The sequence below is a fragment of the Arachis hypogaea genome, chromosome 13 (genome assembly GCF_003086295.3).
Source record: "Arachis hypogaea cultivar Tifrunner chromosome 13, arahy.Tifrunner.gnm2.J5K5, whole genome shotgun sequence".
NCBI classification, from domain to species: Eukaryota; Viridiplantae; Streptophyta; class Magnoliopsida; order Fabales; family Fabaceae; genus Arachis; species Arachis hypogaea.
Genome location: NC_092048.1, coordinates 25,225,092 through 25,297,180, shown reverse-complemented (window position 1 = coordinate 25,297,180; position 72,089 = coordinate 25,225,092). Strand labels below are relative to the sequence as shown.

At 34.7% G+C, this 72,089-nt stretch overlaps 1 protein-coding gene and 3 non-coding genes across 4 annotated transcripts; 2 read left to right on the top strand and 2 right to left on the bottom strand.

Moving 5' to 3' along the window:
* Positions 1–20,321: 20,321 nt before the first annotated feature.
* LOC112737767 (dehydrogenase FPY6) lies at positions 20,322–23,797 on the top strand. The gene is made up of 10 exons (XM_025787841.3): positions 20,322–20,735; positions 20,833–20,850; positions 20,936–21,051; positions 21,131–21,244; positions 21,557–21,607; positions 22,083–22,171; positions 22,468–22,528; positions 22,662–22,736; positions 23,107–23,217; positions 23,424–23,797. Exons 1-10 carry the CDS (start codon positions 20,432–20,434, stop codon positions 23,550–23,552), a joined length of 1,068 nt encoding a protein of 355 aa, XP_025643626.1. The 5' UTR covers positions 20,322–20,431; the 3' UTR covers positions 23,553–23,797.
* A 10,441-nt stretch (positions 23,798–34,238) lies between these two features.
* Positions 34,239–34,346, bottom strand: LOC112739762 (small nucleolar RNA R71). The gene has a single exon (XR_003170701.1). It is a non-coding gene; the product is annotated as a small nucleolar RNA R71 (small nucleolar RNA).
* Positions 34,347–42,440: 8,094 nt separating this feature from the next.
* LOC112739761 (small nucleolar RNA R71) lies at positions 42,441–42,548 on the bottom strand. Its single transcript, XR_003170699.1, has one exon. It is a non-coding gene; the product is annotated as a small nucleolar RNA R71 (small nucleolar RNA).
* Positions 42,549–50,640: 8,092 nt separating this feature from the next.
* On the top strand, positions 50,641–50,748 carry LOC112738729 (small nucleolar RNA R71). The gene has a single exon (XR_003169672.1). It is a non-coding gene; the product is annotated as a small nucleolar RNA R71 (small nucleolar RNA).
* Positions 50,749–72,089: the final 21,341 nt, after the last annotated feature.

Genomic DNA, 72,089 nt, shown 5'->3' with positions numbered 1-72,089 from the left:
AAAAACTTAATAAAAACTAAACAAAATATACTAAAAACTATATGAAAACGATGTCAAAAAGCGTATAAAATATCCGTTCATCAAATGGCTTCCAGGAGAAAGGGTCGTATGCTTCAGCTGGAGAATTAGCGCCTATAAGAAGTAAAAACTTGCAGAGGTTATGTCACTAGAATTCCTTATCTGACTTGCGAGTCAGAATGTGTTGGATTCGGGTCGAAACCGACAAACAAGCTCATTACCTACGATAGGACTAGACAAGCATCATCCTTGTTGTGCATTTGCATTTTACTTGATACGGTGAAATTGGTTGTGATTGTCTTGTGTTTATGCATTCCCTAATATTATTCTGAATTATGGTGATTAGATACTTCTCTGTGACACTTGTATATTTTGTTGTGGATTAATTGAATTGTGATAATCCTGACTTGACTAACTACTCCGACCCTACTAAGAACTCCTAGTTCTTACCCCTTTCCTTCCTCCCCCTTCAGATGGAGGCCGGAGTTCTGTTTTACGAGATGGACCCTCCCTATATATATGAGGATATTGTACAACATAGGTTTACATAGTAGCTGCAGAGATTAGGACCCGTATGTACATTCTGCGTGACCACCCCCTCCGTCATCTGATTAACACTCCACACTATAACCCCGATATGCCTTATGAGTTTCTGTTGCACTGGCTCCATCCGGATGCTCTGTTCACCCGTTCCATGACAGGCCTGTATCTCATTAGCATCCCGATTAGCCTGCAGATCAGGTGGACCCTGAGCCTAAGCCTATGAAAGAGCATATACCAGAGCCTATACCGGAGAAGGATATTCCTGTAGAGTAGATCTCAGTATCTTCATCTGAACTGTCATCTGAGGAGCCACTCACTGCCTCCATTAGTGAACCGACGAGTGTTGGTCAAACCAGTAGTACGAGTGCCAGAGCCCTTCCTGAGACTATTGAGATTTCAAATGATGAGGATGAGGATCATGAGGAGTGTTCAGATTTGATTATGATTTCCTCTGATGATGATAGTTGATGCTTGGGAGCTAAGGAAGTTGCCTTTTGGTAGTTCTTTTTGTGTGTTAGCCTAGCTTTTGTGTTAGTCTCTCACTTTTGATTAGATTCACTGAGAGAGTAGGGTGTATATAGTTGACTAGGCTAGTTTTAGGTGCCAGCTTTGGGGCTTCCTATATGAACCAGGTCCCGGAGTATTGATTTTATACGTAGTAGCAAGATGTGAAGGGTTCTACGCTAACTTGTAATATATATGACAATACCTTTATATTTATATATGATCTATGATATAAGTTATATTTATGTATAATGTTGGCCTTGTGCATGCTTTACTTAGTTCCTTATTATGGGCTGTCTATGTTTAATTAGCTACCCTCGCAAATCTTTTTATAAAGTGAAAATTTTCCCAAAAATTCAATAGTGCACTAATACGATTACAGGCTTAATAGTAAATAGTTAAAAGTTTTGGGTAAGCAAGTTGGTGACACTTGGTTTTTAGTATAATCATGACGTACTGTGAATTGGGTCGTTACAATTTGGCATCAGAGCAGTTCATTCCTATTAAAGCCTGGGGAAATGGACTGAATCATGCTTCATTGCATACTCTGAGTTGTGTCTCATGCATATAAGATATCCTTGTGATATGAATTGCATGATTATCGCTGTGTATCCATTTTAGAAGCTATTCACACTTTACTTGAAATGTTAAGACTGATCACCTTAATATTGGCTGCACCGGGACGAGGGTGTGGTAGGCATGGTACGAACCCTATAGATGATCCAACAAGGGATGCAAATGCTTTTATAGCTGCGATGAACACCATGGCTGAGGTTATGCATGAAACGGAAACTGCGACAACGTGAGCAATTGACCGTTTAGGAGAGAGGAATGGAGATCGTAACGGGAGACACAATGGTGAGCGTAGTGGAAATGGTAATGATAATGAAGAAGTTGGAAATCACGATAACCCTATAACGCTGACAACTTTTCTGAAAGTAAATCTGCCCAAATTTAGAGGAACGCTAGTGGCTACTGAAGCTGATAACTGGTTTTGCAGTATCGAAAAGTCGCTGCGAGCACAACATGTACCAGAAGGACAACACGTAGAATTTGCAACCTATATGCTGGAGGAAAAAGCTTAACATTGGTGGCATGGAGTGTAACGCTTGTTGAGACAGGAGGTGGAAGAGATTGTGTGGTATGCTTTTAAGGAGAAATTTTACAAAAAGTATTTTCCTAGATCTGTTCGTGATGCTAAAGAAATGGAACTGTTGCAGTTGACATGGGGGAATATGTCAGTGGCAGAGTAAACTCAAAAATTTGAGGATTTGTGCCGATTCTCTAAGATCTGTCAGGAAAACCCAGATGATTTTAAAGAATGGAAGTGTTTGAAGTACGAAGGAGGACATCGCAATGAGCTGATGCATTCATTGGTCCCACTAGAGATACGGAATTTTCCAAAGCTTGTCAATAAGAGTCAACTGATTGAAGACTGTGAACATAAGATGGCAGCATCAAGGATGAGTTAACAGAGCTTACCACCAAGGAACTTTAATAATTTCCATAGGCAAGCGATACACGGGGAGTACTTATGTGAGGAAACTGATGAGTGGATATTTTATACGCTTTTTGGCATCATTTTCATATACTTTTTAGTATATTTTGTTTAGTTTTTATTAAGTTTTTATAGGTTTTAGTGTTAAATTCATATTTTTGGATTCTACTATGAGTTTGTATGTTTTTGTACAAGTTCAGGTATTTTCTTGTTGAAATTGAGGAGTTGGAGCAAAAGTCTGATTCAGAGACAGAGGAAGCACTGCAGATGCTGTCCGGATCTGACCTCCTTGCACTCGAAAGAGCTTTTCTGGAAGTCCAAATGGAGCATTCTTAACGGCTATGGAAACCGTACTTCCAGAGCTTTCCCAATGTATAATAGTTTATACTTTGCTCCAGATTAGAAGGCCCAAAATTGGCGTCCAACGCCAACCTCCTGCCCCCTTCCAGGTATCCAGCGCCCAAAGAGCAGAGACCAGCGTCCAAATGCCCAGAGAGGACCCCCTAGCCAGTGTTCAATGCCCTAGAGGTTCCCTAGCACGTGGATCTCATCAAAGCTCAGCCCAAACATTCACCAAGTAGGCCCTTGAAGTGGATTTTAGCACTAGATAGACTGTTTTACCCTTACTAGTCATTTATTTAGTATTTAAGACTTATTTTACATTCTCCATAGGGAGAGTGATAAACCACTATTTTATGGTTTATCTTGTATTCAATTGAGTGGTTTTTATCAATTCTTTACACACTTATTCATATGATTTGCATGTTGTACATTTTCCTTCCGGATTTTGTGTTATGATTGAAAACACGCTTCTTTGGCCTTATATTTGCTAATATTAATCGTCTCTTATTACCATTCGATGTCGTGATATGTGTGTTAAGTGATTTTAGGGATTACAGGGCAGGAATGGCTTAGAAGATGGAAAGGAAGCATGCAAAAGTGGAAGGAATACAAGAAACTGAAGGAACTGCTAAAGCTGTCCAGCCTGACCTCCTGGTACTAAATCGACCATAACTTGAGCTACAGAGGTCTAAATGAAGCGGTTCTAGTTGCGTTGGAAAGCTAAAGTCCGGGGCTTCGCAACGATATATAATTTGCTATAGCTGCTTCGAAGCCAGGTAACGCGAACGTGTGGATCACGCGGACGCGTGACCTGGCAAAAACCCAATCCACGCTAACGCGTAAACGATGCTTCCGCGTGACTTTGCAGCGACCTGTACGTACCAAAAATTGCTGGGGGTGATTTCTGGGCTATTTTTGACCCAGTTTTCGGCCTAGAACACACAGATTAGAGGCTATAAAGTGGGAAAATCCATCCATTCATTCAACAATTCATAATTCACAATTTTAGGTTTTAGATGTAGTTTTAGAGAGAGAGAGAGGTTCTCTCCTCTCTCTTAGATTTTAGGATTAGGATTCCTTTTTATTTTATTTTATGATTACTACTTCAATGCCAGGTTCAATGTTCCTTTAATTAATGTTTCTCTTCTAGTTTTAGATACTCTAATGCTTTTACTTGTATTTGACTTATGTTACCAAATTGGCTTATGAATCTTTCCATGTTAGATTTGAATTTTCTATTTAATATAATTCGAGGTATTTTAGATTTAAGATTTCTTTCTTTTACTTATGTTACTGCTGCTTCCCATCTGAAGGCATTTTTATTCGAGTAGATTTTCTCCCTTTTGGCTTTGGTTAAGTAATTGGTGACACTTGAGTTATCAAACTCAGCAGTTGATTGGAAATTGGGATTGCTGATTGATTTGGATCCCTGTAAGCTAGTCTTTCCATAGGAGTTGACTAGGACCTGAAGAATCAAATTAATTAGTCCACGTGACTTTCCTTTATTTAGTAAGGGTTGACTAAGTGGGAGCAATAAACAATTCTCATCACACCTGATAAGGATAGCTAGGATAGGATTTCGAGTTCTCATACCTTGCCAAGAGATTTTCTAATTATTAATTTATTTTTCCTGTTATTTAAATTACTTGTTCCTTATTTTAAAAACCCAAAACAAAATTCTACCTTTTCCATAACTAATAATAAATCATACTTCCCTGCAATTCCTTGAGAAGACGACCCGAGGTTTAAATGCTTCGGTTATAAATTTTATTGGATTTTGTTACTTGTGACAACCAAACTTTTGTAGGAAAGGATTCTCTATTGGTTTAGAAACTATACTTGCAACGCGATTATATTTTTCATAAAATTTCTTTACCGATAGAGAATCCCGATCGTCAGAGAGACACACACTTTACACCATATTCGAGTTTTATCATTGTATTTTCTTTTTAGTATGAGTTTCTAAACCTCCTAGGTTGAGGGGAGGAGCCTTGCTGAGTCCTATGAATCAATAAAAGTATTTCTGTTTTTCTTCGATCTGTGTTTGATTAATTCTAAGATGTATACTCGTTCTTCAACATGGTGAATAGGATGATCAGTGACAATCAGCTCTGTTCATCATACTAAGACAAACGTGCCTAACAAACACCCGCGTCTACTTTGGTTCGTGTGAATACTTCAGTGGAAAGCACGAACTACCAGCTTGATTATACATCTCTCAGACGGCCGATCCCCGACGTCGTTGGGGACTTCTTGAGACACCAGTTCAGCCAATTTACAGGGAGATTTGGGTCTCTATAGTAGAGGCTAGAACCCAAAGATACAGCATTCTTTGATCCGGAAGATCCGACCTTGTCTGTGGTGTTTTGAGTTGGATCATTAAGGTGAATAGACTGTGAAAAATGCTTAAAAAATTTACTCGAATGGGAGTCACAAAAAATAAACTCACGCTATTAGAAGTGCTCCACTGGTATTGCACCTGAGCACACCAGATCTCCGTCTATCTCTTACGTTCATCTTCCCTTCACTCGCTGATCACACAAATCTTCTTCTTCTCACATTCTTTTATATCATGGAGTAATAATAAGAAAAGAAAAATGAAAAAGGAGTGTGGGACCGTAGAAGTGAGAGTAGGCCACAAGTTATGATAACTACTCTCATTGACCAAATATTTTTTTGACAGATTAATAGATGATAGTACTATTTATTATAGAATATGACGTTATTTCTCGCCCACCAAACCACCAAAATCTAATTTTGCATGTGAGAGCACACTAAAAATCAAGAAAGAGTACTATTTGTTATAGAAAATAATGTCATTTCACCCATCAAACCACCAAAATTTGATTTTCCATGTGAGATCCCACTGAAAATCAGGTAAGAGAATCACTTCCCCCACCTAAACATAATGAATTTATTTTTTCTTTTTGAAGAACAATTCAAAGTGGGAGAAGAATCCACCTCGGTGAAGAATTCATGATGTTGTTAGTTATGTATAGATATATCGAATAAGTAATTTTAAACAAATGCATTCTAGAACACGTGAATGAGTAAAATTCTGCATAAATAGAATTCAACATATAAACTATCATTGATGAAATAATAAAATAGATCTTGCAATGAAACTACAAATTGATACATGTATGACTAAAAATCATGACAACACCTCATTCATACCAGACCACTTACCGATAATGTCACGATAACGGTAGACATTAGGTTATCTCAGCTGTTTTGAATGACTTCTGACTAAAAAAGAAAAGAGTTTTTTAAATTAAAAGAAAATTGAAAAACTAAAAGAGAAAGGAGTAGGCCACAAGTTACCTAAGTACATCACAACTACTCCCTTTGACTCACATGCACAAATTGGCTTACCTACTTTATTTGACTAAAATTTTCTTGATATTTTATCAATCAATCAATCAACCACTTTATAAAGAAAAGTACCGACATCAAAATTCATAAACACTTCTAACATCAACAAATCACAACTAATATCAAGATTCAGTGATTCAGATAGGGATTAGAAGCATATACACATTTTTAAAATTCTTTCATTTTGAGCCATCTTCAATTTTACTTTAATAGTGTGTCTTCCTATCTGAAAATCCTGTTTTCGATCAGGGTGGACAAGCTACAATGTTATGTTAACATAGAAAAGTATTTAGTAAAAGCAATTTACATCGTGTTAGCTCCATATATTTTTCATTAGGCAAGATGTCATACTAATCAGCATAAAGTTCTTGAAATCATTAACCTAAACACTTTCTTAAAACCATACCCTTTCCCTTTTATACCACATTTAAAGATAAACTAAATAAAGCATCCTTTAATTTTTGAACCAACTCAAGTCTATCCAAACCTCTCTTCGGCTCTTAAAATAGAAACAAATATATTTACTTTCATCATGTTAAAACTTTTAGCATAATATATTATTTGAGTATGAATTTCATAGTTGAAATGTTAACTAAAGAATAACAAAAGCAAAAATCCAATGAAAGACAATTTCAGGAATTTTATAGTAATTTGGCTTTCAATATTTCTGGATAAGGAACCCATATGGAACAGATGGATCAAGTAATATTTATATGATATCTCTATTTTGCTTTCTATTGACCACAGAAAGTCATTTGTATGAATAAAAACTTGTGATAAATCAGATATTAACAAATCTTAAGTAATTGAATATATCAAAACAATATCTCCAAACATTGACTAAACCATATTTTCGAAGGCATTCATCATAAAATCCATACACCAGTCGAATATATCGATGATCTATGCTAAGGTTAAGTAAATCACACTTTATGTCATCTATTAACTTATATAACAAATATTCCCTTAGAATTTCTGAAAGATAAGATAACATTGCATTAGATAACAAATATTTCAATTGAAGAAAATGGTTCAATTAACAAACCAAAGAACATGTACATTACCAGAATATTTAAAAGAAGTTTAAGAATTCGATCTCTGACCTGACAGTCATTAAGAAAAATAATATTTTATCCTTCTTACCTTTATGGTCGACCGTGTGGAATATGGGAAATAGAGGATGTTGTCTATCGGTTTGGAAAGGAGAAAATGAGACAAATTTAAACAGTTTGATGAAATTTGAAATGATGTATATCAATAAGGAAGATTTTGGGAACTTCGGGAAAGCTTGAATGGAAACTACAACCAAATAATGAGCAAACGCCATTATCAAGCAGCAACAATAGTGGTGGTGAAGAAAAAAATAATGCTTTAATATAAATAAAAATATTTAATAAACATATTAACATTTTATTTAAGAGCAAGCTCGACAACAATCATCTTCACAATTTTCCCTTCTCTTGCATACTCTTTCTCCTCACCAATAGATGTTAGCAGCCTATTGATATCTATAAAAACATATCAAACACTCAAAGCAAATATGGCTCATTGTATAGAAAAATTTGGAAAAAAAAAATTAATACAACAGAACATACCAACTAAATAGGGATGATCGTTAGTCATCTTCAAAAGTTCAGAAAAAGGATAAACAATGAAATAATTCCTAGGGATGATATCATCATTAACACCAATAACAGTAGTACGATGCAAGAAAGCCAACTTGAACTCATGCTCTCTTGCTCTATAACCACCTTGGTTTGGAACAACACCAAAATAAGCCATTCTATAGACATCTCCTTCAACAATGACATCTCTAAATATATTAATCAATTGCTTCTTAACACTAGCCTGTATCTTGCAACGCTGGAAATTATAGAAAACCAGAAACATTATGAAAACGTTGACAAAATCAATTTAAAACAAAAAATATATAGAACAAAAACCATCCCAATATCAAACATCAGTATTTTTTTCAAACTAAAACATGACTTCCTTTAAAATAAGGTGAAGATAAAAAAATAAATCACTATAAGAAATAATTAAAAGATCTAAACAAAAAATATTGTCATATAACAAGAAAATTACATTTTCATTAACCAAGACCATCTCCATTGAATTAGCCACCACATAATTTTCAAAGGAAGGCACAACTCACACTCTTAACATCATAACTTTAAGTCTCCATGCATCCCTAGGAGGATGAATCTTGTAACACCCTACCACACATAACTTTACACCTAGGATGTAAAACAGAGGTGGCGAGGCGCTACGACCTCTGAAAGTATATACATATATATATATAGGAGCCTTGAAAGAAAAGGGGTACGATGAAAACAAATCGAAGGTACAACGCTCACGAGAAACAGAAAGATAGAAAGCGTATACAGAAAACCAAAAGACAAATATATAAAAGTAGAGTTACAAAGGATAGTTATATAATCAAGATCTAGATTCGACCTACGAAGCAAAGGCTGACTACGATATATATATATATATATATATATATATATATATATATATATATATATATATATATATATATATATATATATATATATATAACTCAAGAATGAACCAAAAGATAAACATAATTTCTATTCCTCAAAGTCAACCTCTAGGAGGGACAAAATACAAAAATCGAGTCCTAAGATAGTTCTTCGCTTACAAGAGTCTCTAGAATGCTCAGTGCGGTGCTTCGTCCTGCATATGAAAACAATAATATTTATATGAAATGAGAACCGGGAGTTCTCAGCATGGTAGTGGTGCCCACATAAATAATATATAAGGTCCCGAAAAAGTTAGAAGCAATCCTAGAACTCCAACACTCAGATGTTATACTTTAAACTAAAAACTAGGTGAACTATCTATGGTACTTAAGTTCTAGTCCAATTTTAGCTTAACACCTCAATCTCTCCTTCTTCTAACCCTCCAAACTCCGGTGGAACTGCCCTCGTCACTCCTCCGCCAGACAAGGGGCCACTTAGTTGCACAGACAAACAATACAGGCAAGGAAAACACAAATAGGATGCAGTTACAGTAGGTAAAGCAGATATCAAGTAGACATAGTAATTTAAATAGGCAAACTCGAGTAATGCATACTCAAACAAAACAAACAAATGCACATGATGAATGCTTGCCCTATGGTTGGTGATACTATCTGTCGGTTATATAGCCAAACCCGATATGTCCTGGTAGCTAACCTTGGACAGAAACACCCATCGCAAAGAAAGTGGGATTGAGCCACAACCCCCTTACTACTACCCACTTAACCCAGAGCAAGTAGAGTAACCACTACTGCTGCTACTACCCAGGTGGGTGTTTATAAGCTCAACCTGGAGTAAGTGAAATAATCTACTACTACTGCTACTACCCAAGCTTTACAATCACTGACTTGGAGCAAGCGGGACGAACCACAATCCTTGTGACTGCCCAGGTATCTCAATCACTGACCCGGAGCAAGTGGGACGAACCACAATCCTTGCTACTGTCTAGGTATCTCATTCAAGAATTCATTCAATCTCAAGTCAATCATCAACATTTCATCATCCTCAATTATGTCTTATTCATCATTCTCAACATTTCATCGCAAAACTCAGTATTTCTGCGCTTCTCAACTTACATCATCACTTCATACCATGTTTAACTTCTTTTAAAGTTCTCAATCTAAGTTCTTCTTCTTCACAACCTTTCTCTATAGGTCCCCTTTCCTTTTTATGATTAAAAACTAGGTATTAGGTCTTAGAAGGTAGTTATAGAGGTTTGGAAAGTTAGAGAATTGACTTAGCACTAAAAAGCCTTATTTTTTGCTAAAATAGGGGGCTCGCATCGCGTGCATACTCTTGCGTACGCGAGCTTTCAAAAATTGAGTTTTGCGTACGCAGGCCTTACCCCGCGTACGCGAGATTACGAAACAGTGAGCATAGCTTGCATCGCGCGTGCAGGTCGCGTACGCTACACTCCCTTTTCTTCAAAAGCTATTAAGTCATTAAATCAGTTTTATACACCTAAAATTCCGACGTTCATAACTTCCTCTACGAAACTCTGATTCCCACAAAATTTATACTGTTTAAATCTCCTGAAATTATCTTTAATTTGAAATAGATTTCATTTAAATCCAAAATACAAGCCTCAAGTTATGGTTTGCTGAAGTTCGTTAAAAATCTATTTTTACCAAAAATATTCAAAATATCTATTTTCCAATATTTCATTTTCAAACCAAGGTTTCTCAACCCAAAATAATACCAAGATCCATCCAAAGCATTTCCATACCCTTTTCACCCCCTTTCTCAACATATCAATATCCACTTCTATCAAATTCAATCCAATAATTCATAATCATACAACATTTATTCATCATACACCAATATATCATTATCATTTTTTATAATCATTATCAAACCTCATCAACAACCAATAATTTACCACATTCTCATCATAAGCTCAAGATACACAACAAGACTTACTAAATCACAACAAGTTCACAAAATCTAACTTATCATACGGTCACCTAATCTAAGTTTTCACATTACATTATATGTTATCTATGAGATACCAAAACCATACCTTGGTCGATTCCTCCCTAATGCCAAAGCACATCAAATATCTCCATTCCTCAAGTGTCCAAAACTCTGAATCCTCACCGGATGGAAATCCAACATCTACAGTTCGCTTTCTAGTCATCGATATCACCGAATTTGTCTCCAAAACATATAACTCACTCTAATTCCATATAAATACCACAAAAACCAAACTAGGGTTCATAATCATCAAGAGTTCACAAGAGTTAGTAGTTCCTCACCTTACTGATGGAAATTGGGACAAGACCCGGCAAGTCCACAAGGCTAGTTCGATCCTAAACACAGAAATTCAACAAAATCTCAACACTGTTATTCAAAGTTTTTGAAATTGGGGAAAGAAGAACTGGGTATAAAATTGAGATTTTCTTACCAAATTATTTGATGGGTTTGGTATAGGATTCCGAGACGAACGCGTGGTCACTGACAGCTCATCAATCGGAGCTCCAGATTAAAAGTTACGTAGAAATGAAATTAATTCAAGGGTTTTGGAAATGTTCTTCACCCTCTCAAGTGTTTTTGCGTGTTCCTCTTGACGTGGGAGGAAGATGAGCTGAAGCTCATATACTTTAGTGAGTTGGGTTGGGCCTTGGGATCGATTTGGGCCCAGTTTGTTCGATTCGGTTCGTTTGGCCCAATTTTGGGCCAAAACCTTTAAAATTGGTGTCAAAATTCATATTTTAATTATTTCTACTTCATTAAACTATAAAATTTAACTTTTAAATTTTCTTTGAATAATAATTAATTTATTAGCTAATTATTCATTAATTACTCGGGGTTTACCTCCTACCCCCTAATAAAAATTTTCGCCCTAAAAAATTTCGGTTACTAAAAAAAGTAGATGGAAGTACTCTCCGAATACCTTGTCAAGGTCCGTGAGATGCTATTTGGTTCCTATTCACACCAAACAAGTGATATCAAGGTGATCAGTCTCAATATCGCAAGTCCAGTAATTCAAAGTCCCAAATGCATGCTCATGAACAAATATGCCACATATATCAGTTAGATATCCTAATTGGAATGTATAGACACCCAGAGTATGCCCAGAAGCATTTTTCAGTCTATTTCCCAGACTCTGCGGGAACAAACTGCTCTGATATCATAATGTAATACTCTACCATAAATTTGTCTCTTTTGGATTGAGGACTTTGAAAGAAGTTAAACATGGCATGAAGTGATGATGTAAGTTGAGAAATGCAGAAATGCTGAGTACCCAAGGCACTTAGTTGATCTTTATCAAGCATCTTTGGAAAAGAATGACAAAGTAAAAGATCGGAGACTAATTTTATATCAAAGAATGTTGCTGAAAATTACACCACTCATTATGAAGTATCTGATTTCTTTGAGGATCCTGAAAGAAATATTGGCCGTTTGATCAATGATGAAAAAGTTTAATATTTAGGTTCGTTAAGTATTTATGTAAATAAATAATGTAAAAAAAAAACTTGTTTTATTCCAAGTGTATTTGAATGATGTATATAAATAATGTTTAATAAAATATTTATATTTATGAATTTCAAAATCACTAAATGTGTCAAGTTTTAAAACGATAATAATAGTAATAATAATAAAAATTTAGTATTTGACACTATTTTTATATACAGTGTCTCTTAAAAAAATCAGGAATACAATTTTTCTGCGAATGTACTGCTACTCATTTTATTATTATTATTATTATTATTATTATTATTATTATTATTATTATTATTATTATTATTATTATTATTATTATTATTATTTATTTTTGAAGAAAATGACAAATATATAATGAATATGTTTGTCTTGCGGATAGTGCAAGTTTGCATACCATTCTCAAAAGTAATATATATTTTATTCATTTTGTACCAAAAGAAGAATATATTAATACTATTATTAGCTCAACCAATATGATAAAAGGCTCCAGAAAAGCTATACTTTTTTTTTTCGGAGAAACAAAATTCATAATAAATAATGCACTATTGTCTACCAAGTCTTTAAGGAACTTGTTGAGTTTTAAAGATATTCGCCAGAATGGATATCATATTGAAACAATGAATGAGAAAAATCATGAGTACTTATATATCACAACTCATGATTCAAATAAAAAAGTTATATTAGAAAAGTTACTCTCACTTTCATCTGGGTTATATTATACTAAAATTAGTGCAATTGAATCACATGTCATTGTAAACCAGAAGTTTACTAGCCCAAATGAATTTATAATTTGGAATAATCGATTGAGTCATCTTGGAACAACAATGATGCGGAGAATTATTGAAAACTTCCATAGACATTCACTCAAAAACCAGAAGATTTAGTAAATTTTGTTGTGCTGCATGTTCTCAGGGAATACTAATTTTAAGGCCATCACTAGTAAAGATTGGATTTGAATCATTTGAATTCATAAAAAGGATTCAACGTGATATATGTGAATCTATTTATCCATCATGTAGATCTTTTAGATATTTTATGGTACTAATAGACGCATTTTTGATATGGTCACATGTGTGCTTATTGTCTTCTCGCAACCTGGCGTTTATGAGATTACTTGCTCAAATTATTCGACTAAAAGCACAGTTTTCAGAAAATCCAATCAAAGCAACTCGTCTTGATAATGCTGGTGAATTCACTTCCTAAGCCTTTGATGCTTATTGTATGGCTAATAGAATAAGCGTTAAACATCCAGTAGATTATGTTCATACACAAAATGGTTTAGCAAAATCACTTATTAAACGCTTCAAATTGATTGCTAGACCCTTACTTATGAGAACAAATCTTTCAGTCTCTGCTTGAGGACATGCCATTTTACATGTTAAAGCACTTATTCGATTGAAACCAACAAGTTACCATTAATTCTGTTCTTTGCAATTAGTTTTTGGTCAGCAGCCAAATGTTTCCCATTTTAGGATATTTGAGTGTGTGATATATGTTCCAATTGCCTCATATAACATATTCTCGCACCAAAATGGGACCCCCAAAAAAATTGAGAATTTATATGGGATATGATTCTTCCTCTATAGTGAGATATCTTGAGATACAAATAGGAGATGTGTTTAAAGCTCAATTTACAGATTGTCATTTTGATGAATCAAAATTTCCAACATTGGGGAGAGAGAATAAACCTTTTGAAAAGGAACTTAATTGGAATGTATCATCCTTGATGCATTTAGATCTTCGATCAGGATAATGTGAACTAGAAGTTCAAAAGATTATAAATTTGCAAAGAATAGCAAATGAGTTACCTTATGCATTTTCTGATACAAAAAGGATTATTAAATCCTATATACCAGTTGAAAATGCTCCAATTTGAATTGATATCCCAGTCAAACAAATGGCAACCGAAACAAATTCATGTCAGAAATGTGGTAGGCCTATCGGTTACAAAGACAAAAATCTTCGAAAAAGAAAAGAAGTCAAATATTATTCCTATTGAAAAAGATAAAGACATAGTAAAGACACCTGTAGTTGTCCAAAGTTCTGATATAGTTTTGATGCCAGAAGACGTTTAGGTACCTGATAATACTGAAAATTGTAAAAATAATAAAATCTCGATAAATTATGTCTTTAAAAGAGAAAAATAGAACCAAAATAAAACAATTGTCAATGAAATATTTACATATAATGTGGCATTACACATCATGCATGAAAGTAAGGATCTTGAGCCAAGAACAGTCGAAGAATGTCGACAGAGGAATGATTGGCCGAAATGGGAAGTAGCTATGAAGGTTGAGTTAGACTCACTTGCAAAACGAGAAGTCTTTGGACCTGTAGTCTGTACACCAGAAGATGTAAAACCTGTTGGATACAGATGAATATTTGTGAGAAAACGAAATGAGAAAAATAAAGTTGTACGCTACAAAGCTCGACTTATGGCGCAAGATTTTTCACAAAGACCCGGTATAGATTATGAAGAAATATATTCCTCTGTAGTAGATGCAAAAACATTGCGTTATTTGATCAGTTTATCCACATACCATAAACTACATATGCATCTAATGGATATGGTAACAACCTATTTATACGGATCATTAGATCGTGATATCTATATGAAAGTCCCTGAAGGACTAAAGATATCTAAACCATCCATTGAATACTCATAGGGGTTATACTCAGTAAAATTGCAAAGATCATTATATGGTCTAAAACAATCTAGATGAATGTGGTATAATCATCTTACTGAGTATCTGGCCAAAAATGAATTTAAGAATGATGATATCTGCCCATGTATTTTCATAAAAAAATCTGCATATGGATTCATTATAATTATTGTGTACATTGATGATTTAAATATCATTGGAACCCTTGAAGAGATTCCAACAATTATAAAAGCTTTAAAAGAAGAGTTTGAAATGAAAGATCTTGAAAAGACTAAATTTTGTCTCGACCTGCAGATCGAGCATACAAAAAATAGGATCTTTATTTATCAAACAACATACACAGAAAATATCTTAAAGAGATTTTATATGGATAAGTCACACCCATTAAGTACCCCAATGATCGTAAGGTCTTTGGATGTGAAAAATGATCAATTCTGTTCTAAAGAAGAAAATGAAGATATCCTTAGTCTTGAAGTACCATATCTCAGTGCCATTAGGACACTAATGTATCTTGCTAATAATATACGATCCGATATATCATTTGCTGTGAATTTACTAGTAAGGTATAGTTCCTCTCCAACTAGAAGATATTGGAATGGAATCAAACAAATCTTTTGATATCTTCATGAAATGGTTGATATGAGATTGTTTTATCCATATGGATACAAGTCACAGCTAGTTGGCTATGTGTAACACCCTAATTAGCCTAAGCTTTACCTCGCGTCGTAAAGCAAAGGTTAATCAGAGATTACGACAGTTCTAAGCTCGTACATATTATATATATAGAAAGAATAGTATAATCTAGAAGCCCGATGAAGGATATAGCTCAAAAACAGGATTTCAAAAGTTCAAAGCGTACCAACGAAGCTACTATCTTAAGGCACAGGAAACAAATAAGATGCAACAAGATATAAGTATATAATATCATAGGAAACTAGCCTCGACTCGTGGAGTTTAAGCCGGCTAGCCATATACAGACCATATAGAAACCTGACAGTTTAAAAACAGCTTATACAAGTTTTTCTCTCATAATACAAGCCTCTAGGCTAAACAAAATACAAAAGAGAGATGTATAAACAAGATAAAGCAAAAGATTCCAAAAGAATCCAAGATCCTCCACTTCTGTCACCATCCAAAGTAACTCACCGAGGTGGGTTGCGACCTGCATCTGAAAAACACAATAAAGATATGGTATGAGAATCGGAGGTTCTCAGTATAGTAACAGTGCCCAGTGATGTAGAATATAAGACCCCGGGACGCCAAAGGAAATCCTAAGCTCCATATCCATCACAAGATTCAAACTTAAAGCATTCTAAAACAAGCAAGCATAATTATAACAACATTAACTTAAATAAACCGGGTAATCTAACTTAGGGAATTTCTACTCTAACCAAACACCGCTGTCCCACAGCCTTCACCAACCTATCCTCCATGCGATCCCATCGCCACCGCCTTCCGAACCTCCTCAATCCCAGTAGAAAGCACAATTAATGACAATGCAAGTAATTCACAAGTAAAAGCATACAAGTCAAGTAGATCAAGTAAGCAAATAGGCATGTTATTCAAGTAGGCATACAATTACAAGTCGGTAAAGCAAACAAACAAGTAGAAAATGCATATGATGAATGCCTGCCCTACTGGCTCTGATATCACATTGTCGGTTCAACTGCCAACCCGACACATCTCTGTGGAGACATCGCCCTTCGAATTTCTCATATGGGAACCCCCGAGATATAGTGCCCAGATCACTGTCCAGGTACCGGCGCCTGCACGCCTATAGATGCGAATGGATGCGAGCGGGATACTCTTGCCTCGGACCTCACATCTCAACGTAAGCGGGATTAACCACCGTCCCTGCCGGGCACATAGCGTCTCATAATCTCAGTAAAAATATTACTTCAGTGGTTTTCTGAAAAACATTTTCAGTATACATGGATCCATCATCTCATTCAGAGTTCGCGACTCATCTCCACCACTATCCATTCATAACTCCATTTCCACTTATCAAAAGTTCATCATTCCTCATCTCATATATCCATCACCCTTCACCTAACGTCAAACCGTTCTCAGCACGCCAGAAACCTAGGTCTCTGTTTTCTAATTTATCATGAAACCATGTACTAGATCCCTTAAGTTACATCCCATGTTCTAATACTCAAAACTAGGCTCAAAAGTCTTAAAATGGTGTTTTAGAAGCTTACAACCTTGTTGGAAAGGTAGAATAGTTGAAAATTAAGCAAAATTTGAGAAACAGGACGTGTGTGGCCACACAAGGGTGTGTGCATGCGCACACCCAGGAAGTTTTAAGATGTGTGCATACGCACAGGGGTGTGCGTACGCACAGGTGACAAAATTTTCAAAATCTGTTCACTTGCACAACCTGTGCCAGCGCCCCCAACAGACTAACCTTCCCGACGTGTGCATCCGCACAGGTTGAAGTTTTTCCTTGGATATGTGCGCGCACAAGCTGTGCTTGCGTTGCAAATAGAACACACTTTCCTGCCTGTGCGTGCACATAAGGTGTGCGTCCGCACAAGGGTGTGCGCCCGCACATATCAGTAATCATGAAATTCTGCAACGTTGCAGAATTTTCAGATTTTTAACACCAACTTTGAATGATCATAACTTCCTCTACCAAATTCCAAATTTCACAAATTTTATATTGATTTAAAGGGTTTTTAAAGATCTTTAATTGTAAATAAATTTCAATCAATTTTGAAAATCGAGGCAAAAGTTATGATCGTGGAAAGTTCACCAAAAATCCAATTTTACCAAAAGCAACAATTTACCAAATGTTCACAATTCTCAAACTACCTCCAACCAAAACAACATCAACCTCCCATTTCCAGCATAACTACCCTCTTGGGTCAAAAATTCATCACTTACCACATCTTTTCATCATATTTCACCATTCTCCAACCATCAATACCAATCATGCAATACCACAATAATCCCCATTCCACTCTTCAAACCACATAACCATATCATTAACATTAATTTTACATATATCTTAACATTATCAATCATCATACATTCACCTCAATAATAATCACACCATCATAAATCATCATACATTAATATTTCAAACAACTCATCAACCATTATAATTCAAACCTATCCTATGGGTCACTAGCCTAAGTGTCCATGAATATTACATACTACATAGAGAAAATCGAAACCATACCTTGGCCGATTCTCTTTATGCACCAAAACCCAAATGAGTACAAGCTATGCTTTCCAACACAATCCAAGCTTTCAATTCCACTCCAATAAGCACAATTAGGTTCCAAAAGCTCCCAAAGCCACAATAATCAAACTATATGCATACAAATCACCTCAAATCAACCTAGGGTTCTAATTAAACATAAGTTCACAAGGGTTTAATGGCTCTTATCTCTTCCAACAGATTTGGATGTCAAAACCTAAGGCTAAGCAAGGCTTAGAGCAAACCTAAATATCCAAAATCACAAAAATTCATTTAACCCCAAAGTCCTAGGAACCGAAATTTTCAAGAGAGGAACTGAGAATATTTCGAATTTTTCTTACCAATTTCTTACATGGGTTTTGTAGAGCTCTTCACGAGGAACGCGTAGCCGCAAACGGTGCGGCGATCGGAGCTCTCTAGCTCAAGATATGGGCGTTGGAAGATTGAGATGAATAGTACTCAATCTCTTCTCTCCTTCTTTCAATTATGATGTGTGTGTGTTTAATGAAGGTGAAAAGGGTTCACTTAGTGTTTATATATGTTGGGCTTGGGCCCAACTTTGGCCCAATCCAACCCGTTAGCATTTTTAGCTCGTTTGGCTCAACTTCGGGCCAAATCTTTAAAATTAACGCCCAGTTTTTCATTTCTAACATTTTTCTAAGATTTTTGTCGGTTTTCACTTTTTTTCATGCGGTACCGGGCAGACTTGAACCGGTTCAACTGCGGATTTGCGGTTTTTCGCAGAAAGCACATTTTCCGACTCAGAAAGACCTACTGAGTCCGAAAATCACCTTTAAATCCTCAAATTCTCACTCTAACTTTTCGAAGTCTAATTTGAGCAATTAATCACTTAATTAACCGGTTGATTAGTTGCGGTTCTTACACTATACAGATGCATGATACTTATCTGATCCATACAAAGAAAGATCTCAAATAGGATACCTATTCACATATGGTGGTACAACTATATTATGGAGGTCCACGAAACAAACAATTGCAGCAACATCCTCTAATCTTGTTGAAATACTAACGATACATGAAGCTAGTCATGAGTGTCTTTGACTCAAGAGTTTGATCCAATATATTCTATCATCATGTGGACTGATTTATCATAAAATAACTCCAACTATTCTTATTAAAGATAATACAACATGCATTACTCAATGTAAGGGTGGATACATCAAAGATGATAGAACAAAACATATTTCTCCTAAATTCTTCTTCATTCATGATCTTTAAAATTAGAAACAATTGATGTCCAACAGATCCGTTCAAACGATAATTTGATAGATTTATTTACAAAGTCACTTCCAAAATCCTCCTTTGAAAGATTGGTACATCAGATTGGAATGCGTCGATTTTGAGATATTAAATAATGATGACAAGATGGGGAGGCTGTACTCTTTTTTCCTTGTTCAGGTTTTTTCCCATTGGATTTTTCTTGACAAGGTTTTTAATGAGGTAGTCCTCATCACAAAGGATACTGTACTATTTTCCTTCACTAAAGTTTTTTTCATTAGTAAGGTTTAAACGAGGCATAATCCTAAATGGTCATAATCTTAAATGGTCATCCAAGAGAGAGTGTTGTGATAAAGATGATGATGTGGATGTCCATTTAATATGTGCGGCTCACATTCTCAAAATTGAATTATATTAAAAAAGTTTGAAAAAGTAAATATTTTACCTCTATAAATAGTAATACATAGTTTTACATACGTACACACAATCAATAATAATACTTCTCTATATCTCTTATATCTACACTATAATAATATTAAACTTTCTCTCTTTTCTCTATTTCTTTGTAGGTTTAAGTTGCAATATATATATTATTAGTAAATATACGAATCACTTCTATTATAATAAGATAATAGTATTAATAAATATTAATATTAGAATCTTCTATTTACACTTTTTTATTTTATATTTATTTTTTTATTTTACAATATTTTTATATATTATAATAATGTAATATTTTTTAAAAAATAAAAAAAATGCTAATAAAGACAAATATAATTTACGCGACAAATTTTTATTTATCCATTTTTTATATCATTCTGGTATGTATAAATTAGTAATCGTATTCGTATAGAAGCAATCAACTCTTTTTTTTTTTTTAATTCTCAAATTTTCGGATTTATTACTAGTTTTAATTTTTATAACTTCTAACAGTAGACTTGTAAAATAAACGTGTCTCAGGTTATGGACGTTTTCTGTCCCCTCCTAAGTGGTTTTTCAATTTCACAAATTAAAGAGCCTCTCTCTCTCTCTCTCTCTCTCTCATTTGAAAATAGCAATGGCGACGATTGCAATTATCGGAGCTGGTATCTTCGTGAGGACTCAGTACCTTCCTAGACTGTCAGAGATCTCGGATCTCTTCCATCTGAAAGCCATTTGGAGCCGCACGCAGGAATCCGCAAGAGCTGCCGTTGAAATAGCCGATAAGAACTTCTCCGGCGTTCAATGTAAGTGGGGAGATGAAGGCCTTGATGATATTATCCGTGATTCATCCATCACCGCTGTTGCTGTTGTTTTGGCTGGACAAAATCAGGTTGATATTTCACTCAAGATGCTCAAGGCTGGTAAACATGTTCTTCAAGGTAATTCGACTCTACTTGTAAGTTGTAATAACCTCTACTTTATTCTTTTGAACTAATCAACTTATTTTATGTGATGCCCAATTTGGTGGATATGAAGAGAAACCAGCAGCAGCTAGTAAGTAGCATTTTCCTCTACTTTTTGTATAACATCCATCACTTAACTTCCATAGCATGTAATGATGGCATTTTGGGAAATGCAGGTGTAAAAGATTTGGAAACTGCATTGCATAACTACAAATCAATTTCTGCTGATGCTCCTCGACAAGTAATTTGGTCTGTGGCTGAAAATTATCGATTTGAGCCTGCCTTAGTGGAGGTATTTGCTTCTTGATTCTTCAATGCTTCTCATCTTAAATTCTGAATCTAGCTTTCCAGTTACGTGAATTTTTTGGCAGTGCAAGAAACTAGTTGCTGAAATTGGGACAATGATGAGTGTTCAAGTTATTATTGAAGGATCGATGAACAGTTCAAACCCCTACTTTTCAAGCTCTTGGAGGCGCGGTTTCACTGTATGTGCTTTGTGATTAAGTTGCTTAAATTCGGGATTTCGTCGTTTGTCACATAACTCTGATGCCTTGAATCACTTCAATAAGCTCTGTTACTTGGCAAGAAATAAAGGAACTGAAGATTATATGATATCTTGAAATTAAACCAGTATAGTAGCGATATGGTTGAGATTCTGTTCTCACATATGAAATGCAAATGGATAGTGTAAACTTTGGTGATTTGAAATAACTTCATGCTATCAACACAACAGTTTGCTCCTCTTTTATCCTACTAAACTTCCATATATGCAGTCATCTTTTTATTCTTTCTGACAGGGAGGTTTCATTCTTGATATGGGTGTGCATTTCATTGCTGGGTTAAGAATGGTAATCTTCGAGATTTATATTTCACAGATTTCATGTCCTCTTTTTCATGAGCTCCTTATTAGTTAGTTACTAATCTAGTCAACTAGATCTTTTTTTGCATCTAATTTTCAAATTATGAACCAGTCTTTACCAGTACTCTGTTTTTTAACATTCAATGCTTCTATACAAAAGCACCTGAGTATTGAAAAGAAGTACCTTGTTTAATTGAAATTTTATGTGAAAATTATAGATTGAATTGCTTCTATTTTCACACTTCCACTATTTATTTCAGAAAGATGGCTTTTGATTCTAAAAGTTGATGAAATGTGCTTTCTAACTAGAAAAATATAGAAGAACAATTGTTGTATACCTCACACAGATTTACTTCTCTAACAGGAATCCTGAAAAGGTCAAGCTGTTAGACTTGATTTATATATTATCACTTTCTGGGGAAATAAAACTTGTATTCTGTGTCTTTTATTGGCTATTTTGACAGGTTGTTGGGTGTGAAGTGGTTTCAGTTTCGGCTATGACATCTCATGTGGATTCGTCTTTACCTCCCCCAGATAATATATCATCTGTCTTGTAAGCCTCTTTTATGAATTTAACTTTTCAAAACTTGACTGGATATCTAATATTAATTTTGGGTACTAGAATGTATTTAGTATATTAATTAATATAGTATCTATGTATATCCTGAATTGATTTTATGTTTATTTAGTTTGATATTATATTGATTTCAACGTTATGATTAGATTGTATCCTTAGTCTTTAAATAGGCACTCTTCATTGTACATTCACACATGAACAACATCTGAATATCAAGTTTACTATTCAGTAATTATCATAAAATTCTAACATTGGGAATGTTTTTTCTTTAGCCATTTGGAGAATGGTTGTTCAGGAGTATTTGTAATGGTTGTCTCCTCGAGAACACCCAAGGCATGTGGTAAATGATAATTCATGTTATATTAATATGCTCAAGTGCAATGAACGCGAGTTAGTAGTATGCATATCTTCATTAGTCATGGTTTTAATCTTGTAAGTCTGACTCGTGGTGTTTAACACATTAAAGATCTTGTGGCGAGTTGTTGGCATGAACGGGACATTGCAAATTGAGCGTGGATTTCAAGGACAACATGGCTACCTGGTACATACTATAACAACCTAGTCACAGGTTTTGATGTATAATGAATTTCTTATTTAGTATTGTAACATAAACTTTAAAACACTGACAATATTAACCATGAATTAACTAAAATAATTTTGTACCCATGAAAAATGGTTTTTATGTGATAAAAGTATCCAAACGTTAATTTTATTCATGTGTAGATTTGTCACTATTCCGAACTTTCATGATAGAAATGGCAGTTTTTTGTCTTTCATGTATACAAAATTAGTTTTTCTTTATTTATGGGTAGGTTTATCAACATTCTGAATTTTTATGGATGAAATGATAGTTTACTCCTAATTTTAATCAAAGCACTCAGGTATCTTAATTAATTTTGATGCTATTATAGGTTTCATTATATGGTGTTGATGGACAAAGTAAAAGCTCCTTTTTCCCATTCAGTGGAGTAACTGAAGAATTAAAAGCTTTTATTAGTGATGTATCTGAAAGCACTCTTAAGGTAATTGATTGAGCTTCTTAGAGATGTTTCCACCTTCTCGATTACAAATTCCTCCTCTCATTTATCTATATTCATCATATTTCCTTCTATTCGACAATTATGTCCCGATATATTCGGACAACTTAACATCCATATTTGAACAAGAAATGGGATTCAATCCATGCAGGGAGCTGTGTCCACTGATCTAATTTACTTGTCATTTGCAGAAGGGGAGTGAGTTAGTGGCTGAGCCCCGCCTCTCTTACATTGAAGGTGCAAGAGATGTTGCTGTTTTAGAGGCAATGCTTGAATCCGGAGCAAGGAAGGGTGAACTAGTTCATGTTAAAAGGTTTTGAAGTTAAGAAACCCATGGAAATAGCTTCGTTGCCTACATAATTCAATATCAGTGAATTATTTTATATTGATCATGAACATAGTGCTTGTAAAAGCAGTTGATGTGTATGAATAATTCCTGTGTGTAAAGAACAATTAGATTGGATGACTTTGTATTCATTTATTGAAATAATTGCTGATGAAGAAACTATTATTTCCGGATTCCGATCACAGCAGATATATATGATCATGCATCTTTAACTTTTAATATCTTCAGTCTAAGTATTTCTTATTCTGGTATTTGATTTCAGTTATTTTATTTAAGGAAAAAGAAGAGCAGCTGTAGAACCAATAAATTAATAAAGCGAATTGTTTATTATCACTTGAGAAGCCACGGCTTGATGCTATGCTTTTAGTTTAGTACGTGTTGCCCCTCGCCTGCCATTGCCAAGTGACAACCGCAGAATAATTAAATAATATATTCACATTCCACTTGTAACTTTTTTTTATCGGGATGGAAAGAATATTGTAAAAGAGTATTAGCCGATCAAAAGTTAGCTGATGAATTAGTTTCATCCAACAACTTGTAAGTTTGTCTCTTGTTAATGGTTAATGAATCAAGAATAGAATTTTATATACTAGAATCTTTTCATATAGAATTTTTTATTTAAATTAATAAAATATAATATTTACAAAAATGTATAAATTATAGAAGTTTATCGATATATAATGTGTTACATTCCAGGTACTGAAACTCAAAGTACAAAAAACAAGTATCCCAAATATATAGTTACCAAATATGATACAAATACACAAATTGGGTGGACAGTACCCGGAATATACTGATAATGAAATTGAAAATTCAGTATCCGAAATATGTACATCACATGGTATATAAAGGGGGCAACCGAGATCAAGAATCAATTTGATAACTTTTTAAAATTTTGGAAATTTTGGTTACACTTTTAGTTTAGTACTGAAAGCATATATGTTTCGCAAGGTGGCATGTAGTAGAGGCATTAGATTTTAAAGTTGTTTTGTCTTTCTTTTATGTTAAGTAATTAATTAGTTGGTTTATATTGATTTATTTAATTTTAGTTAATATGTTAGGATATTTTAACTTAATTAGTTAAATAATGTGTTAGAATAATAACACATTAGATTAACATGATTTAAATAATCATTTGGCATGTTAGCATAATTTAATCTAAGTAGTTAGAAAATGTGTCGTTGGATTTAATTAACTAGAAAACCATTAGTTAGTATACAACATTAGAAGATGAATAATTAATTTGTTAAATTTAGATGAAGTTCTTTTTATACCGAATACTTAATTATATTATATTAGGATATTGCTAATTAATATTAATATTGTTATATGGTTTTATTCTGAAATAAAATTTTTTAATTAAATTATTAAATTATTTAAAAGACCATTAGTTAGTATAAAATATTAGAAGATGATTAATTAATTTTTTAAATTTACATGTGATGGTTTTCAGTGGCTAAGAGAAGGGGAGGTTGAATCTTAGCCCCTTTTCTCTTGACAACACTTGTTGGTCTTTGAAACAACTTCTGGAGACTTTTTGTCTTTTTGTCTCGTAACCAGCCACGAGACTTTTTTTTTTGTCTCGTACCCAGCCACGAGACTTTTCTTTTTGTCTCGTCGAACAGCACGAGATATTTTTCAGTTTTATCTCTTGTGTAGCAGAAACAGAAATGGAGTAGAAGATAGAGAAAATTACACCCAGATATATCATGGTTCAGCTGCTAAGTGCAGTGCAGCCTACATCCAGTCTCCATCACAAAGACGATAGAATTTCACTATAATCATTCTTGATTACAAACACCAAATCTCCCTAGGAACTACCCTTCCTATCCGGGACAAGTCCAGAATCTAAACCCCAATCCTGAACTTGACTTGGTCACAGCCAAGCTTTCAACTGCTAAGTGCTAACCCAACTTGCAAGGGAATTCCCACAGAATCATGAAACACAACACAGATGTACAAAGGACCTCTAAGAACATCTATGGCTTTTTCTTTTAATTTTGCACTCTCTGTCTTTTTCCGCTCTATGGCTTTTTCGTTACAAACCTCACTGTTTGCCTTTTTTCATGAGACTCAAGACAGACAAAATTAAACAGAAAATTACAAAACAGAAAATATTGAAGGAGAAGAAATTCTGTTAGCTCAGGTAGCTCTGAGAATCCTGTGCTTTGCACTCTCACTCTTTTCTCCTTAAATCAAACCCTGACTGTTCACCCTTTACTTATAGGGAGAAGCCTCCAAGGTTGAACCCAAAACAAACCAAGCTAATCTTCTTCTTCTTCAAAAATAGAACCGGTTCGGCCAGAAAGAGAGAAGAGATAATCCATGCAAAACCCAACATGCAATTACCTCTAGTCCTTCCTTGGTCACCAACAATAATCAATCCGGGCCTTTCATCTTGTCTTGCACTCCAAGATGAACTCCTAGCTCTTGATGCTTCATGATGATGATAGCTTCATCTACTCCAATCTCTGTCTCCTCCATCACATAGCCATTGTAGCTACCTCCTGTGGTGGTTGAGCAGAATCAGAGATAAGCCATCCTTCCATGGATCTTCTTCTCTGACCGAGATCTTCTCTTCCATTTTTGGGTATGGAGAAGCCAAGATATCTTCACCAAATCTTACCACAAGTGATAAGAATCTTAGCTACAGCATACTTTTAGTTTTCTTTTTCTTACCATCATTGTGATGGTCTTATAGCGTGCATCTTCTTCTCTTCAGTGGCTAGCTTTATCTTCTATGGTTTGCTGTGTAATGACCGAATAGAGAAGAAAGAAATGAGAGAAAGAAAAAGAAAAAGCACTTAAGTGATCTTGACAAATTAATTAAAAATGATTTGCTTTTACTTCCCTTTGCTTTAGGTACGTGCCTCATTAAAGCAAACCATCAAATCAATAACAATTTCTCTCTCATTGTTCCAAGGTCTGCATTAACTATCCTTAATAAAATTTTGAATTCCATTACTTGAAGGAAAGAATGAGATCCGTTGGGAGCAATGAAACTTTGTTTTCTTTGCTTAATAATTTCGGATCAAGCTTTGGTCATTTTAGCAAAGATTTCAATTGGGCTTGTAGCAATAATAATTCAAACTGGCCCAGCAAATAAAATACTTCAGCCATCATTCAAAAAATGATATGGTACAAGGTTAAAATTTTTTGATTTCATTAGGCTTAGGTTCTTTTCTTTTCTTTTCGGTCTAACACTAAAATCTGCACACACAAAAATTATTAATTAAACAAGTATGATTTAAAATTAAATTAATAATTTTTGTAATTAATTATTTTGATAATGTTTGTTCATCATCAAATTAAATTAGAGTTTTTCAAACTCATCAATCTCTCCCTTAATGACAAACATTATTAAAAATTGAAATGGAAAGAAATTAAAGATTATAATATAGAATACTCCCTTTGAAGATTAGTATTTCTTTCCTTTCCAAATGTTACAAGGCTCCCCCTTAATGTATGCTATTTTACCAAGGGAAGCTTTATTCCTGTAACTTTAAAATTAAGCTTGAGGTTACTATGTTATTCAACATATTAATTTGAAATTGTTGAATTCTTGATTTATGAGCAGAATTAGATTGATAAACAAAACTCATTTATTATCATAGAAATGATTTTTCTGCTCAAACACATACCATTTGGTACAAACAAAAATTGATGTTTCCTGAAGCTGCTTTTCAAGCTATTTTGAAAATATTTTTCAATTAACAAATCAGAGCAAATTAATCATAGCAAGAAAAATATTTTAAAATATAGCAACTATCAGATTGTTTATGTCACAACTTAAAGGAATTACCAAAAATAAATCCAAAACAGCAAACATTTTATCAAGGTAAGTCAAATGCATCACAAACCCAGCACACAAACATTTTACCAAGATAAATTAAATAAATTACAAACATCAAGCAGCAAAACAAATGCATTTTCAACATCAAACATATCATCACAGCAAGATTTTGAAACTTTAAACAAACATATCATCATAACAAGATATTGAAACTTGAAATAGGAAGATCATGAATCCTCAAAAGGATTTCATCCCCTGTTTTGTTAATTTCAATTTTCCAGCATTTTCTCCCCCCTTTTGGCATCAAGGGGCACCTACAAAAGATGACATAGAGAACAAAATATCCAAAATATACCCAAAGTGTCAAGAGTGTTTCACAGTGACATATGTCTATAGTACCAAAATAAACTACTACAGTTCCAGATTGAGCCGTCATAAGCCAAATATCAATAAACAGAAAAGAAACAAGGATTAATCATCAGATAAGTGGAACTCAGATTCCTCAGCCTCCTCTTCACTAGCAGCGCCCAACTCCTCCTCAAAGCTCTGTAACATCAAACTTACTCTATCCTTGCACCTGATCCATGCCTTCTCTTGTTCAAAAGCTTGCTTGTGGGCTGCCTTAGAGGATTGTACCATTAGTTCTGACATGTTGGTGAACTCAGTGAGGATTTTTTTGATTGATTCTGTGATTTTGGAAAACTCAGGCCGACTTTCAAAGTCAGTATCAGAGGCTGTTGATTTCTTCCCTTTGGTTCCCTTCGTAGCTCTTCCTCCTTTGATCATAGATACCTTATTTTCTACAGCTTCATTTAGGAGATCAATTTTAAAATATTCAAAGATACTTGTTAAAAATATTCCATAAGGCAGATTTGCCTTTTTGGTGCTCTTAACTGATTCCCACATGTGTCTGATCATAAGGTAACCAAATGATATAGGAGTAAATGTAACAAGAGCAAAAAGTATGAGAGAGTCAGAAAAGGTTACTCTGTTATGGGAACCACTTTGAGGGGTCAGGATATGGGTGATGATCCTGTGAAGCAGAGAGTTGGTAGGGCCGAGTGCCTTGTGGGTAGGAATAGTGCCGTCCAAGCCAGAGAGGTTTTCACAAATATGTTGCAGGACGATTTTGTACGTGACCCCAACTTGGGAGTCCCACTTCTCAGTCATATAAGCTCTTGGCCCTTCCTCTTTATAGCCGAGAGCAGTCCCAATAGTCTCAGAGTTCAATGTTATGAAAACCTTCTTGACATAGGAGTGGATGGTGCCATCTATTAATCGCATGTTGGCATAGAACTCACATACTAAACCGGGGTAGACCGGTTTCTGGATGTGGAGCAGTGGTGTCCAATGAAGAAGTTCAAACAGAGAAGAAACATTGATTCTCTTGTTGGTGAGTGAGTCGAGATTGACGAGATAGGTGGCACAAAGGTGGCGTTTTTCCAATACCTCTTTGTGGAATTCATAGGAGGCGCAAGAATTGAACCTTGCCAGATCAAAATGGGAATGTGATCGGTTGAACTTGTTTTTGAAATCCAATGACTCCAAGTTTGCTGGCTCCTTGGTGTCATGCAAGGCGAACCCCTTTGTCTTCTGGGTACTCCGTCCGGGTGTGGTCCTCTTTGGTGGTGATTGCGGTGGTGATGGAATGGGTGAAGTGTGTGATTTTTCTTCTTCCGCCACGGGAACCTTCTCCTTCTTCTTCCTTGAAGATGTCTTCGTGGCGATGACTTTCCTCCTCATGGTGTCTGTGTGTTTGGATGGTGGTGAGGGAGAATACGACGAGGTAGAATGGATATGTATGTGGGTGTAAGTTTGAAGTGTGGAAGGTTTTTGAGAGAAGAGGATTCTTTCACTTTTTCTAGGGGCGGTTTTCTTTTTTATGATAAAGAAAATGGAGAAGTGGAATAGGAAGAGTTGAAGAGAACTGAATTGAGTGAGGGAGGAGGGAGGTTAAGAGCGCATTAAATGTAGAGTGGAGAGAGAATTAGAGGGAGTTTAATGACCATTAGTGAGCGGTTATTACCCAAGGGAGTTTTCCTTTTATTTGAAATAAACTGAAAAGTGGTTTCCTAGAATCAAGGGACTAGATAAAGAGAAAGAGTTGATTTGATAACATCCTTTTTCAACAAGATTTGATGAGACAACAAAAGGAGATTGTGATTTACACAAAGAGAAACTAACAAAACCGTCAGAGTGGAGTCAAAGAAATTTTGGTGGGGCCCATAAGAATTAATTTCTGCGCAGTCTCCCCCTTGATTATAGCCCTTCCAACACACCCTGATTTTTATCTCCTGCTTTTCTACGAGACAAAACTGAGCAGAATCAAAAATTTCACAAGTTATCAATAGAACTTAAATCAATCATTCCCAAACTTTTTTCTCAAAGTGCAGAATCTGTCTTCACAGAGGGGTTTTGTAAAAATGTCAACAAGTTGGTCTTCAGATTTTACAAATTGAATATCAATAGTACCCTTTTGCACATGTTCTCTAATGAAATGATATTTAATTTCAATGTGCTTGGTTCTTGAGTGCAAAACATGATTTTTTGAGATGTTTATAGCACTCATATTATCACAAAATAAGGGTATACTATTGATCTTTAATTTGTAATCTTCCAACTGCATTTTTAACCAAATTAATTGCGAACAACATGCAGATACAGAAATATATTCAGCTTCATCTGTGGATAGAACCACTGTGGCTTGCTTTTTGCTTGACCACATGTTAAGTGAGCTTACAAGGAAGCAACACATGCCAGAGGTGCTCCTTCTATCCACTCTATCTCCCGCATAATCTGTATCACAAAACCCTACTGCAGAAAAGTCATCAGATTTAGGATACCTGATGAGTGGATAATTTATACGCTTTTTGGCATTGTTTTTACATAGTTTTCAGTATAATTTAGTTAGTTTTTAGTATATTTTTATTATTTTTTAATTAAAAATCACATTTCTGGACTTTACTATGAGTTTGTGTGTTTTTCTGTGATTTCAGGTATTTTCTGGCTGAAATTGAGGGACTTGAGCAAAAATCAGATTCAGAGGCTGAAGAAGGACTGCAGATGCTGTTGGATTCTGACCTCCCTTCGCTCAAAGTGAATTTTCTGGAGCTACAGAACTTCAAATGGTGCGCTCTCAATTGCATTGGAAAGTAAACATCCAGCGCTTTCCAGAAATGTATAATAGTCCATACTTTGCCCAAGTTTAGACGACGCAAACTGGCGTTCAACGCCAGTTCCATGTTGCATTCTAGAGTTAAACGCCAGAAACAGGTTGCAAAGTGGAGTTAAACGCCAGAAACAGGTTACAAACTGGCGTTCAACTCCAAGAGAAGCCTCTACACGTGTAAAGCTCAATGCTCAGCCCAAGCACACACCAAGTGGGCCCCGGAAGTGGATTTCTGCATCATTTACTTATTTCTGTAACCCTAGTAACTAGTTTAGTATAAATAGGACTTTTTACTATTGTATTTACATCTTTAGTTTCATCTTTAGATCAAGTTTGGGGGCTGGCCATTCGGCCATGCCTGAACCTTCATCACTTATGTATTTTCAACGGTAGAGTTTCTACACACCATGGATTAAGGTGTGGAGCTCTGCTGTTCCTCATGAATTAATACAAAGTACTATTGTTTTTCTATTCAATTCAAGCTTATTCCGATTCTAAGATATTCATTCGCACCTCAATATGAATGTGATGATCATGACAGTCATCATCATTCCCAACCTATGAACGCGTGCCTGACAACCACTTCCGTTCTACCTTAGATTGAATGAGTATCTCTGGGATTCCTTAATCAGAATCTTCGTGGTATAAGTTAGAATCCATGGACGGCCATTCTTGAGATTCGGAAAGTCTAAACCTTGTCTGTGGTATTCCGAGTAGGATCTGGGAAGGGATGGCTGCGACGAGCTTCAAACTCGCGAGTGCTGGGCGTAGTGACAGACGCAAAAGGATCAATGGATCCTATTCCAATAAGATCGAGAACCGACAAATGATTAGCCATGCAGTGACAGCGCATTGGACCATTTTCACTGAGAGGACAGGATGTAGCCATTGACAACGGTGATGCCTAACAAACAGCTTGCCATAGAAAGGAGTATGAATGATTGGATGAAGACAACAGGAAAGCAGAGATTCAGGAGGAACGAACGCATCTCTATACGCTTATCTGAAATTCTCACCAATGAATTACATAAGTATCACTATCTTTATTTTATATTTTATTTATCTTTTAATTATCAAATATCCATAACCATATGAATCTGCCTGACTGAGATTTGCAAGATGACCATAGCTTGCTTCAAGCCGACAATCTCCGTGGGATCGACCCTTACTCACGTAAGGTTTATTACTTGGACGACCCAGTGTACTTGCTGGTTAGTTGTGCGAAGTTGTGACAAAGAACTAAGATTATAAACATGCGTATTAAGTTTTAGCGCCGTTACCAAGGAATGAACCGTCACGATTTCCGCGCACCAAATTTTTGGCGCCGTTGCCGGGGATTGTTCGAGTTTGGACAACTGACGGTTCATCTTGTTGCTCAGATTAGGTAATTTTATTTTAATTTTAAGCTTTTTGTTTTTATTATTCTTATTTTCAAAAAAAATAAAAAATAAAAAATAAATATTTTCAAAAATATATTTTTATTCAGAATTTTTAAGAATGAATTCTAGTGTTTCATGATGATCTGTTGAATCCTGGCTGGCTGTAAGCCATGTCTAATCTTTTGGACCGGGGTTTCAACTTATCATCACAAGAGCTTGTTGATCTTCACCCATTTGGCAGTTGCACACATAGTTGTTGTATACATGGGAGGTATCAATATCTGCTGAAGCTTGGCTGGCCATTGGCCATGTCTAGTGTTTTGGACCGGAGCTTTCACTGAAAGCTTGGCTGGCTAGTAAGCCATGTCTAATTCCTGGACTGGAGCTTTAGACTAACATTGCAAGATTCCTGGAATTCTCATTAAAAGTTTTGAAATCCTTATTTTCTTTTTCAAAATAATTTTCGAAAAATACAAAAAAAAAATTTAATAAAATCATAAAAAAACCAAAAATATTTTGTGTTTCTTATTTGAGTCTTGAGTCAAATTTTAAGTTTGGTATCAATTGTATGTTTTTAAAATTTGTGCATTTTTCGAAAACTCATGCATGTGTTCTTCATGATCTTCAAGTTGTTCTTGACAAGTCTTCTTGTTTGATCTTCATATTTTCTTGTTTTGTGTCTTTTGTTGTTTTTCATATGCATTTTTGCATTCATAGTGTCTAAACATGAAAAATCTCTAAGTTTGGTGTCTTGCATGTTTTTTCTTTTCTTAAAAATTTTCAAAAATAAGTTCTTGGTGTTCATCTTGACATTCAAAGTGTTCTTGCATGCATCTTTTGTTTTGATTCATAATTTTTATGTTATGTGTCATTTTTGTGTTTTTCTCTTTCATCATTAAAAATTCAAAAATAAAAAAAATATCTTTCCCTTTTTCACTCATAAATTTTCGAAAATTTGAGTTGACTTTTTCAAAACTTTTTAAAATTTAGTTGTTTCTTATGAGTCAAATCAAATTTTCAATTTAAAATTTCAAATCTTTTTCAAAAATCAAATCTATTTCATTTTTCTTTTATGATTTTCGAAAATTTCAAATTGATTTTCAAAATCTTTTTCTTTCATATTTTCAAAAATTAATGCTAACAATTAATGTGATTGATTAAAAAATTTTAAGTTTGTTACTTGCCTAGTAAGAAAGATTCAATCTTTAAACTCTAGAATCATATCTTTTTAGTTTCTTGTTAGTCAGATAATCAACTTTGATTTCAAAATCAAATCTTTTTAAATTTCTTTTTCAAATCTTTTTCAAAATAAGTTTCAATCACATCTTTTTAAAATCAATTTCAAAATCTTTTCTAACTTCTTTTCTAACTTCCTATCTTTTAAAAATTTAATTTTCAAATCTTTTTCAAACCAATCCTATCTTTTTGTTTCAATCATATCTTTTTCAAAACTACCTAACTAACTCTCTATCTCTAATTTTCGAAAATCACCTTCCTCTATTTCAAATTCCTTTTTAATTAATTAATTGTTTTTAATTTAATTTAATTTAATTTTTCTTTTTTTAATTTTCGAATTCTAACCTTAATTTTAAATTAAAAACAAAAATATTTTTATTTTAATTTATTTAATCTCTTTCTAATTATTTTATTTATCTACTAACACTTCTCTTCTTCTTAAAAATTCGAACCCTCTCCCTCTTTCTGTGTTCGAATTTCTTTTCTTCTTACACTCACATAAAGGAATCTCTATACTGTGACATAGAGGATTCCTCTTCTTTGCTGTTTTCTTCTTTTTCATATGAGCAGGAACAAGGATAAGAACATTCTTGTTGAAGCTGATCCTGAACCTGAAAGGACTCTGAAGAGGAAGCTAAAGCACAACTCTTTGGAGAAAATCTGATAGAACTTTTTGAAAAAGAAGGAGACATGGCCGAAAATAATAATAATGCAAGAAAGATGCTTGGTGACTTTACTGCACCAAATTCTAATTTACATGGAAGAAGCATCTCAACCCCTGCCATTGGAGCAAACAATTTTGAGCTGAAACCTCAATTAGTTTCTCTGATGCAACAGAATTGCAAGTTTTATGGACTTCCATCCGAAGATCCCTTTCAGTTCTTAACTGAATTCTTGCAGATCTGTGATACTGTTAAGACCAATGGGGTTGATCCCGAGGTCTACAGGCTTATGCTTTTTCCATTTGCTGTAAGAGACATAGCTAGAATATGGTTGGACTCTCAACCTAAAGACATTCTGAACTCTTAGGATAAGCTGGTCATGGCTTTCTTAGCCAAGTTCTTTCCTCCTCAAAAGCTTAGCAAGCTTAGAGTGGATGTTCAAACCTTCAAACAAAAAGAAGGTGAATCCCTCTATGAAGCTTGGGAGAGATACAAGGAACTGACCAAAAAGTGTCCTTCTGACATGCTTTCAGAATGGACCATCCTGGATATATTCTATGATGGTCTGTCTGAATTATCAAAGATGTCATTGGACCATTCTGCAGGTGGATCTATTCACCTAAAGAAAACGCCTGTAGAAGCTCAGAAACTCATTGACATGGTTGCAAATAACCAGTTCATGTACACTTCTGAAAGGAATCGTGTGAGTAATGGGACGCCTCAGAGGAAGGTAGTTCTTGAAATTGATACTCTGAATGCCATATTGGCTCAGAATAAAATATTGACTCAGCAAGTCAATATGATCTCTCAGAGTCTGAATGGATTGAAGGAATCATCCAACAGTACTAAAGAGGCATCTTCTAAAGAAAAAGCTTATGATCCTGAGAACCCTGCCATAGCAAAGGTGAATTACATGGGTGAACCCTATGGAAACACCTATAATCCCTCATGGAGAAATCATCCAAATTTCTCATGGAAGGATCAACAAAAGCCTTAACAAGGCTTTAATAATGGTGGAAGAAACAGGTTTAGCAATAGCAAGCCTTTTCCATCATCCACTCAGCAACAGACAGAGAATTCTGAGCAGAATCCATCTAGCTTAGCAAATATAGTCTCTGATCTATCTAAGGCCACTGTAAGTTTCATGAATGAAATAAGGTCCTCCATTAGAAATTTGGAGACACAAGTGGACCAGCTGAGTAAAAGGGTCACTGAAATTCCTCCTAGTACTCTCCCAAGCAATACAGAAGAAAATCCAAAGAGAGAGTGCAAGACCATAGATTTGACCATCATGGCCGAACCTACAAGGGAGGAGGAGGACACGAATCCTAGTGAGGAAGACCTCTTGGGACGTCCAGTAACCAATAAGGAGTTCCCCTTTGAGGAACCAAAGGAATCTGAGGCTCATCTAGAGACCATAGAGATTCCATTGAACCTCCTTCTGCCCTTCATGAGCTCTGATGAGTATTCTTCCTCTGAAGAGGATGAAGAAATTACTGAAGAGCAAGTTGCTAAGTACCTTGGTGCAATCATGAAGATGAATGCCAAATTATTTGGTAATGAGACTTGGGAAGATGAACTTCCCTTGCTCACCAATGAACTAAATGCATTGGATAGGCAGAAATTGCCTCAAAAGAAACAGGATCCTGGAAAATTCTTAATACCCTGTACCATAGGCACCATGACCTTTGAGAAGGCTCTGTGTGACCTAGGGTCAGGAATAAACTTAATGCCACTCTCTGTAATGGAGAAACTTGGAATCTTTGAGGTACAAGCTGCCAGAATCTCATTAGAGATGGCAAACAACTCAAGAAAACAGGCTTATGGACAAGTAGAGGACGTGTTAGTAAAGGTTGAAGGCCTTTACATCCCTGCTGATTTCATAATCCTTGACACCGGGAAGGATGAGGTTGAATCCATCATCCTTGGAAGACCCTTCTTAGCCACAACAAGAGCTGTGATTGATGTGGATAGAGGAGAGTTAGTCCTTCAACTGAATAAGGACAACCTTGTGTTTAAAACTCAAGGATCTCCTTCTATAACCATGGAGAGGAAGCATGAAAAGCTTCTCTCACTACAGAGTCAACCAAAGCCCCCACAGTCAAACTCTAAGTTTGGTGTTGAACCCCCACATTCAAACTCTAAGTTTGGTATTGGGAGGTCCCAACAATGCTCTGAACATCTGTGAGGCTCCATGAGAGCTCACTGTCAAGCTATTGACGTTAAAGAAGCGCTTATTGGGAGGCAACCCAATGTTATTTGATTATATCTATTTTATTTTCCTTTTGTCATTTCGTGTTTTATTAGGTTGATGATCATGTGAAGTCACAAAAACTACTGAAAAATCAAAAACAGAATGAAAAACAGCTTTAAAAATAGCACACCCTGGAGGAGGAGCAGTCTGGCGTTTAAACGCCAGAAACAAGCATCTGTCTGGCGTTTTACGCCAGAAACAAGCACCAAACTGGCGTTTAACGCCAGAAACAAGCATCTGCCTAGCGTTAAACGCCAGAAACAAGCAGCAGTCTGGCATTAAACGCCAAAATTGCACAGCAAGGGCATTTTACATGCCTAATTGGAGCAGGGATGTTAAGTCCTTGACCCCACAGGATCCCCACATCTTCTTCTCTCCTCTTCATACCTTTTCATAACTCTCTTCCCCAAATACCCTTCACCAATCACCTCCATACCTCTTCCACAACCATCATACAACCCACCTACACCCACCCACTCAAATTCAAACCATCACTCCTTCCTTTTCACACATCACACCCCTTTGGCCGAATTCACATATCTCCCTCCATCTCCTCCATTTTCTTCTTCTTCTACTACTTTCTTTCTTATTTTGCTCGAGGACGAGCAAACCTTCTAAGTTTGGTGTGGTAAAAGCATTGCTTTTTTTTTTCTATAACCATTTATGGCACCTAAGGCCAGAGAAACCTCTAGAAAGAGGAAAGGGAAGACAAAAGCTTCCATCTCTGAGTCATGGGAGATGGAGAGATTCATCTCAAGGGTCCATAGCTCAGTAGTAGAGCATTTGACTGCACATCAAGAGAGCCCACTCATGGACCTCAACAAGAGCATGAGGAAATTCCTCACCATGAAATCCCTGAGATGCCTCAAGGGATGCACTTCCCTCCACAAAACTATTGAGCAAATCAACACTTCCTTAGGAGAATTAAGTTCCAACATAGGACAACTAAGGGTGGAGCACCAAGAGCACTCCATTATCCTCCATGAGATTAGAGAAGATCAAAGAGCTATGAGGGAGGAGCAACAAAGACAAGGAAGAGACATAGAGGAGCTCAAAAGCACCATTGGTTCTTCAAGAAGAGGAAGACGCCACCCTCACTAAGGTGGACTCATTCCTTAATCTCCTTGTCTATTTATTTTATTGTTTTTCAATTTTTGAGCTTTATGTTATATTTATGTTTGTGTCTTTACTATATGATCACTAGTGTCTAAGTGTCTATGCCTTAAAGTTATGAATGTCTTATGAATCCATCACCTTTCTTAAATGAAAAATGTTCTAAAAACAAAAGAACAAGAAGTACATGGTTTCGAATTCATCCTTGAAACTGGTTTAATTATTTTGATGTGGTGACAATACTTTTTATTTTCTGAATGAATGCTTGAATAGTGCATATGTCTTTTGAATTTGTTGTTTATGAATGTTAAATATGTTGGCTCTTGAAGAATAAAGAAAAGGAGACATGTTATTTGATAATCTGAAAAATCATAAAATTGATTCTTGAAGCAAGAAAAAGCAGTGAATACAAAAGCTTGCAAAAAAAAAGAGAAAAGAAAAAAATGGCAAAAAAAAAGAGAAAGAAAAAGAAAAAGCAAGCAGAAAAAGCCAAAAGCTCTTTAAACCAAAAGGCAAGAGCAAAAATCCAGTAACCCTTTAAACCAAAAGGCAAGGGTAAATAAAAAGGATCCAAGGCTTTGAGCATCAGTGGATAGGAGGGCCTAAAGGAATAAAATCCTGGCCTAAGCGGCTAAACCAAGCTGTCTCTAACCATGTGCTTGTGGCGTGAAGGTGTCAAGCCAAAAGCTTGAGACTGAGTGGTAAAAGTCGAGGTCCAAAGCAAAAATAAGAGTGTGCTTAAGAACCCTAGACACCTCTAATTGGAGACTCTAGCAAAGCTGAGTCACAATCTGAAAAGGTTCACCCAGTTAAGTGTCTGTGGCATTTATGTATCCGGTGGTAATACTGGAAAACAAAGTGCTTAGGGCCACGGCCAAGACTCATAAAGTAGCTGTGTTCAAGACTCAACATACTGAACTAGGAGAATCAATAACACTATCTGAATTCTGAGTTCCTATAGATGCCAATTATTCTGAACTTCAATGGATAAAGTGAGATGCCAAAACTATTCAAGAGGCAAAAAGCTACAAGTCCCGCTCATCTGAGTGGAGCTAAGTTTCATTGATATTTTGGAATTTATAGTATATTCTCTTCTTTTTATCCTATTTAATTTTCAGTTGCTTGGGGACAAGCAACAATTTAAGTTTGGTGTTGTGATGAGCGGATAATTTATACGCTTTTTGGCATTGTTTTTACATAGTTTTCAGTATAATTTAGTTAGCTTTTAGTATATTTTTATTAGTTTTTAATTAAAAATCACATTTCTGGACTTTACTATGAGTTTGTGTATTTTTCTGTGATTTCAGGTATTTTCTGGCTGAAATTGAGGGACTTGAGCAAAAATCAGATTCAGAGGCTGAAGAAGGACTGCAGATGCTGTTGGATTCTGACCTCCCTTCGCTCAAAGTGAATTTTCTGGAGCTACAGAACTTCAAATGGTGCGCTCTCAATTGCATTGGAAAGTAAACATCCAGCGCTTTCCAGAAATATATAATAGTCCATACTTTGCCCAGGTTTAGACGACGCAAACTGGCATTCAACGCCAGTTCCATGTTGCATTCTGGAGTTAAACGCCAGAAATAGGTTGCAAAGTGGAGTTAAACGCCAGAAACAGGTTACAAACTGGCGTTCAACTCCAAGAGAAGCCTCTACACGTGTAAAGCTCAATGCTCAGCCCAAGCACACACCAAGTGGGCCCCGGAAGTGGATTTCTGTATCATTTACTTATTTCTGTAACCCTAGTAACTAGTTTAGTATAAATAGGACTTTTTACTATTGTATTTACATCTTTAGAACATCTTTAGTTTCATCTTTAGATCAAGTTTGGGGGCTGGCCATTTGGCCATGCCTGAACCTTCATCACTTATGTATTTTCAACGGTAGAGTTTCTACACACCATGGATTAAGGTGTGGAGCTCTGCTGTTCCTCATGAATTAATACAAAGTACTATTGTTTTTCTATTCAATTCAAGCTTATTCCGATTCTAAGATATTCATTCGCACCTCAATATGAATGTGATGATCGTGACAGTCATCATCATTCCCAACCTATGAACGCGTGCCTGACAACCACTTCCGTTCTACCTTAGATTGAATGAGTATCTCTGGGATTCCTTAATCAGAATCTTCGTGGTATAAGTTAGAATCCATGGACGGCCATTCTTCAGATCCGAAAAGTCTAAACCTTGTCTGTGGTATTCCGAGTAGGATCTGGGAAGGGATGGCTGCGACGAGCTTCAAACTCGCGAGTGCTGGGCGTAGTGACAGACGCAAAAGGATCAATGGATCCTATTCCAGTATGATCGAGAACTGACAGATGATTAGCCATGCAGTGACAGCGCATTGGACCATTTTCACTGAGAGGACAGGATGTAGCCATTGACAACGGTGATGCCTAACAAACAGCTTGCCATAGAAAGGAGTATGAATTATTGGATGAAGACAACAGGAAAGCAGAGATTCAGGAGGAACGAACGCATCTCTATACGCTTATCTGAAATTCTCACCAATGAATTACATAAGTATCACTATCTTTATTTTATATTTTATTTATCTTTTAATTATCAAATATCCATAACCATATGAATCTGCCTGACTGAGATTTGCAAGATGACCATAGCTTACTTCAAGCCGACAATCTCCGTGGGATCGACCCTTACTCATGTAAGGTTTATTACTTGGACGACCCAGTGCACTTGATGGTTAGTTGTGTGAAGTTGTGACAAAGAACTAAGATTATAAACGTGCGTATTAAATTTTAGCGCCGTTACCAAGGAATGAACCGTCACGATTTCCGCGCACCAAGTTTTTGGCGCCGTTGTCGGGGATTGTTCGAGTTTGGACAACTGACGGTTCATCTTGTTGCTCATATTAGGTAATTTTATTTTAATTTTAAGCTTTTTGTTTTTATTATTCTTATTTTTGAAAAAATAAAAAATAAAATATAAATATTTTCAAAAATATATTTTTATTCAGAATTTTTAAGAATGAATTCTAGTGTTTCATGATGATCTATTGAATCCTGGCTGGCTGTAAGCCATGTCTAATCTTTTGGACCGGGGTTTTAACTTATCATCACAAGAGCTTGTTGATCTTCACCGATTTGGCAGTTGCACACATAGTTGTTGTATACGTGGGAGGTATCAATATCTACTGAAGCTTGGCTGGCCATTGGCCATGTCTAGTGTTTTGGACCGGAGCTTTCACTGAAAGCTTGGCTGGCTAGTAAGCCATGTCTAATTCCTGGATTGGAGCTTTAGACTAACATTGCAAGATTCCTGGAATTCTCATTAAAAATTTTGAAATCCTTATTTTCTTTTTCAAAATAATTTTCAAAAAATACAAAAAAATTTAATAAAATCATAAAAAAACCAAAAATATTTTGTGTTTCTTGTTTGAGTCTTGAGTCAAATTTTAAGTTTGGTGTCAATTGCATGTTTTTAAAATTTGTGCATTTTTCGAAAACTCATGCATGTATTCTTCATGATCTTCAAGTTGTTCTTGACATGTCTTCTTGTTTGATCTTCATATTTTCTTGTTTTGTAGCTTTTGTTGTTTTTCATATACATTTTTGCATTCATAGTGTCTAAACATGAAAAATCTCTAAGTTTGGTGACTTGCATGTTTTTTCTTTTCTTAAAAATTTTCAAAAATAAGTTCTTGGTGTTCATCTTGACATTCAAAGTGTTCTTGATGTTTATCTTGACATTCATAGTGTTCTTGCATGCATCTTTTGTTTTGATTCATAATTTTTATGTTATGTGTCATTTTTGTGTTTTTCTCTTTCATCATTAAAAATTCAAAAATAAAAAAATATCTTTCCCTTTTTCACTCATAAATTTTCGAAAATTTGAGTTGACTTTTTCAAAACTTTTTAAAATTTAGTTGTTTCTTATGAGTCAAATCAAATTTTCAATTTAAAATTTCAAATCTTTTTCAAAAATCAAATCTTTTTCATTTTTCTTTTATGATTTTCGAAAATTTCAAATTGATTTTCAAAATCTTTTTCTTTCATATTTTCAAAAATTAATGCTAACAATTAATGTGATTGATTCAAAAATTTTAAGTTTGTTACTTGCCTAGTAAGAAAGATTCAATCTTTAAACTCTAGAATCATATCTTTTTAGTTTCTTGTTAGTCAAGTAATCAACTTTGATTTCAAAATCAAATCTTTTTAAATTTCTTTTTCAAATCTTTTTCAAAATAAGTTTCAATCACATCTTTTTAAAATCAATTTCAAAATCTTTTCTAACTTCTTTTCTAACTTCCTATCTTTTAAAAATTTAATTTTCAAATCTTTTTCAAACCAATCCTATATTTTTGTTTCAATCATATCTTTTTCAAAACTACCTAACTAACTCTCTATCTCTAATTTTCGAAAATCACCTTCCTCTTTTTCAAAATTCCTTTTTAATTAATTAATTGTTTTTAATTTAATTTAATTTAATTTAATTTTTCTTTTTTTAAATTTTCGAATTCTAACCTTAATTTTAAATTAAAAACAAAAATATTTTTATTTTAGTTTATTTAATTTTCGAAATTCTTCCCCCCCCCCCTCATCTCTTTCTAATTATTTTATTTATCTACTAACACCTCTCTTCTTAAAAATTCGAACCCTCTCCCTCTTTCTGTGTTCGAATTTTTTTTCTTCTTACACTCACATAAACGAATCTCTATACTGTGACATAGAGGATTCCTCTTCTTTGCTGTTTTCTTCTTTTTCATATGAGCAGGAACAAGGATAAGAACATTCTTGTTGAAGCTGATCCTGAACCTGAAAGGACTCTGAAGAGGAAGCTAAGGGAAGCTAAAGCACAACTCTCTGGAAAAATTCTGACAGAACTTTTTGAAAAAGAAGGAGACATGGCCGAAAATAATAATAATGCAAGGAAGATACTTGGTGACTTTACTACACCAAATTCCAATTTACATGGAAGAAGCATCTCAACCCCTGCCATTGGAGCAAACAATTTTGAGCTGAAACCTCAATTAGTTTCTCTGATGCAACAGAATTGCAAGTTTTATGGACTTCCATCCGAAGATCCCTTTCAGTTCTTAACTGAATTCTTGCAGATCTGTGATACTGTTAAGACCAATGGGGTTGATCCCGAGGTCTACAGGCTTATGCTTTTCCCATTTGCTGTAAGAGACAGAGCTAGAATATGGTTGGATTCTCAACCTAAAGACAGCCTGAACTCTTGGGATAAGCTGGTCATGGCTTTCTTAGCCAAGTTCTTTCCTCCTCAAAATCTTAGCAAGCTTAGAGTGGATGTTCAAACCTTCAAACAAAAAGAAGGTGAATCCCTCTATGAAGCTTGGGAGAGATACAAGGAACTGACCAAAAAGTGTCCTTCTGACATGCTTTCAGAATGGACTATCCTGGATATATTCTATGATGGTCTATCTAAATTATCAAAGATGTCATTGGACCATTCTGCAGGTGGATCTATTTACCTTAAGAAAACGCCTACAGAAGCTCAAAAACTCATTGACATGGTTGCAAATAACCAGTTCATGTACACTTCTGAAAGGAATTCTGTGAGTAATGGGACGCCTCAGAGAAAGGGAGTTCTTGAAATTGATACTCTGAATGCCATATTGGCTCAGAATAAAATATTGACTCAGCAAGTCAATATGATCTCTCAGAGTCTGAATGGATTGAAGGAATCATCCAACAGTACTAAAGAGGCATCTTCTGAAGAAGAAGCTTATGATCCTGAGAACCCTGCAATAGCAGAGGTGAATTACATGGGTGAACCCCATGAAAATACCTATAATCTCTCATGGAGAAATCATCCAAATTTCTCATGGAAGAATCAACAAAAGCCTCAACAAGGCTTTAATAATGGTGGAAGAAACAGGTTTAACAATAGCAAGCCTTTTTCATCATCCACTCAGCAACAGACAGAGAATTCTGAGCAGAATCCATCTAGCTTAGCAAATATAGTCTCTGATCTATCTAAGGCCACTGTAAGTTTCATGAATGAAACAAGGTCCTCCATTAGAAATTTGGATGCACAAGTGGGCCAGCTGAGTAAAAGGGTCACTGAAATTCCTCCTAGTACTCTCCCAAGCAATACAGAAGAAAATCCAAAGAGAGAGTGCAAGACCATAGATTTGACCATCATGGCCGAACCTACAAGGTAGGAGGAGGACGCGAATCCTAGTGAGGAAAACCTCCTGGGACGTCCAGTGACCAATAAGGAGTTCCCCTTTAAGGAACCAAAGGAATCTGAGGCTCATCTAGAGACCATAGAGATTCCATTGAACCTCCTTCTGCCCTTCATGAGCTCTGATGAGTATTCTTCCTCTGAAGAGGATGAAGAAATTACTGAAGAGCAAGTTGCTAAGTACCTTGGTGCAATCCTGAAGCTGAATGCCAAATTATTTGGTAATGAGACTAGGGAAGATGAACCTCCCTTGCTCACCAATGAACTAAATGTATTGGATAGGCAGAAATTACCTCAAAAGAAACAGGATCCTGGAAAATTCTTAATACCCTGTACCATAGGCACCATGACCTTTGAGAAAGCTCTGTGTGACCTGGGGTCAGGAATAAACATAATGCCACTCTCTGTAATGGAGAAACTTGGAATCTTTGAGGTACAAGCTGCCAGAATCTCATTAGAGATGGCAGACAACTCAAGAAAACAGGCTTATGGACAAGTAGAGGACGTGTTAGTAAAGGTTGAAGGCCTTTACATCCCTACTAATTTCATAATCCTAGACACTGAGAAGGATGAGGATGAATCCATCATCATTGGAAGATCCTTCCTAGCCACAGCAAGAGCTGTGATTGATGTGGATAGAGGAGAGTTAGTCCTTCAACTGAATAAAGACAACCTTGTGTTTAAAACTCAAGGATCTCCTTCTGTAACCATGGAGAGGAAGCATGAAAAGCTTCTCTCACTGCAGAGTCAACCAAAGCCCCCACAGTCAAACTCTAAGTTTGGTGTTGGGAGGCCACAACCAAACTCTAAGTTTGGTGTTGAACCCCCACATTCAAACTCTAAGTTTGGTATTGGGAGGTCCCAACAATGCTCTGAACATCTGTGAGGCTCCATGAGAGCTCACTGTCAAGCTATTGACGTTAAAGAAGCGCTTATTGGGAGGCAACCCAATGTTATTTGATTATATCTATTTTATTTTCCTTTTGTCATTTCGTGTTTTATTAGGTTGATGATCATGTGAAGTCACAAAAACTACTGAAAAATCAAAAACAGAATGAAAAACAGCTTTAAAAATAGCACACCCTGGAGGAGGAGCAGTCTGGCGTTTAAACGCCAGAAACAAGTATCTGTCTGGCGTTTTACTCCAGAAACAAGCACCAAGCTGGCGTTTAACGCCAGAAACAAGCATCTGCCTGGCGTTAAACTCCAAAAACAAGTAGCAGTCTGGCGTTAAACGCCAGAATTGCACAGCAAGGGCATTTTACACGCCTAATTGGAGCAGGGATGTTAAGTCCTTGACCCCACTTGATCTGTGGATCCCACAGGATCCCCTCAAGATCTGTGGACCCCACAGGATCCCCACATCTTCTTCTCTCCTCTTCATACCTTTTCATAACTCTCTTCCCCAAATACCCTTCACCAATCACCTCCATACCTCTTCCACAACCATCATACAACCCACCTACACCCACCCACTCAAATTCAAACCATCACTCCTTCCTTTTCACACATCACACCCCTTTGGCCGAATTCACATATCTCCCTCCATCTCCTCCATTTTCTTCTTCTTCTACTACTTTCTTTCTTCTTTTGCTCGAGGACGAGCAAACCTTCTAAGTTTGGTGTAGTAAAAGCATTGCTTTTTTGTTTTTCCATAACCATTTATGGTACCTGGTGCACGAAATTGTGATCTCAGGCGCGGCGCCAAAAACTCTGTACGCACGTCTTAATAAATCGTTTTTCATTCACAACTTCGATACAACTAACCAGCAAGTGCACTGGGTCGTCCAGGTAATAAACCTTACGTGAGTAAGGGTCGATCCCACGGAGATTGTTGGTATGAAGCAAGCTATGGTCACCTTGTAAATCTCAGTCAGGCGGATATCAAATAGTTATTGAGTTTTCGAAAATAAATAATAAATAAATAGAAAATAAAGATAGAAACACTTATGTATATCATTGGTGAGAATTTCAGATAAAGGTATAGAGATGCTTTCGTCCCTCTGAACTTCTGCTTTCCTGCTGTCTTCATCCAATCAGTCCTACTCCTTTTCATGGCTGGCTTTATGTAAGGACATCACCATTGTCAATGGCTACTTTTCATCCTCTCTGTGAAAATGGTCCGATGCGTTGTCACTGCATGGCTAATCATCTGGAGGCATCACCGTGGGCAATGGCTGCATCCTATCCTCTTGTGAAAATGGTCCAAATGCTCTGTCACAGCACGGCTAATCATCTGAGGTTCTCAATCATACTGGAATAGGATTCACCCTCCTTTTGCGTCTGTCACTACGCCCAGCACTCGCGAGTTTGAAGTTTGTCACAGTCATTCAATCCCAGAATCCTACTTGGAATACCACAGACAAGGTTTAGACTTTCTGGATTCTCATGAATGCCGCCATCAATCTAGCTTATACCACGAAGATTCTGATTAAGAGATCCAAGAGATAATCATCCAATCTAAGGTGGAACGGAAGTGGTTGTCAGGCACGCGTTCGTGGGGGAATGATGATGATTGTCACGTTCATCACATTCATGTTGAAGTGCGAATGAATATCTTAGAAGCGGAATAAGTTGAATTGAATAGAAAAACAGTAGTACTTTGCATTAATTCATGAGGAACAGCAGAGCTCCACACCTTAATCTATGGATTGTAGAAACTCTACCGTAGAAAATACATAAGTGAAAGGTCCAGGCATGGCCGAATGGCCAGCCCCCAAAACGTGATCACAGGATCAAAACTACAATCCAGGATCTTCCAAATATGTCTAATACAATAGTAAAAAGTTCTATTTATAATAAACTAGCTACTAGGGCTTACAGAAGTAAGTAATTGATGCATAAATCCACTTCCGGGGCCCACTTGGTGTGTGCTTGGGCTGAGCTTGAATGTTACACGTGCAAAGGCTCTTTCTGGAGTTGAACGCCAGGTTGTAACGTGTTTCTGGCGTTCAACTCTGGTTCGTGACGTGTTTCTGGCGTTTAACTCCAGACTGCAGCATAGAACTGGCGTTCAACGCCCTTTTGCGTCGTCTAAACTCGGCCAAAGTATGGACTATTATATATTTCTGAAAAGCACTGAATGTCTACTTTCCAACGCAATTAGAAGCGTGCCATTTTGAGTTCTGTAGCTCTAGAAAATCCACTTTGAGTGCAGGGAGGTCAGAATCCAACAGCATCAGCAGTCCTTCTTCAACCTCTGAATCTGATTTTTGCTCAAGTCCCTCAATTTCAGCCAGAAAATACCTGAAATCACAGAAAAACACACAAACTCATAGTAAAGTCCAGAAATATGAATTTAACATAAAAACTAATAAAAACATCCCTAAAAGTAACTAGATCCTACTAAAAACATACTAAAAACAATGCCAAAAAGCGTATAAATTATCCGCTCATCACAACACCAAACTTAAATTGTTGCTTGTCCCCAAGCAACTGAAAATCAAATAGGATAAAAAGAAGAGAATATACTATAAATTCCAAACTATCAATGAAACATAGCTCCAATCAGATGAGCGGGACTTGTAGCTTTTGCCTCTTGAATAGTTTTGGCATCTCACTTTATCCATTGAAGTTCAGAATGATTAGCATCTATAGGAACTCAGAGTTCAGATAGTATTATTAATTCTCCTAGTTCAGTATGATGATTCTTGAACACAGCTATTTTATGAGTCTTGGCCGTGGCCCTAAGCACTTTGTTTTCCAGTATTACCACCGGATACATAAATGCCACAGACACATAATTGGGTGAACCTTTTCAGATTGTGACTCAGCTTTGCTAAAGTCCCCAATTAGAGGTGTCCAGGGTTCTTAAGCACACTCTATTTTTGCTTTGGACCTTGACTTTAACCGCTCAGTCTCAAGTTTTCACTTGACACCTTCACGCCACAAGCACATGGTTAGCGACAGCTTGGTTTAGCCGCTTAGGCCAAGATTTTATTCCTTTAGGCCCTCCTATCCACTGATGCTCAAAGCCTTGGGATCCTTTTTATTTACCCTTGCCTTTTGGTTTTAAGGGTTATTGGGTTTTTGCTCTTGCTTTTGGTTTTAAGAACTTTTGGCTTTTTCTGCTTGCTTTTTCTCTCTTTTTTTTTCTATTTTTTTTCGCTATTTTTTTTCTCTTTTTTTTTCTGCAAGCTTTGTTCTTTGCTGCTTTTTCTTGCTTCAAGAATCATTTTTATGATTTTTCAGATTATCAATTAACATGTCTCTTTGTCATCATTCTTTCAAGAGCCAACATATTTAACATTCATAAACAACAACTTCAAAAGACATATGCACTGTTCAAGCATTCATTCAGAAAATAAGAAGCATTGTCACCACATCAATATAATTAAACTAAGTTCAAGGATAAATTCGAAACTCATGTACTTCTTGTTCTTTTGAATTAAAAACATTTTTCATTTAAGAGAGGTGATGGATTCATAGGACATTCATAACTTTAAGACATAGTTATTAAATACTAATGATCATGTAATAAGACACAAACTTAGATAAGCACTTAACATAAAGAAAACGAAAAACAGAGAATGTAAGAACAAGGAATGAGTCCACCTTAGTGATGGTGGCGTTTCCTTCTTGAGGAACCAATGATGTCCTTGAGCTCTTCTATGTCTCTTCCTTGTCTTTGTTGCTCCTCCCTCATTGCTTTTTGATCTTCTCTAATTTCATGGAGGATGATGGAGTGCTCTTGATGTTCCACCCTTAGTTGCTCCCAATTGTGTGGGGAAAAATGTATCCCCTGAGGTATCTCAGGGATCTCTTGATTTGCAGCCACATGTTCTACCACTGAGCTATAGACCCTTGAGATGAATCTTTCCATCTCCCATGACTCGGAGGTGGAAGCCTTTGTCTTCCCTTCCCCTTTTCTAGAGGTTTCTCCGGTCTTAGGTGCCATCAATGGTAATGGAAAAAAAAAAGCTTATGCTTTTACCACACCAAACTTAGAATGTTGCTCGCCCTCGAGCAAAAGAAGAAAGAATGGAAGAAGAAGAGGAAGATATGGAGGAGATGGAGGGATGTGTGTATGGATGTGAGTGGTGAATGGAAAACAGAAGGGATGACCATGAATGGAGAGAGAGAGGGTGAGGTGGGTGGGGATCCTGTGAGATTCACAGATCCTGAGATGATCATGTGGTGTCTACAGATCCTGAGGTGTCAAGGATTTACATCCCTGCACCCATTAGGCATGTAAAACGCCTTTGCATACAATTCTGGCGTTTAAACGCTGAATTGATGCTTGTTCTGGGTGTTCAGCGCCCAGATGCAGCATATTTCTGGCGTTGAACGCCAGCCAGATGCTTGTTTCTGGCGTTCAGCGCCAGCTCTTCTTCACTGTGCATTTCTGGCGTCTGAAAGCCAGGATGCTGCTTGTTTCTGGCGTTCAATGCCAGAAACATGCTCTGTTCTGGCGTTGAACGCTAGACAGATACTCCTTACTGGCGTTTAAACGCCAGTGAGATCCTCCTCCAGGGTGTGATTTTTCTTCTACTGTTTTTGATTCTGTTTTCAATTTTTATATTTATTTTGTGACTCCACATGATCATGAACCTAATAAAATATGAAAAACAATGAAAATAAAAATTAGATAAATAAAAATTGGGTTGCCTCACAACAAGCGCTTCTTTAATGTCAATAGCTTGACAGTGGGCTCTCATGGAGCTTCACAGATGTTCAGAGCATTGTTGAGACTCCCCGACACCAAACTTAGAGTTTGACTGTGGGGGCTCTGGTTGACTCTGTTTTGAAAGAAGCTTACTGTGCCTCTTTTCCATGTTTACAGAAGGATGACCTTGAGTTTTAAACTCAAGGGAGTCCTCATTCAATTGAAGAACTAGTTCACCTCTGTTAACATCAATCACAGCTCTTGCTGTGGCTAGGAAGGGTCTTCCAAGGATGATGGATTCATCCTCATCCTTCCCAGTATCTAGGACTATGAAATCAGCAGGGATGTAAAGGCTTTCAACCTTTACTAACACGTCCTCTACTTGTCCATAAGCCTGTTTTCTTGAATTGTCTGCCATCTCTAATGAGATTTTAGCAGCTTGCACCCCAAAGATTCCCAGTTTCTCTATTACAGAGAGGGGCATGAGGTTTATCCCTGAACCAAGGTCACACAGAGCCTTTTCAAAGATTATGGTGCCTATGGTACAAGGAATTAGGAACTTTCCAGGATCCTGTTTCTTCTGAGGCAATGTCAGTTGATCCAGATCACTCAGTTCATTGGTGAACAAGGGAGGTTCATCTTTCCAAGTCTCAATACCAAATAATTTGGCATTCAGCTTCATGATTGCACCAAGGTACTTGGTAACTTGCTCCTCAGTAACATTCTCATTCTCTTCAGAAGAGGAATACTCATCAGAGCTCATGAATGGCATATGGAGGTTTAATGGAATCTCTATGGTCTCTAGTTGAGTCTCGGAGTCCTTTGGTTCCTCAGAGGGAAACTCCTTATTGATCACTGGACGTCCCAGGAGGTCTTCCTCCTTGGGATTCACGTCCTCCCCTTCTTCCTTGGATTCGGCCATGATGGTTATATCAATGGCCTTGCACTCTCCTTTTGGATTTTCTTCTGTATTACTTGGGAGAGTACTAAGAAGGATTTCAGTGATCCTTTTACTCAGCTGGCCCACTTGTGCATTCAAATTTCTAATGGAGGACCTTGTTTCATTCATGAAACTCACAGTGGCCTTAGATAGATCAGAGACTAAGTTTGCTAAATTAGAAGTATTTTGTTCAGAGTTCTCTGTCTGTTGCTGAGTGGATGATGGAAAAGGCTTGCTATTGTTAAACCTATTTATTCCACCATTATTAAAGCCTTGTTGAGGCTTTTGATCCTTCCATGAGGGATTTGGATGATTTCTCCATGAGGGATTATAGGTGTTTCCATAAGGTTCACCTAAGTAATTTACCTCTGCTATTGCAGGGTTCTCAGGATCATAGGCCTCTTCTTCAGAAGGCGCCTCTTGAGTACTGTTGGATGCAGCTTGCATTCCATTCAGACTTTGAGAAATCATATTGATTTGCTGAGTCAATATTTTATTCTGAGCCAATATGGCATTCAGAGTATCAATTTTAAGAACTCCCTTCTTCTGAGGCGTCCCATTACTCACAGGATTCCTCTCAGAAGTGTACATGAACTGGTTATTAGCAACCATGTCAATGAGTTCTTGAGCTTCTGCAGGTATTTTCTTTAGGTGAATGGATCCACCTGCAGAAGTATCCAATGACATCTTAGCTAATTCAGACAGACCATCATAAAATATATCCAGGATGGTCCATTCTGAAAGCATGTCAGAAGGACACTTTTTGGTCAGTTGCTTGTATCTCTCCCAAGCTTCGTAGAGGGATTCACCTTCTTTCTGTCTAAAGGTTTGAACATCCATTCTAAGCTTGCTCAGCTTTTGAGGAGGAAAGAACTTGGCTAAGAAAGCCGTGACCAGCTTATCCCAAGAGTTCAGGCTATCTTTGGGTTGAGAGTCCAACCACACTCTAGCTCTGTCTCTTACAGCAAAAGGGAAAAGCATGAGCCTGTAGACTTCAGGATCTACTCCATTAGTCTTAACAGTATCACAGATTTGCAAAAATTCAGTTAAGAACTGAAAAGGATCTTCAGATGGAAGTCCATGAAACTTGCAGTTCTGCTGCATCAGAGAAACTAATTGAGGTTTCAGCTCAAAGTTGTTTGCTCCAATGGTAGGGATGGAGATGCTTCTTCCATGTAAATTGGAATTAGGTGCAGTAAAGTCACCAAGCATCCTCCTTGCATTATTATTATTTTCGGCTGCCATCTCCTCTTCTTGTTCGAAAATTTCTGAAAGGTGCTTGCTGGATTGTTGTAATTTAGCTTCTCTTAGTTTCCTCTTCAGAGTTCTTTTAGGTTCTGGATCTGCTTCAACAAGAATGTTCTTGTCCTTGCTACTGCTCATATGAAAAAGGAGGGACAGAAAAATAATAATAATAGGGATTCTTTTTACCACAGTATAGAGGTCCCTGTGTGAGTAGAAGAAAAGAAGAAGAAAAGAATGTAATGTAAGGAAAGAGACACAAGGGTGAGGAGAGCAGAGATGTGAGATGAAGAGAAGTGTTAGTAGATGAATAAATAAATAGAAGGAGATGAGAGAGAAAGAGAATTTTCGAAAATTATTTTTGAAAAATGGTTAGTGATTTTCGAAAATAGCTTTTGAAAAAGGTTAGTAATTTTCAAAAATTAGGAATAAAATTAAAATCAAAAATTAAAATAATTAGTTAATTAAAAAGAATTTTTGAAAAAAAGGGAGATATTTTCGAAAATTAGAGAGAGAGAGAGAGACTTAGTTAGGTAGTTTTGAAAAAGATAAGAAACAAACAAAAAGTTAGTTAGTTAGTTGAAACAAATTTGAAAATCAATTTTGAAAAGATAAGAAGATAAGAAGTTAGAAAAGATATTTTAAAATCAAATTTTTGAAAAAGATATGATTTTGAAAAAGATAAGATAAAAAGATATTTTTGAAAAGATATGATTGAAATTAGTTTTGAAAAAGATTTGATTTTTAAAATCACAATTAATGACTTGATTCACAAGAAATCACAAGATATGATTCTAGAGCTTAAAGTTTGAATCTTTCTTAGCAAGCAAGTAACAAACTTGAAATTTTTGAATCAAAACATTAATTGATGATGTTATTTTCGAAAATTATGTGATAAAGATAAGAAAAAGATTTTTGAAAAATATTTTTAAAATTTTCAAAAATAACTAAGAAAAATGAAAAAGATTTTATTTTTGAAAAAGATTTTGAAAAAGATAAGATTTTTAAATTAAAAATTTGATTTGACTCATAGAAAACAACTGGATTTTAAAAATTTTTGAAAAAGTCAACTCAAATTTTTGAAATTTATGAGTGAAAAAGGGAAAGATATTTTTTTTATTTTTGAATTTTTAATGATGAAAGAGAAAAACATGAAAATGATGTAATGCATGAAAATTTTGGATCAAAACAATGAATGCATGCAAGAATGCTATGAATGTCAAGATGAACACCAAGAACACTTTGAAGATCATGATGAACATCAAGAACATATTTTTGAAAAATTTTTTATGCAAAGAAAACATGCAAGACACCAAACTTAGAAATCTTTGATGCTTAGACTCTATGGATGCAAAAATGCACATGAGAAACAAGAAAATACACAAAACAAGAAAACATCAAGATCAAACAAGAAGATTTATCAAGAACAACTTGAAGATCATGAAGAACACTATGAATGCATGAATTTTTCGAAAAATGCAAGATGAACATGCAATTGACACCAAACTTAAAATTTGACTCAAGACTCAAACAAGAAACACAAAATATTTTTTATTTTTATGACTTTCTAATTTTTTTTTGTACTTTTCGAAAATTATTTGTGAAAAAGAAAAATAAGGATTCCAAAATTTTTAATATGAATTCAGGAATCTTGCATTCTTAGTCTAAAGCTCCAATCTGAGGGTTAGACATGGCTTAATAGCCAGTCAAGCTTTAGCATATAAATCTTTTGGATCTGGAACAGCAGCAGGTGGATTAGCAATAACTAGCTTGCTCTTGATAATGTTGGGTTGGAATCCCCAGTCCAAATGAATTTAGACATGGCTTTACAGCCAGTCAGGCTTCAACATGCTTCATGAAATACTAGAATTCATTCTTAAAAATTCTGAAGAACATAATAAAAATTTTGAAAAGAATTTTTATTTTTTTTTACGAAAACAGATGAGAAATTTTTGAAAGATTTTTGAAAAATTTTTGAAAATAAAACAAAAAGAAAATTACCTAATCTGAGCAACATGATGAACCGTCAGTTGTCCAAACTCGAACAATCCCCGGCAACGGCGCCAAAAACTTGGTGCACAAAATTGTGATCTCAGGCAACGGCGCCAAAAACTCTGTACGCACGTCTTAATAAATCGTTTTTCATTCACAACTTCGATACAACTAACCAGCAAGTGCACTGGGTCGTCCAAGTAATAAACCTTACGTGAGTAAGGGTCGATCCCACAGAGATTGTTGGTATGAAGCAAGCTATGGTCACCTTGTAAATCTCAGTCAGGCGGATATCAAATAGTTATGGAGTTTTCGAAAATAAATAATAAATAAATAGAAAATAAAGATAGAAACACTTATGTATATCATTGGTGAGAATTTCAGATAAAGGTATAGAGATGCTTTCGTCCCTCTGAAGTTCTGCTTTCCTGCTGTCTTCATCCAATCAGTCCTACTCCTTTCCATGGCTGGCTTTATGTAAGGACATCACCATTGTCAATGGCTACTTTTCATCCTCTCTGTGAAAATGGTTCGATGCGCTGTCACTGCATGGCCAATCATCTGGAGGCATCACCGTGGGCAATGGCTGCATCCTATCCTCTTGTGAAAATGGTCCAAATGCTCTGTCACAGCACGGCTAATCATCTGAGGTTCTCGATCATACTGGAATAGGATTCACCCTCCTTTTGCGTCTGTCACTACGCCCAGCACTCGCGAGTTTGAAGTTCGTCACAGTCATTCAATCCTAGAATCCTACTCGGAATACCACAGACAAGGTTTAGACTTTCCGGATTCTCATGAATGCCGCCATCAATCTAGCTTATACCACGAAGATTCTGATTAAGAGATCCAAGAGATAATCATCCAATCTAAGGTGGAACGGAAGTGGTTGTCAGGCACACGTTCGTGGGGAATGATGATGATTGTCACGTTCATCACATTCATGTTGAAGTGCGAATGAATATCTTAGAAGCAGAATAAGTTGAATTGAATAGAAAAACAGTAGTACTTTGCATTAATTCATGAGGAACAGCAGAGCTCCACACCTTAATCTATGGAGTGTAGAAACTCTACCGTAGAAAATACATAAGTGAAAGGTCCAGGCATGGCCAAATGGCCAACCCCCAAAACGTGATCACAGGATCAAAAATACAATCCAGGATCTTCCAAAGATGTCTAATACAATAGTAAAAAGTTCTATTTATAATAAACTAGCTACTAGGGTTTACAGAAGTAAGTAATTGATGCATAAATCCACTTCCGAGGCCCACTTGGTGTGTGCTTGGGCTGAGCTTGAATGTTACACGTGCAGAGGCTCTTTCTGGAGTTGAACGCCAAGTTGTAACGTATTTCTGGCGTTCAACTCTGGTTCGTGACGTGTTTCTGGCGTTTAACTCCAGACTGCAGCGTAGAACTGGCGTTCAACGCCCTTTTGCGTCATCTAAACTCGGCCAAAGTATGAACTATTATATATTGCTGGAAAGCCCTGGATGTCTACTTTCCAACTCAATTAAAAGCGCGCCATTTTGAGTTCTGTAGCTCCAGAAAATCCACTTTGAGTGCAAAGAGGTCAGAATCCAACAGCATCAGCAGTCCTTCTTCAACCTCTGAATTTGATTTTTGCTCAAGTCCCTCAATTTCAGCCAGAAAATACCTGAAATCAAAGAAAAATACACAAACTCATAGTAAAGTCCATAAATGTGAATTTAACATAAAAACTAATAAAAACATCCCTAAAAGTAACTAGATCCTACTAAAAACATACTAAAAATAATGCCAAAAAGCGTATAAATTATCCGCTCATCAGTACCTAAGGCCAGAGAAACCTCTAGAAAGAGGAAAGGGAAGACAAAAGCTTCCACCTTCGAGTCATGGGAGATGGAGAGATTCATCTCAAGGGTCCATAGCTCAGTAGTAGAGCATTTGACTACACATCAAGAGAGCCCACTCATGGACCTCAACAAGAGCATGAGGAAATTCCTCACCATGAAATCCCTGAGATGCCTCAAGGGATGCACTTCCCTCCACAAAACTATTGGGAGCGAATCAACACTTCCTTAGGAGAATTAAGTTCCAACATGGGACAACTAAGGGTGGAGCACCAAGAGCACTCCATCATCCTCCATGAGATTAGAGAAGATCAAAGAGCTATGAGGGAGGAGCAACAAAGACAAGGAAGAGACATAGAGGAGCTCAAAAGCACCATTGGTTCTTCAAGAAGAGGAAGACGCCACCCTCACTAAGGTGGACTCATTCCTTAATCTCCTTGTCTATTTATTTTATTGTTTTTCGATTTTTGAGCTTTATGTTATATTTATGTTTGTGTCTTTACTATATGATCACTAGTGTCTAAGTGTCTATGCCTTAAAGTTATGAATGTCCTATGAATCCATCACCTTTCTTAAATGAAAAATGTTCTAAAAACAAAAGAACAAGAATTACATGGTTTCGAATTCATCCTTGAAACTGGTTTAATTATTTTGACGTGGTGACAATACTTTTTGTTTTCTGAATGAATGCTTGAACAGTGCATATGTCTTTTGAATTTGTTGTTTATGAATGTTAAATATGTTGGCTCTTGAAGAATAAAGAAAAGGAGACATGTTATTTGATAATCTGAAAAATCATAAAATTGATTCTTGAAGCAAGAAAAAGCAGTGAATACAAAAGCTTGCAAAAAAAAAAGAGAAAAGAAAAAATGGCGAAAAAAAAAGAGAAAGAAAAAGAAAAAGCAAGCAGAAAAAGCCAAAAGCTCTTTAAACCAAAAGGCAAGAGCAAAAATCCAGAAACCCATTAAACCAAAAGGCAAGGGTAAATAAAAAGGATCCAAGGCTTTGAGCATCAGTGGAGAGGAGGGCCTAAAGGAATAAAATCCTGGCCTAAGCGGCTAAACCAAGCTGTCCCTAACCATGTGCTTGTGGCGTGAAGGTGTCAAGCCAAAAGCTTGAGACTGAGCGGTTAAAGTCGAGGTCCAAAGCAAAAAGAAGAGTGTGCTTAAGAACCCTGGACACCTCTAATTGGGAACTCTAGCAAAGTTGAGTCACAATCTAAAAAGGTTCATCCAGTTATGTGTCTGTGGCATTTATGTATCCGGTGATAATACTGCAAAACAAAGTGCTTAGGGCCACGGCCAAGACTCATAAAGTAGCTGTGTTCAAGAATCAACATACTGAACTAGGAGAATCAATAACACTATCTGAATTCTGAGTTCCTATAGATGCCAATCATTCTGAACTTCAATGGATAAAGTGAGATGCCAAAACTATTCAAGAGGCAAAATGCTACAAGTCCCGCTCATCTGATTGGAGCTAAGTTTCATTGATATTTTGGAATTTATAGTATATTCTCTTCTTTTTATCCTATTTGATTTTCAGTTGCTTGGGGACAAGCAACAATTTAAGTTTGGTGTTGTGATGAGCGGATAATTTATACGCTTTTTGGCATTATTTTTACATAGTTTTCAGTATAATTTAGTTAGTTTTTAGTATATTTTTATTATTTTTTAATTAAAAATCACATTTCTGGACTTTACTATGAGTTTGTGTGTTTTTCTGTGATTTCAGGTATTTTCTGGCTGAAATTGAGGGACTTGAGCAAAAATCAGATTCAGAGGCTGCAGAAGGACTGCAGATGCTGTTGGATTCTGACCTCCCTGCACTCAAAGTGGATTTTCTGGAGCTACAGAACTCTAAATGGCACGCTCTCAATTGAGTTGGAAAGTAGACATCCAGGACTTTCCAGAAATATATAATAGTCCATACTTTGCCCAAGTTTAGACGACACAAACTGGCGTTCAACGCCAATTTCATGTTGTATTCTGGAGTTAAACGCCAGAAACAGGTTACAAAGTGGAGTTAAATGCCAGAAACAGGATACAAACTGGCGTTCAACTCCAAGAGAAGCCTCTAAACATGTAAAGCTCAATGCTCAGCCCAAGCACACATCAAGTGGGCCCCGGAAGTAGATTTCTGCATCATTTACTTATTTCTGTAACCCTAGTAACTAGTTTAGTATAAATTGGACTTTTTACTATTGTATTTACATCTTTGGAACATCTTTAGTTTCATCTTTAGATCACGTTTGGGGGCTGGCCATTCGGCCATGCCTGAACCTTCATCACTTATGTATTTTCAACGGTAGAGTTTCTACACACCATGGATTAAGGTGTGGAGCTCTGCTGTTCCTCACGAATTAATACAAAGTACTATTGTTTTTCTATTCAATTCAAGCTTATTCCGATTCTAAGATATTCATTCGCACCTCAATATGAATGTGATGATCATGACAGTCATCATCATTCCCAACCTATGAACGCGTGCCTGACAACCACTTCCGTTCTACCTTAGATTGAATGAGTATCTCTGGGATTCCTTAATCAGAATCTTTGTGGTATAAGTTAGAATCCATGGACGGCCATTCTTGAGATCCGGAAAGTCTAAACCTTGTTTGTGGTATTCCGAGTAGGATCTGGGAAGGGATGGCTGCGACGAGCTTCAAACTCGCGAGTGCTAGGCGTAGTGATAGACACAAAAGGATCAATAGATCCTATTCCTGTAAGATCGAGAACTGACAGATGATTAGCCATACAGTGACAGCGCATTGGACCATTTTCACTGAGAGGACATGATGTAGCCATTGACAACGGTGATGCCTAACAAACAGCTTGCCATAGAAAGGAGTATGAATGATTGGATGAAGACAACAGGAAAGTAGAGATTCAGGAGGAACGAACGCATCTCTATACGCTTATCTGAAATTTTCACCAATGAATTACATAAGTATCACTATCTTTATTTTATATTTTATTTATCTTTTAATTATCAAATATCCATAACCATATGAATCTGCCTGACTGAGATTTGCAAGATGACCATAGCTTGCTTCAAGCCGACAATCTCCGTGGGATCGACCCTTACTCACGTAAGGTTTATTACTTGGATGACCCAGTGCACTTGCTGGTTAGTTGTGTGAAGTTGTGACAAAGAACTAAGATTATAAACGTGCGTATTAAGTTTTAGCGCCTTTACCAAGGAATGAACCGTCACGATTTTCGCGCACCAATACCACAAGCCATAATCACTAGTTCCCTTAATGTATCTAATGATGCCCTTAACGGCTGAAAGATGGGATTCTTTTGGGTGAGATTGAAACCTTGAGCATACACCCACATTTTGAACAACATCCGGTCTAAAGGAGGTAAGGTACATAAGTGAACCTATCATTCCTCTATATCTTGTTTCATCCATATCCTTGCCATCATCATCCTTTTCAAGTTTTGTGTTGGGATGCATTGGAGTTCCCATTGGTTTGGAACTTTCTAGGCCAAATTTTTTGATAAGTTCTTTTGCATACTTTCCTTGGTGAATAAAGGTACCACTAGGATTTTGTTTAATTTGGAGGCCAAGAAAGAAATTTAGCTCTCCCATTAAACTCATCTCAAACTCACTAGTCATGAGTTTTCCAAACTCTTCACACAAGGACTCATTGGCCGATCCAAACACAATGTCATCCACATAAACTTGAACTAGGAGGATATCATCATTAGATCCTTTAATAAATAAAGTAGTGTTGGTGGTTCCCCTTTGAAATTGATTATCTAACAAAAAGGCACTAAGCCTTTCATACCAAGCTCTTGGAGCTTGTCTAAGACCATAAAGAGCCTTAGAGAGTTTGAAAACATGGTTTGAAAATTCTTTATCTTCAAAACCGGGGGGTTGTGCCACAAACACTTCTCTATCAATAAAGCCATTAAGAAAAGCACATTTTACATCCATTTGAAACATTTTAAAACCCTTATGGGCAGCATAGGCAAGAAGCAACCTAATTGCTTCCATTCTTGCTACCGGAGCAAAAGACTCATCAAAATCTATACCCTCTTCTTGATCGTAACCTTGGGCCACTAATCTAGCCTTGTTACAAACAACTTTTCCATCCTCACCTAATTTATTTTTGAACACCCACTTAGTACCCGTAACTTTCTTACCATCTGAATGTGGTACTAGTGTCCAAACCTCATTCTTGTCGAATTGAGCAAGCTCCTCTTGCATGGCTTTGACCCATGATAGATCTTCAAGAGCTTGTTTTACATTGTTGGGCTCCAATTGTGACAAGAGGGCAAAATTGCTTGGTTCGGATTGCCTTTTGGTTGAGGATCTTGTTGTTACACCTTGAGAGGGATCACCAATGATAAAGTCATGAGGATAACCCCTCATGGACTTCCATTCTCTGGGCTTCCGGATTGGTGTTGAGCTTTGATGAGCTTTTGGGGGTCTCACTGTTTCAGTTTTTCGTGCTGGCTCAGGAGAAAAAATGGAAATGTCTCCTCCAATATGACGAGACAAAACTGGACTAGCAGATTCTTCATTTTGAGCAGACTTGGAATTTTCTTTACTTGTTCCAGCTTCTTCACAATCTGAATCATTATCTATCACAGTACTGGGAATTAAATTAGAATCACAAAAAGTAACATGTATGGATTCCTCTATGGTCCTATGTTCCTTGAGATAAATCCTATAGGCCTTGCTAGTGGTTGAGTATCCAACAAATATCCCTTCATAGGATTTTGGATCAAATTTACCAAGATTTTCTTTATTATTAAGTACAAAACATTTGCATCCAAAAACATGAAAATACTTAAGATTTGGAGGGGTTCCTTTCCATAGCTCATAGGGTGTTTTCTTCAACCCTTTTCTAATAATTGTCCTATTCAAAATGTAACAAGCTGTATTTACAGCTTCAGCCCATAGAAATTTAGGAATCTCATTCTCACAAAGCATGGCCCTAGTCATCTCTTGAAGGCTTCTATTCCTTATCTCAACCACCCCATTTTGTTGAAGGGTTCTAGGGCATAAAAAGTTATGAGCAATTCCAAAGTCATCACAGAATTTTTCAAAGTCTTGGTTTTCAAATTCTCTTCCGTGATCACTTCTCAAATGGGCAATTTTTAAATCTTTTTCATTCTGAATTTTCTTGCAAAGGGTTGAGAAGGCATGAAAAGCATCATTTTTATGAGCAAGAAAAAGTACCCAACCAAATCTAGAGTAATCATCTACCACCACTAGACCATAGTATTTACCTCCTAAACTTTGAGTCCTTGTTGGACCAAAAAGATCAATGTGTAACATCTCTAATGGCCTTTTGGTTGAGATTCCATCTTTTGGTTTAAAAGAGGATTTTACTTGTTTGCCCAATTGGCAAGCATCACAAGTAAGATCCTTATCAAATTTGATATTTGGAATTCCTCTAACCAAATTTTTCTTAACTAGCTTAGAAATTTGGTACATGCTAGCATGACCCAACTTTCTATGCCATAGCCATTTTTCATATTCAAGAGAAGCAAAACATGTTACATTTTGTTCTTTCAAGTCCTCAAGAGTCAATCCATACACATTATTGCACCTTTTAGCCTCAAATAAAATATCCCCAGATTTTTCACAAACAACCAAACACGCAAAATTTCTAAAAATAACTTCAAAACCTAGATCACACAATTGGCTTACACTAAGTAAATTATGTTTCAAACCATTTACAAAAAGAACATCATTTATACAAGATGAAAAGCTTTTACCAACTTTTCCAACAGCCACTATCTTTCCTTTAGCATCATCACCAAAAGTGACAAATCCTCCATCATATTCATCAAGCTTTATGAAGAAGGTTGTCTTTCCAGTCATATGCCTAGAGCATCCACTGTCCATATACCACATATTCTCCTTCCGTTTGGATGCTAGGCACACCTACAAAACAAGCTCAAGTGACCTTAGGTATCCAAATTTTTTTGGATCCTTTCACGTTAAACCATCTCTTATGTCCTAAGCCATTGTAATCAATAACAACTTTGTAAACTTTATCACCAATCATCCTTTCACCAAAAAAATATTGAATGGGAAAGTGTCCATTTCGGTTACATAGCCAACAAAACCTTGGAGTTGCTGTTTTGTTAAAGCTTGTTGGGTTTTGAAACCTTGTATCATTGGAAGATGAGGCAATGTTTTCAAAATAAGGTTTCTCAACAGATTTATGGAACCCCAAGCCAGCTTTATCATAAAGAGGTTTTTAACTAACTAGCCAAGATTTGATTTAGATTTTCAAAACTTTGAGTGAACTTGGCTAAGTCATCTTTAAGTCTTTTGACCTCTTTAAGCAACCCTTCATTTTCTTTAAAACAGTTTACATATGCAACAACTGAATGGTCACTTTCACAGCTCCTGAGTTGGGCTTTTAACTGCTTATTTTCTTCAACAAGATCACAAGCAGTTTTGACCTCCCTTACTTTTTCTTTGAGAAAACTATTTTCTACTTTAAGGATGGTGATTTGTTGTTCAAGATCTTGGTTATCCAACAAGAAGCATCTTATTTTTTCAGAAAGATGATCTATCATAAGATGAAGAGATTCAGTGTCAGGGTTAGGAATGATTACCTGTTCAATGTGATCAGCCATAAAACATGGTTGAGACTTTGTTTCAAATTCTTCATCGTCTTCTGAGTCATTTTCCAGATCCTCCCATGATGCCATCAGTCCCTTTTTCTTTCCTTTTTTCGGCTTTTCTTCCTTCTTCAACTTAGGGCAGTCGGATTTGAAATGTCCCATTTCCTTACAGTTGTAGCATGTCACCTTGCTGAAATCTTTCTTTTGCTTTCTTGAACTGCCTCCTTTGCCCCTCTCCTTGAGCTTCACCATTTTCCTGAATTTTTTGGCAAACAATACAAATTCATTTTCAGAATCACTGGATTCATCATCTAGGGGGTTAGTCACAGATGTAAAAGCAATTCCTTTCTTTTTTGAATCTTTTTTCAAATAAGTGTTTTCAAAAGCAAGTAAATTTCCTCTCAAGTCATCATATGTCATGGAGTCAAGACCACTACTCTCAGAAATTATTAAAGTTTTTGTTTTCCACTCTTTTGTGAGACATCTCAACACTCTTCTCACAAGCACAGATTCAGGATACTTGATTCCCATAGCATCCAAGCCGACAATGATGATGTTGAAGCGCTCAAACAATTCATCAATGGATTCTCCTTCCTTCATTGCAAACATTTCATACTCTCTGTTTAACATATCTATCTTGGTTTTCTTTACAATGGTGGTTCCTTCATGAGTAACTAGAAGTTTGTCCCAGATTTCCTTTGCCGTTGTGCATCGTGATACCCGTCGGTATTCCTCGAAACTGATAGCACAATTGAGTAAGTTGATGGCCTTGGCGTTGAGTTCAACCTTCTTTCTGTATTCTTTGGTCCAGCTTGCTTCTAGTTTAAGAGAGACAACTCCTTCAGCACTTGTGACGGTTGGATATTGAGGACCTTCCAGGATAATCTTCCAAAGTCTGTAATCCACTGCTTGCACAAAGATCTTCATTCTCTCCTTCCAATAGGTGTAGTTTTTCCCATTGAAAAGAGAGGGTTTGTTGCTTGATTGTCCTTCAGTCAGGTTGTAGGACACCAGATTTGAGCCACTGTTTTCTGCCATCTGGATCTTTTCTCCAAGTTGCAAAGCTTGATCTCTTTGAGACCAAGCTCTGATACCAATTGATAGTTTTCAGTGGCTAAGAGAAGGGGGGGTTGAATTTAGCCCCTTTTCTCTTGACAACAATTGCTGGTCTTTGAAACAACTTCTGGAGAATTTGTCTTTTTGTCTCGTAACCAGCCACGAGACTTTTTCTTTTGTCTCGTACCCAGCCACGAGACTTTTCTTTTTGTCTCGTTGAACAGCACGAGATATTTTTCAGTTTTATCTCCTGTGTAGCAGAAACAGAAATGGAGTAGAAGATAGAGAAAATTACACCCAGATATATCCTGGTTTAGCTGCTAAGTGCAGTGCAGCCTACATCCAATCTCCATCACAAAGATGATGGAATTTCACTATAATCATTCTTGATTACAAACACCAATTCTCCCTAGGAACTACCCTTCCTATCCGGGACAAGTCCAGAATCTAAACCCCAATCCTGAACTTGACTTGGTCACAACCAAGCTTTCAACTGCTAAGTGCTAACCTAACTTGCAAGGGGATTCCCACAGAATCATGAAATACAACTCAGATGTACAAAGGACCTCTAAGGACATCTATGGATTTTTCTTTTAATTTTGCACTCTCTGCATTTTTTCGCTCTATGGATTTTTCATTACAAACCTCACTGTTTGCCTTTTTCCATGAGACTCAAGACAGACAAAATTAAACAGAAAATTATAAAACAGAAAACATTGAAGGAGAAAAAATTCTGTTAGCTTAGGTAGCTCTGAGAATCCTGTGCTTTGCACTCTCACTCTTTTCTCCTTAAATCAAACCCTGACTGTTCACCCTTACTTATAGGGAGAAGGCTCCAAGGTTGAACCCAAAACAAACCAAGCTAATCTTCTTCTTCTTCTTCAAAAACAGAACCGGTTCGGCCAGAGAGAGAGAGAAGAGATAACCCATGCAAAATCCAACATGCAATTACCTCTAGTCCTTCCTTGGTCACCAACAATCATCAATCCGGGCCTTCCATCTTGTCTTGCACTCCAAGATGAACTCCTAGCCCTTGATGCTTCATGATGATGATAGCTTCATCTACTCCAATCTCTGCCTCCTCCATCACGTAGCCACTGTAGCTACCTCCTGTGGTGGTTGAGCAGAATCAGAGACAAGCCATCCTTCCAAGGATCTTCTTCTTTGACCGAGATCTTCTCTTCTATTTTTGGGTATGAAGAAGCCAATATCTCTTCACCAAATCTTACCACAAGTGATAAGAATCTTAGCTACAGCATACTTTTAGTTTTCTTTTTCTTGCCATCATTGTGATGGTCTTGTAGCGTGTATCTTCTTCTCTTCGGTGGTTAGCTTTAGCTTCCATGGTTTGCTGTGTAATGACCGAATAGAGAAGAAAGAAATGAGAGAAAGGAAAAGAAAAAGCACTTAAGTGATCTTGACAAATTAATTAAAAATGATTTGCTTTTACTTCCCTTTGCTTTAGGTAGCGTGCCTCATTAAGGCAAACCATCAAATCAATAACAATTTCTCTCTCATTGTTCCAAGGTCTGCATTAACTGTCCTTAATAAAATTTTGAATTCCATTACTTGAAGGAAAGAATGAGATCCGTTAGGAGCAATGAAACTTTGCTTTCTTTGCTTAATAGTTTCGGATCAAACTTTGGTCTTTTTAGCAAAGATTTCAATTGGGCTTGTAGTAATAATAATTCAAACTGGCCCAACAAATAAAATACTTCAGCCATCATTCAAAAAATGATATGGTACAAGGTTAAAATTTTTTGATTTCATTGGGCTTAGGTTCTTTTCTTTTCTTTTCGGTCCAACACTAAAATCTGCACACACAAAAATTATTAATTAAACAAGTATAATTTAAAATCAAATTAATAATTTTTATAATTAATTGTTTTGATAATATTTATTCATCATCAAATTAAATTAGAATTTTCCAAACTCATCAACATAAAGTTCTTTTTTTACGAAATACTTAATTATATTAAGATATTATTAATTAATGTTATTATACAATTATATCTTATTTACACATTATACATTTAAGTAAATATTATATTTTATTAATTTAAATAAAAATCCCTTTTCATACACTTCGATTTAATCAAACCATATTTTTATATACGGAAATATTTAGTAACCAAAGAAAATCAGCCAAAAATAACCATAACTTGTCTTATTTAGTTTTTATTAATTATTTAAATAAGATAAATTTCGACTTTTTTTTTTGTCTCTCTAACATTATCGTTTTGTATATAAAAGTACAAAATTAACTATTATCCAGTAGTTGAGAATTATGCATACACAATTTAAAAGTATCTAAATTGTATAAGCATTTTGAAATTATTTCTAAATACAATTCTCGTTATAGGAAGTGGTATAATACATGTCATTTTCATGAAAAAGGCACTGTTTGTCAATGCACTAAAATGTGTTTAATTAATTTCAAAATACAAATGCGTTTGCAGCGAGATATGTTTGAGTCAAAGAAAGCGAAAACGAAATCACAACGGCCTGCAATGTGAGGCCTGAGGGAGTATATACCTGCTGTTTAATCATATTTATCTTATTAATATGCTTTCATCAGTGTTTTCATAACGTTGACATTTTTATTTGGGTTGACTTTTGGAAATAAACCCATTAATTACTTGTTACTCAGCTTATATCACAATTGCTAGTGTATATATACCCAATAATATTTGAGAAATAATAAAAAATTAATTAAAATTATTTTAAATTATTTTATTTAATATTTATTAATTATTACTAAAAATTATATAATTTTAGATATAATAAATATATAATTATAAAGGTTATATATATAAAATTATAAATATTATATTATATAAAATAACTTTAAATATTATTTCTCTAGTATTACTATCTCACATATACCAAACAGTATACATTTGACCGTGTTTCCCCCTTTTGTTTTTGATTCGCCTAAATATATAAAATAAACTATACTATTATTACCTCATTTAGAAAATAAATGATGTTCCATTACCAAGTTATAATTTATGACCCGAAAGTACAAATAATTTTTCTTAAACATCACACGAGAAATAGTAAGAGCAATGAAGCTGGAAAAAGCATCATAAAAAAATATCAAACATAAGAAAATTTAGTCTAAAAGATCGTTAAAAATATTTAATTATTAAAAATGACTTTTAATACTAAGATTATTAAGAAAAATTAATGTTTATAAAAAATAACTAAATTTTTTATAAAAAATAAATATATTTGTAATTATTTTTTTATTTATTTTTCATCATTTTTATAACCATTATTTCATTCTTTCTAAAATTTTGAATATTTTCATAATTATTTATTTTTCCATTTATGTGGCCTTTCACCTTTTCTTCCTCCTTCTTTTGGTCTCTCATTCTCTTCACCTCATGGAATGAATCTAAACCTTGTGATTCAATTTGAATAGTTATTATTAATGTGCGTAAAAAACATTGCAATTCCTTATGTGGTATATGACTTGAAGAGGGAAAATATTAATAATGCTTCGCAAATAAATTAGTTCTTGTAATACTGAAAAGTTAGTTTTAGACTAGTAAAAGTATAAGGAGGCCACTCAGATAAAGATGTCTAAAACGTCTTTTTTTAAAGATGTTTTCATGTTGTGTTTTAATTGGTTTTTGTATAATTTATTCGGTGTTTCTCATCACATATTATTAAATTCCTCAAAAGATTTTTTTTCCAAAAACAATAAAAAATATTTAATTTGAACTAAAACAAAAAAGGTAATAGATTAACTATTAGATTTTTTTTAAAAGATTATTTACATAAAAAAAATATATCACATTCATCAAAATATATATATATAACAAGCTCAAGCCTTTTAAAATTTTTATAAATAAAAAATAATTAATTTATATTCGTACAATATATAAAATAATTATTATATTATTATTATATTATAGATTAAGATTCACTAATTTAATTTTTTTTTATTTTTAATATAAGCATTAGAAATAAATAAAATTTTTATAACTAAATGTAGTGTAACAAAATATATATAATATTAATTAGTTCTTAAAAAATTCTTAAAAAATAGTTTCTTTCATTTTAGTAAAATAATTATTTATTAAAATAGACAAATTAATTATTTTTTCTCATATACAGTTTTTTTAAGACATAAAAATAATTAATTAGGACATTGGTTAAGATAATTAAAGTCAGTATTTCATTAAATTTTTAATTTAAAGAAAAATTCTAGTTAATTTTGGTATAGAAATTTTGAATTTGAAAACATTGATAAAAATTATGTTGAATTTTGATTTATTTGATTCTCATTTAAATTAATCACTACATAAGTTAAAGTTCTGTTTTGAAATTATATTTGAGCTTTAATATGATTTTTAAAGTTTCAATTTACTTAGTTTGATTTTTTAACTTAGGTATCCGTGACTCATATTAGGGTTTTAAGTGTTTAGTTGAAAAAAAATTAGGTAAAAAAAATTTCAATTGTCACATCAAATAGTCGCTAGAATATATAATGTAGCAGTCGTTAGTCCATCTCAGCATGTCGTTAACGATTTTGTGAGACAGTGACAAAAATAAGATTAGGAACCAATGTGAGTCATAACTATTAAATTGGGAGACTAAATTGAGTAAATCGAAATTTTTGAAATTAGATTGAAACATAGTTGTTAGAACCGAACCATCGAACTGGTCAAGCTACTAGTTTACTGGTTTATTGGTTCAACCAATAAATCACTAGTTGAACCGATAAAACCGATCTCAAGTAAATATAAAATATAAAATAGTTATAAAACTTAAAATTAAAATTTGAAATACATATCTTCACTAACATTTTATGAAGAATCAAGTCTCAACTTCTAAAAATAACTAATATAAAAAAAATCATAAAATTTTAATACTACAATAGTATCTTATTTTGACACAATAAAAAAATAATTAATTCACAAAGCCTATCATCTAACTATAATATCAGTAGATTTTAACACTAACACCAAAACAAATAACTTTAATCACAATACTAGCAATAAAATAGATCAAGTAAATTAATAAATTTTTAGTAAAATTTATATTTATATTAATAATGGTATATAATTAAAATATAATTAATTTTAAAAATAGAAAAAATAAAAATTAAATTAAATTAGATATTTATGTATACTATATAATTAGTATTTGTCAAATATAATACTTAAAAGTGCAATGGCTAAGTGGTAAGTAGAGGTTGCTTTTGTTCTAGGGTTCTTGGTTCGAGACCTTGTGGAGACATTTTAAAATTTTTTTCAAGCAAACCAGTTTGATTAGACTGGTTTGTACCGGTTTTTATCGATTCACACCGATTTTATTCCTTAAACGGTCCAAAGAGTAAACCTAGTCCAGTTCCGATTCTAGTATGTTCACTAATTTTTCGGTCGAACCAGCTAATCTAGTTCGATTTTTACAACTATAGATTGAGATACGAACATAATTTCAAAAACCAATAAGTATTATAAGATGATCGGATTGGATCGAATCGGATCTACACTCTAATCAGATAGAAGTAAATATGTTTTAAAAAGTAAGCAAAAAAATTATTGACTTTTTTTATAAAAATAAAAATTTTTAATATTTTTTATTTTATGGATATATTTGATATCTGATCCAAACATAAAAAGTGCAAATATCGAATTTGATCTAATGAGTTTAGTGCAGATTGGATCGAAATTTCAGCCATATCCCATTTGTAAACACCCCTAGCAATAATAACTAAAAAATTATAATGATTATATTTTTAACTAAGAGAAAGTGCCAAAAAAAAAAGTACTAAATACAAGAACATTTAATCAAATATTAAAAGAAAATTTTACTTTAAAACGGTTAGACTTTTTTTGCTTTTATATATATATATATATATATATATATATATATATATATATATATAATGTAATAATAATAATAATATGATAATTGTTTTATATATCACACAAATATAAACGTTTTTTTCTATAATCTTAAGAAAGGTTTTGTAAATCCCTAACTTTGTTATCGATTTTTGTAGTGTTAGCCCTCATATTATCAATTTGATTTTCATATATAATTCGGATGATAAATTATTTGGTGACGTGCTTCCTTTTCTACTGTGATATACATACTTGTTTATTCTTATTATTATTATTATTATTATTATTATTATGTACATTAAAAAAGAACAGGCCAAATTATTGCCATAACATAATAGAAGTATGAAAGTTTATCATTCTTCTCTAATGGAGAAAACAAAATTCTTTTCAATAGTTTATTTAACGTTTAGTAGAATAAAAATAAATTTTATTAGAATAAATTTTAGTACGAGTTTAATATTTTTATTCATCATAAAATATTTATAGAATTACTCGTAGATAAATTTTAGAAAAAAGAAAAAAAAACCATGATTTTTAATTTTATTTTTAAATAAATTTTATTTTTAATTTTAAAATAAATTTTATTTTTTAATAATATTAATTTTTTATCGAATATATTTATTTAATTATTTTTTAATTATATATAATTAAAAATAAACGGCGTTTTCATGGTTTCAAATAATTATATATGATTAAAATAATTTTTATGGTGTTTACCGTATATAATTATTTATAGAATTACCGTATATAATGAATGTGATATATTTTTTTATGTAAATAATTTTTTAAAAAAATCTAATAGTTAATCTATTACCTTTTTTGTTTTAGTCCAAATTAAATATTTTTTATTATTTTTAGAAAGAAAATCTTTTAAAAAATTTAATAATATGTGATGAGAAATACCAAATAAATTATACAAAAATCAATTAAAACACAACATAAAAACATCTCCAAAGTATAATACGGATAGCAACTAAAGTAGAGATAAACAAAAGATTTTTGGCAGAAGGTTTTGAAGATTGTGTCTAGCGACGACTTTGGAAGGTTACTTCGCTAATGGCTCTTAGATCTTCACAATGATTAAACACGCACACACATATTTTGAAGATTTTTTCCAATAAAGGTATTTATAGATTTACAGAAAAAATTTTTTCAACTGATCAAATATAACCCTAACTAGCTACTATTTGACCAACGGCCACTAATAAATCACACATTTACTAATTTACTCATTTCATCATCTTTAATCCTCGAAGTAAAGCACATAGAACTAATGGCATATTTGTCTCTTGTTGTACCCTGAGAGAGAAAGAAAAGATGGAAGACCATATAAATAAAAAAATAAATTAATTAATTAAATAATTATGAAAATAAAAAAGATTTTAAGAAGAATGAAAATAATTGCTATAAAAATTATGAAAATTAAATAAAAAAATTATTAAGAATATATTTATTTTTTTATAAAAAAATTATTATTCTTCTTAAATATTATTATAAACATTAATATTTTTTAATAATTTTAGTGTTAAATATTTTTTTAATAATTAAATCTTTCTAACGGTCTTTTAGAATAATTTTTTCTAATATTAATATATAACAACAACAACGTCTTGTCTAATTAGCTTATTAGGTATGATGGGCTAAATCGAACAAATAATTAGTGTTAAATTCTATCATATATTATATCTAAAGTAAAATTATTTACATATAAATTTTTCTTATCTACCTTTCATCACATTCACTTTTCTAATTAAATATTCAGTTAATTTTCTTTCCACGTTTTCAAACCAGTTAAGACGAAATTGTATTATCTTTCCAACAATAATATAGTACACTTTAGTATGCTTATGCTACCATGGCTACAATAGGTATAGTGTTTTAAAAAGTATTAGAATTGAAATAGCAACTTTTTATTATTCAATAACGTTTTCAAAATATTATTAAAAAAATATTACCAAAATATAAAAACAAAAATACAACTTTAATTTTAATAATATTTGCATAGTCATTGTAGCCAATATAAATATAGATATACTAGAATCTAAATATTAGTATATATAACAAAAAAAAAGTTATTTGCTTGTACTTCGAGTATATCATAATATTAAAAAGAATATTAGATAACCAACATTTTACTTATAAAAATTGTTTAAACTTTAAAATAGAAAAGACAGCAAGTTAAAGAGTGTTATTTTATTTCACATCAGATTGACATGAAAAAAGCTATGAGAATTGTTTTCATTTCGTCCAAAGCAGAAGATTATCAAGGTTTCATATGTGTACGTGTAATATTACCCTAATCGCACACTTAATCACAATGAACTTTGTAACTTCCGTAGTCACTTTCGAAAAACTAGTACATCAGTTTATTAGAATCTATGTGATGATTCGGATCTTGGAAAACATAATACAAAAATGTTTATGTCGTTTATTATCTTTCGTGTAATAGACGTCTACAACCTTTCTGAAATTGCGAATGTGAAGTGTTTGTGCTTTATTTCCTTATTAAATAGAAAAATACTTTTATTACTTCAAAAATTAGAAAAAATTTAAAAATATTCTTAATATTTAATTTATTTTAATTTTATTTTAATATTTGAAATAAGTTTTAATTTCATTGAATATATATATATATATATATATATATATATAATTGGTTTGCCCATTTTGAAATAGTAAATCAAGTTAGTTTTTTTTCATCATTTGATTAATTAACAATATTAACTAAAAGTTGACATGAGATATTAACTATTGGCATATCATTAGGCAAGTTGATAGAATAAGTATTTCAATCAATTTGATCATGTAAAGTAAATTGGAGGGATGAAAATGATTGAGATGAAAATTGGAAAACCAATTTAATTATTTAAAGAATAACTAATATCATTTACTAATCAATTAACACAAGGACTAATTAATTTTATTTACAGTGTAAAAATGAATCTATTTTTTTTAACCTTGGATTAGAATGGGATATTTTTAACTATATTGTCTTTTTATTTTTTTTTCCTAAAATATGAAAACTGTTTAGCAAAAAGTAAAATTGGAAGATTCGATTTTAATTTAAAAATCTCTTAATTTTTTGAAAATAAAAATTGGAGATTTCAATTTAAATATTATAAATTTTTAAAATTTTTTAATTTTGTATAAAATGAAATTAAAAGGTCTAATTTTAATTTTAGTACAAATACCTTTTAAAGATCTAAGTAGTTAAGTGAAGAAAAATTATTGATAAAAATGATGCCGCAAAAAAAAGTAATTATAGTACATATACCTTTTAAAAAAAAGATAATATCGAATAAGAAATGAAAGAAGAAAACTTTAATATTAATAATATTGATATTGGTGATGATAATGGTAGAGGAGATAATAATGATAATAAGCAATAAAAATAATAGAAATAGGAGTGGTAATAATAAGGATGAAGAAGGTAATAAAAGTAGTAGTAGTAGTAGTAGTAATTAGTTATATTGTTAAAAAGAATTTTATAAAAATTTAAGATTTCTACAAAATACAAATAAAATCTCCACAAAACTAATTTTTGTTATTATTTAACGAATTTTTTTTATCCAAAATAAAAAAATTAAGGATCGAAGTGTCTCTTTTTTTAG

Excerpts from the sequence above, each read along its gene's own strand:
- LOC112737767 (XM_025787841.3), top strand. The coding sequence starts at position 20,432 with ATGGCGACGATTGCAATTATCGGAGCTGGTATCTTCGTGAGGACTCAG. Across the intron at positions 21,608-22,082 it reads TCATTGCTGGGTTAAGAATG|GTTGTTGGGTGTGAAGTGGT; the intron begins GTAATCTTCGAG and ends CTATTTTGACAG. Across the intron at positions 22,529-22,661 it reads TCTCCTCGAGAACACCCAAG|ATCTTGTGGCGAGTTGTTGG; the intron begins GCATGTGGTAAA and ends AACACATTAAAG.